Below are 72,089 nucleotides of genomic sequence, written 5' to 3'. Positions count from 1 at the left end.
TACACAAGTACCATAACAGGGCAAGTCTGGCCCGCTCTGGCAGAGGTCTGGATTTTTCTTATTGCAAAATTATACTGGGATTACACTCTGGAGCAGATTTACATCGGAAAATTTGCATCGGTGTAAAATTTATGGTGGCTTTCCACCAGTGGATTTTGTGGGGGTATTATCCATGGAATCCTTCCTCAGATTAGTTTACAGCAGCCTTTAGTTGGCTGTTCAAACAAATCATTATTGGAACTGTGTGCGCACAGAAATGATTGCAACCTTATACTTTAATCATAGTGGCTGGGATACATTTGTAACTAAATCTGAATAAGTGCTGTCTAATGTGGATGATTAATAAAATATCCTTGGTTATACATGAGCCACGCTTTGGGAAGGAGAGTTGAAGGAGCCAGGAGTGAATGTTGGAGTTGAATATAAAACTTACAGGAATACTGAAGGTACGGGTTTGGATTTTTAGAAAGCTCTCAACTTGAATCCTCAAATCCAAAATTCAAATAGACGGACATGAAAAGGAAGCATAGAGAGCCTGCTGACATTCAGATTTCTATTTCCAGAGAGGAATCAGTCAGTGACACAATAGTTTTCAAAATCCTCAGGGAATACTTCTCAGCATCAATGTTGAATCATAGAATCACTACAGTACAGAAGGAGGCCATTCGACCCATCAAGTCAGCACCGACCACAATCCCACCCAGGCCCTATTCCCATAGCCCCACATACTCACCCGACTAATCCCCCCGTGACTCTTGGGTCAATTTAGCATGGCCAATCAACCTAACCTACACATCTTTGGACTGTGGGATGAAATCAGAGCACCCACACCACGCAGAAACGGGGAGAACGTGCAAGCTCCACACAGTCAGCCAAGGTCGGAATTGAACCCTGGCGCTGTGAGGCAGCAGTGCTAACCACTGTGCCACCGTGCCTGATATGCCTGCACACAGGTCCCAGTTTATGGGGTGATAGGCCCTGATGGGTAGCGTTGCAGGGAGCACATCTGCTGTGACATCCTTATATAAGACTGATTTTGGTTTTTGGTGGTTAAGTGATTTAATGAAAGATGCACAAGATGCCAGAAAAGGCCGCAAGGAACTACAAAAGGTCGTGAATGTGGTCCAATCCATCATGCAAACCAGCCTCCCATCCACTGAATCAGTCTACACTGCCCGCTGCCTCAGCAAAGCAGCCAGCATAATTAAGGACCCCACGCATCCCGGACATTCTCTCTTCCACCTTCTTCCGTCGAGAAAAAGATACAAAAGTCTGAGGTCACATACCAACCGACTCAAGAACAGCTTCTTCCCTGCTGCCGTCAGACTTTTGAATGAACTTAACTTTCATTAAGTTGATCTTTCTCTTCACCCTAGCTATGACTGTAAAACTACATTCTGCATTCTCTCCTTTCCTTCTCTATGAACGGAATGCTTTATCTGTATAGCGCACAAGAAACAATACTTTTCACTGTATGTTAATACATGTGACAATAATAAATCAAATCAAATCAAATCAATTGAGGGAGTGCAAATATACTTGCAGGACTGTAGGGCTGGAGCAAGTTACAGGAAGAGGGCAAGGTGAAGCCATGGAGGAATTTGAACAACAGGATGAGAGTTTTAAAAGTGGAGATGCTGCCAGACCAAGATGCAATATAGGTCAGCAAGTGCAGGCATGATTGGCGAACAAATTTTGTGTTTTGTGTCGAGACCCCAATACTGGGGTCAAATGGAAGTCCCTGCACTGTGTCGGGAGCAGTCATTAGGCAGTAAATTGGCCAATTAGCTAACAGAGAACATGCTCACCATCCAATTAGAATAGAATAGAATAGAATCCCTACAGTGCAGAAGGAGGCCATTCGGCCCATCGAGTCTGCACCGACCACAATCCCACCCAGGCCCTACCCCCACATATTTACCCGCTAATCCCTCTAACCTACGCATCCCAGGACTCTAAGGGTCAATTTTTAACCTGGCCAACCAACCTAACCCGCACATTTTTGGACTGTGGGAGGAAACCGGAGCACCCGGAGGAAACCCACGCAGACACGAGGAGAATGTGCAAACTCCACACAGACAGTGACCCGAGCCGGGAATCGAACCCGGGACCCTGGAGCTGTGAAGCAGCAGTGCTAACCACTGCGCCACCGTGCCGCCCTCAAGGATGGCATGTAGGCTCCTGAAGCTGGGGGCCCTCCAACATGGAAGGAGCTGAGTCACCATTTTAGGTAAAGAGAGCCCATCTTGGGGCGATGATGGGTGGACTGCGTTGGCCTCGTTCGGCCTATGTAAAATCATGGACAGGTTATGGGTAGTCAGGTAGGTGGTCAGCCGGCATAAAATCAAGGTTGGGGTCTGATGGTGACTGGAATCGCATATCACATCCACTCCTGGGTTTGCCAATCATGCATGCCCAATGAGCTCTAGATTCAGGCCATGAATTGGCCTCTACAGCCACAACAGATGATGTTTAATCCAGAGGTAACATACACCCTCGGTGCAGTCTATTGTCTCCCGAGGCAGATGGTTGGCAAGAGAGACTTTGAAGATGGCTATAAGTTTAAAAGTAACTATATTTCATCCTGTCAAACTATTAGTTTTGCTCTTCGGCATTGTCTAGCATTCTGGGAGGGCAATTTCCCTTCTGATGGGAATTGGTTGCCCCCTACCATCAGTTTTCAGCCCTAACTGAAGGAGAAAGTTGGCCGCCTTTGAGTAACTGAGATCAGAATATCTTGCACATTCTGAAGTTAATGTTTTGTATGGTTTAGTATTGGGCCATAATTGGTCATGGTTTTCCTCCCAGCCAGAACTGTATTCATAGATTTCAACTGGTTCAACAGTTAGGATGTTACAGTTAGACTCTGCAGAGCAGAAAGAGGGCATAAAATGAGTTCCTGATTGCAGTTATTCACTGGATAGAGTGTACGTGGTTTAATCTATATGTCAATGAGTGTGTGCATGTGTGTAAGTGTAAAAATCAGATAAGATCCTGATTTGGAAATATATCGCCATTCCTTCGCAGTCGCTGGGTCAAAACCCTGGAATTCCCTCCCTAACGGCATTGTGAGTCAAACCACAGCATGTGGACTGCAGCGATTCAAGAAGGCAGCTCACCATCATCTTCTCAAGGGCAACTAGGGATGGGCAATAAATGTTAGCCAGCCAGCGACGTCTACGTCCCATGACTGAATAAAAAAAATTAAAATAATAAAAGATAAAATTTATCACTGATACCCTGGTCAACCATTGTCCCGCTCTCCCTCAACAGATAGCCTACCGAAAAAAATTGTTTAGGATCATGAGTGAAAAGTTATTTGGGTAAAATACAGGAAACTTGCCGACAGGGAGAAAATTGGACAAAAGGCACAATTAAGAAGACTCATATTTGCGTAAATAAAATGGCAGAAGACAAGTGCACTGAACTTGCTTCAGGGCTGCAACAATTTGAATGTACTGAAGTTTACTGAACTTTGGAGTCAGATCTCAGACACTGAAATGGTTATTAAAATCAATAGAACAAGTGCTTCAGGTTCCTTGTTGGTGCTCAGATTTCTTTTATTGTACAATGAATTGTTCTGCCACTTTACAAGAAAGTGAAATAAGAACAAGCAACACTTGGTCCCCGCCTGTTCAAACACATTTGGATTGGATTTGGAAACCTGCAGTTTCGACTTAAACCTAATTAAAATTTTCCTTTCTCTTTTTTTCTTTTGCTTAACAATGGTAGCCGTATTGTTATACAGGTTGCGAGACGAGGTAATCCCAATAAAATTGTCGTTTGGCGCTTACAAACTTTAAGTGAGGCACAAGCCTCAACAGGTCGACAATTAAACACCATCATAGAGTCACTGTCAAAACACTGTTATATTGCTCTAATTACGACTGCACTTACAACAGAAAAGACATTCTTGTGTTTTCAGTTTGCCTGGGGAATCCAATCAGCCTTCTGAGCTTTTTTAACACTTCATCCTTTGAATTGTAGAATTGAAAGGGTACATTTTCCAAACAGTGTGCCCATTTGAAAGGTGTACATAGGGCATACTTTCTTTGTTGTCACTGGGCCATACTCCCAGAATTCCCTCCCCAACAGCACTGTGGATGTGCCTTCACCAGTCAGTCTGCAGAAGTTCAAAAAGGCGGCTCATCACCACTATCTCAAGGGGAATTCGGGATGCGTAATAAGTGCCAGGGATGCCCACACCCCAAGAAATGAATTAAAAAGAACACAAATTTCTGCTCACCCCCATCCCACTTTCTGATCAGGTTCTATTTTAAAATTCATCATATTAAACTATGATCCCAGTGATATAATTCAGGGGCAGAATTTTACGGCCATTCACACTGGCGGGATTGTCTGATCCCGTCACATTGAGCGAAGATTTGGCTGAGCACCAAATTCTCCATCCTTGCTTGCAGTGGCGGTGGAGCGTGAACAGCTGGAAAATTCCAGCCGAGATATCCGCAAGTTTCCTGTTATTAGAATCACAGAATCATAGAATCCCTCCAGTGCAAGAGGACGCCATTCGGCCCATCGAGCCTGCACATTCCCACCCAGGCTCTATCCCTGTAACTCTGCTAGTACCCCTGACACTAAGGGGCAATTGAGCACCTCCAATCCATCTAACTCACACATCTTTGGACTGTGGGAGGAAACCGGAGCCACCCGGGGGAAACCCATGCAGACACGGGGAGAACGTGCAAACTCCACACAGACAGTGACCCAAGCCGGGAATTGAACCTGGTTCCCTGGCGCTGTGAGGCAGCAGTGCTCACCACTGTGCCACCGTGCTGCCACATAATGCTGGTTTACTGCCCAGCCATCCACCTGTCCATACGCAATGGGTGTCCAATGACAGAGTGTGCTGCCTGTGGACGTCTAACTGAACAGGACTACTGGATGACCTGTAGCATTAGTTTGAGACAACGTTTTTAAATGTTTCCTTTGCTGTTGTTTCTGTCTGTTTTCAACAGGGCTGCTTTGTGCCGAGTGTATTTATGACATTATTGGAAATTACATAGGATGCATAGCAAAAGTTGCCAACTGTGACTAAAAGCATTCCTGGAGGTTTCATCACATCGCTTGCCCGCGCTCTCCAGCCATTAGTCGGCCAACACATCTATCCTTTAGACGAACTGCCTCCCTATGCCAATTGGAAAGCAAAAAGACATTACCCAACGGGATGCTTGACTGTCAGCCAAACAAACTTTTTCTGCCGTTTATAATACTTTTTTATCTGATAAAGAGAAATATTTAAAGAAAATGACAAGAAGAAATATATTTTAACGTTCCAGTGACTTTTCCCTAGAGTTGCACACAGCAGTCTCCTGAAGATTGATGTTCAATTCCTGGAAACTCCAGGCCAATCCTGGAGGGTTGGCAACTCTATGCATAGCACACAGAAAGGTCAATTGGCCCAATGGTCTATGTTGATATTTATGCTCCTCCTTCACCTCTTCTTCTCACATGCTCCTTATAACCCTTCCCTGTAAATCAAAAGCAAAATACTGTAGCTGCTAGAGATCCGAAACAAAAGGGCAGGATTATTAACATGGTGACGGTTCTCACCCCGCTACCTGAAGAATCGACGGGGAAAACCCCTGTGCCAATGACAGCAATCCCACAGCTATTTAACATTCTAAGGAGCATTAATTGTCTGGAGAAAGGATTTCTGTCCCTCACTCAGATGAAAGCCCCACCTCATAGACCCAGTAACACCAGCAGCAGAAGTGGGCAGGACTGCGACTACAAGCCTTCCCTAGGTTCTAAGTCCTGGAGTCCAGGACCCAGGTAAGTATGGGGGCAAGGAGAGAGTGTGTGGTTGTAAAGCAGGGAAGAGAAGCGAGGCCTGGGGATTGGAAAACACTATACAGAGGCCTGGGAGGGCATTTGAGGGAGCATTTTTGGAAGTTAGAACTTTTGAGAGTAGGGGTGTCCCACGTGGAAATGAGACCCTTGACGGAGGTGGCCCCTTTCCTGTCTGAAGCCTGAGCAGCGTGTCTTCCCAAGCATCTCTCTTGCCCCTGAGCTCCTCTCATCAGCCTCAAAATTGAGGTCTGTGTGTGTGTGTGTGTGTGTAGGGGGGGAGGGAGGGGCGGGGGGGTTGTGGTCCATAAGTGGTCAACAATTGGCCAATTAAGAGCTTCAAATTGGGTGGAGATGAGTGGGCTGCCTCAGGCACATCCTGTCCATCTAATATTGCAGACAGGAGGGGTGATGGAGGAGGGGGCTGGTGGGAAGTGGACAGTCTCCGAGCAAACTGAGGGTGAGGCTGGACATTTCCAGGGAACTCCTTGTCGGCTGACACCAGCTATGCAGCTGCCTCAGGGGAACCGCAGTGTTTTATAAATGAACTGAACTCGTGATGCAAACTATCAACACTGCAAATTCAAGCACCTGACAGCAGAGCTGACAGGATCTCAGCCCTCAAACATCTTCTTTTATTTTATATCCCTAGGGACGTTTCATCCCATCCTGGGGCGTGAAAAGGCGGAGGAGGCCTGCTGGCCGATTAGTCTAGCCACCCACCGTTAAAGCGGACGGGCCATGTAAAATCGCCACCAATTTCTTCCTCAATGAGCTTAGATACCCGCTTAATTGTTGGCGAGTGGGCTTCAGACCCCTGCGCATGCCCGCTGATCATGATGTTGCACACGAACGCGAGGACATCAGTATGCAATCCCAACATTTCCTCGTGCCCACTTGACCAGTGTAAGATGGAGTGACAAATCCTCTCACAGCTGGCACAGATAAATAGCATTGACCTGAGGGTGACTGACATTTTCAAAGTAACAGCGCTATAAGAGAAAACTGAGCATCCTTTGATTGGAAACCTACAGGTTAAAATTGCTGGTGTGAAGAAACACTTTGCGATTTAAAGAAGATCACCTTCAGGCTCGATTCTTAGGCAGATTCTTTCTTAATTATTCACACATACAACAATATAGTTCGTACCAAAGCATGAAGTGCATGACAGACTCAATATTGTTGCACCAAATGGAGCAAGGCCTTTTGAAATAAAAACATGTTTCAATCATTTCTATTGGAAGATAGTTGGGAGTGGGGGTGGGGGTGTGGCGGCCGGGGGGTGGGGGGGGGACGGGGACGCTGGAGCTATTTTATTATGCAATCATAGAAACCCTATAGTGCAAAAGGAGACCATTCGGCCCATCGAGTCTGCACCGACAACAATCCCACCCAGGCCCTATTCCCATAACTTCACATATTTGCCCCGCTAATCCCTCTAACCCACGCACCCCGGGACACTAAGGGGAAATTTAGCCTGGCCAATCAACCTGACCCGCACATTTTTGGACTGTGGGAGGAAACCGGAGCACCCGGAGGAAACCCACGCACTCATGGGGGGAATTTGCAAACTCCACGCAGACAGTGACCCAAGCCGGGAATCGAACCCGGGTCCCTGGCGCTGTGAGGCAGCAGTGTTAACCACCGTGCCACTGTGCCCAATGGCACTCGTGAGAGTTTTGAATTGTTTCCACAGTGGAGTCTCTGTCGAATTAAATTGCCAGATCTCAATCACAAGGGGAGGATGAAAATCTGGTGTCCCTTCCCTGGATCCAAGCTTTAATGGGGGAGTTGATTCCCGGAGGGATCTCTGACATTGTGGTTTCCGTGGAGACAGCATCGCAGCATTGTGTTTAAGGACTGGTCATTAAGCCGCTCTACAACTAGGACCACTGGTGGAGCACGCATGGCTTGAGCAACGCTAACCAATACCTGTAAACTCTGCCAGGATCCCGTTTGAAATACTTTAATAAAGATTCTGGGTGGAATTTTCCTGCCGTTCACGCCGGTGGGATTTCCTGGTCCCGCTGCAGTGAACCGAGATTGAGCGCCAAATTCTCCGGCCTCCCTTGCTGTGGCGGCAGGGTGTAAACGGCCAAAAAATTCCAGCCCCTATCTGTAAATGGCAGGCCATCGGCTCAGCTCAAAGCCAAGTCTGATTTGATAACTTTGACTAACCAATGTAGTGGTTTAAAATATAAAGGTTTCTACCCATTTACCACATTCTTCAACATGGCAGCAAACAGACAACAACAACTTGTAGGTATATAGTATCTTTAACTTAATGGAAATCTCCAAAGGTGCTTCACAGGAGCATGCTAAAACAAAGAATTAAACTGAGCCACATAAGGAGGTATTCGGTCAGATCTTGGTCAAAGAGGGAGGCGTGTAGGAGTATCTTAGAGGAGGAAAGTGAGATACAGAGATTTAGGGAGGAAATTCCAGAAGATGGGCCCTGGGCAATTGAACAGTGGCACAGTGGTTAGCACTGCTGCCTCACAATGCCAGGGACCTGGATTCATTTCCTGGCTTGGGTCACTGTCTGTGTTGAGTCTACATGTTCTCCCCGTGTCTGCATGGGTTTCCTCCAGGTGCTCCGGTTTCCTCCCACAGTGCTGTTTAGGTGCGTTGGCCATGCTGTATTTTCCCTCATTGTACCCGAACAGGTGCTGGAGTGTGGCGACGAGGGGGTTTTAAGAATAACTTCATTGCAGTGTTAATGTAAGCCTACTTGTGAGATTGATAAATAAAATTTAAAAAGTGCAGCTATGAATGTTGGAGTGGTTAAAATCGGAGATGCATAAAAGACCAGAATTAAAAGAGCGCAGATATCTTGCGGGGGCGGGCGTTGTTGAGGGGCCGTCGGAGATTACACAGTTCGAAAAAAAGCGCACGGATCTTCTTTAACTCTTCAGCTGCACGTTAATCATATGTTTATGTAACACTTGAAGTGTTCCACACGAAGCAAGTGGTTACTTATTTGAGGACTAAGATAAAAGCAGCCAGCACCATCCCCTCACCAGGAACCGTCACCTTCATTTCACACTTCAGAAATCTCACTCTCTCGACTGTAGAAATTAATCAGGAACATTTGCAAAAAGCAAATGTCTCCAGATAAGGCTGCGGAACAGCATGGAGGCTTTAATAGAGATAAAGTCACACCCATTCTGGAGCAGCATCAAATGGAGTCAAGTGAAATGATTCCGCTCACTTCCCTTATCTAAACAAAAAACACATCTGGTATTCTGCACTCTCTGTCCATGGTACCAGCAACAATTTGTCTCATAAAGCTTTTTTTCCCCCAGGGCCACAACATTTGTTTACTCCCAAGGTAGCAATCATCGCACATGGCACCAATTTCCCTACTGGGGCAGGATGGTGAGACTGAATTTCAGCTTTATTGCAATCTGGTCCCCCTGCTGGGGGGCAAATCAGGCTGAACCATGTGGCGTTCTGGGCTACACTTGATAACCCCACACTGTGCTGTCCTGCTGTGTTGGAGGGCAAGAGGGGAAGGGCTGGCTTCGCTGCCATTATGAGCCTCCCCACTGGGCCCTGACTGCTAGTGTCCAGTAACTCTGTCTTAACAATGCATTTGGTTTCAATCAAGGCCTGTCCACTGTGAAACATCCTGTTTGTCTATGCTTATTAACCAGCAGTCACATCTGACGCTACCTGACTGCTAAAACCTCTCCGTGCCTTTTCTTGACACACTTCAGACTTGGTTCGAAACAACTGGCAGCACAATACTTAATCAGGCTCAGCATGCGGTAAGCTAATAAACTACACACTGCTTCCTTTATCGCTGTACACACAGCATTCAATGCAAGTGCAAATCCCATATGCTTCCTGGCCTTTTAGTTTTATTGCAATGGTAACATTGGCATGTGGTGCTTCTGAACCCAGTGCTTTATCTGACTTCAGTGTTTCAATTTCATTCTCTATGTAAGGACACATCAATTCTATCCCCAAACACTTCCAGGAGTAATTAACTGACCAGCCGAGGTATCCCGATTGGCATTGTTTTGGCATCAGTGGCAGCATGTTTATTTGTTTTAGATGGGGATGACTGCCGGTGTTAGCATAATGTTAATTTGAGAATCTTGGCTTCTGTTTTACATTGCGAGATGTTGGAGTGAATTTGAGCCTTTGGAACGACTGGAGCAGGAGATGATCGGAATTGACCAGTTCCAGAAGTGAGGAGGCTGAAGACCATTTCAACTCCTGAATCTTATTTAAATAGGGTCGCAAGTTTGTGGAGTCCAAGCAAGCAGAACCTCTGATTACTGTGCCACCGTGGCCAGGTTCAATTCCAGCCTGGGTCACTGTCTGTGCGGAGTTTGCACGTTTTCCCTGTGTCTGCGTGGGTTTCCTCTGAGTGCTCCGGTTTCCTCCTACAGTCCAAAGATGTGCGGGTTAGGTTGATTGGCCATGCTAAATTGACCCTAGCGTCAGGGGAACTAGCTCGGTTTCCTTCCACAGTCTGAAAGACGTGCTGGTAAAGTGCATTGGCCATGCTAAATGCTCCCTCAGTGTACGCGAACAGGCGTCGGAGTGTGGCGATTAGGGGATTTTCACAGTAACTTCATTGCAATGTTAATGTAAGCCATACTTGTGACTCTAATAAGTAAATAATAAAATGCTATTTAAATGCAAGTCTTCCTTTAGGTGCTTCAATATAGTTGCTGAAAGGGACGACCTGACTGAACAACCACATTGTGTGTTTCATTTTGCAGATGACCTTATTTTATCATGTATCTGAGCTTCCAGTTTCCTACAAAAGGTAGCGATACAAGTTTGAAGTGTGAATTGAAGATAAAATATGGAAAAGAAAATATCTAGCTGAACGGAAGGAAGCAGTGTACTTTTGTTCGAAGAACAATATCAGCGTAGTGGAAAGCCCCAAGGAGCAGTACTTACGGTTTATAATTTATATCAATGAGTTGGAATTATAAACTCAGTATCATGTGGCTAAGTTCAAAGATGATATTAAACGACAGGAAGTTGCGTCTAATTGAGGCACCTGGGGCTTTTGGAAGATGTGTAAATACTCAGGGCAGGGGCAGTTGAAATGTAACGGAGATAGGTGTAAGATACTGCACCACTAAAGAAAACATGCACTCCATCAGAGGTATGTTTTGTGATTTGACCAGCCCTTTTATATCTAAAATCTGAGTGGGAAGGTGACCAAAAACAGCAAGAGAAACAGAGAAGAAAAGAGCTTTCGTCATATGTGTCGACTTAATTCCTTCCCACCCTTTCCAATTTTCGAGCGATCCTCAATTCTGGCATAAGACCATAAGGTGGAGATGCCGGCGTTGGACTGGGGTAAACACAGTAAGAAGTTTAACAACACCAGGTTAAAGTCCAACAGGTTTATTTGGTAGCAAAAGCCACACATGTGGCTTTTGCTACCAAATATACCTGTTCGACTTTAACCTGGTGTTGTTAAATTTCTTACTGTGATAAGACCATAAGACCATAAGATATAGGAGCAGAATTAGGCCATTTGGCCCATCGAGCCCTCTCCGCCATTCAATCATGGCTGATATGATTCTCATCCCCACTCTCCTGCCTTCTCCCGGTAAACCTTGATCCCCTTATTGATCAAGAATTTATCAATCTCTGTCTTAAAGACACTCAATGACCTGGCCTCCACATCCCTCTGTGGCATTGAGTTCCATAGATTCACCACCCTCTGGCTGAAAAAATTCCTCCTCATCTCAGTTTTAAAGAAGCGTCCCTTCACTCTGAGGTTGTGCCCTTGAGTTCTAGTCCCTCACAAGTGGAAACATCCTCTCCATGTCCACTCTGCAAAGCAGGCAGAAACCTCAGCAATGTAGGATGGCACATTGACTGCCAGGCCCTGCTATGGCCCAGCAAACATGGGACGCAGCCATTTTAAATGCATTTGGAAGGAATTCTGAGAAAAAGCTGAGGGTAGATTTGTCAGTTTTATTTGCAAGTACTTGGGGATTTTGAGGCTTAAAATTATTCCCATCTTGAGCACATCAATTCAGAAATGTCGACTGTCATGCCAACTGTGTCTTTAATGGTTTCAAGGCTCTTGCCTTGAAACTTATTCCAAGCTTTGATCATTCAGAAGACAAATTTCCTGACGTCATTCAAAACTTATCTTTCATCAGTTTGAACCTATACCACCTTGTCTGATGGTTTAACTTCATGGAATCATAGAATCCCTACAGTGCAGAAGGAGGCTATTTGGCCCATCAAGCCTGCACTAACAACGATCCCACCCAGCTCCTATCCACTTAACACTGTGTATTTACCCTGCTAATACCCCTGCGCTAAGGAACATGGCCAATCAACCTAACTCACACATCTTTGGAGTGCGGGAGGAAAATGGAGCACCCAGAGGAAACCCACCCAGACATGGGGAGAACATGCAAACTCCACATGGACATGATCCAAGGCTGGAATTGAACCCGGGTCCCTGGTGCTATGAGGCAGCAGTGCTAACCACTGTGCCACCGCGCCGCCCTATATATGAAATAGATTGATCATTTGTTTTAATTGCTGACAATCTTCCTTACTTTAATGAAGTCCCCACAGAGCATCTTCCTTTTAGGACTGAAATGTTTCCTTCTTGTCTGTGTTAATAGCTCAGCCCTCTGATGCAAATGATGACCTTTGCAGCTTTTATCTGTTCCACCTCAACGGACGTGCCCATTACAACTTCCTAAATAACCAAAAGTACTTTTTTGAAAAAAATAATCCAAATCCAAATCTTTTTTATTTCACGTCACTGCACCTTCCCCGCCATTGTTGGCACCCAGGTTGATAGGGTTATTAAGAAGGCGCACGGAGTTTTAGCTTTTATTGGTAGAGGGATTGATTTTCGGAGCCAGGAGGTCATGCTGCAACTGTACAAAACTCTGGTGTGGCCGCACTTGGAGTATTGCGTACAGTTCTGGTCGCCGCATTATAGGAAGGATGTGGAAGCATTGGAAAGGGTGCAGAGGAGGTTTACCAGGATGTTGCCTGGTATGGTGGGAAGGTCTTATGAGGAAAGGCTGAGGGACTTGTTAGAGAGAAGAAGGTTAAGAGGTGACTTAATAGAGGCATACAAGATGATCAGAGGATTAGACAGGGTGGATAGTGAGAGCCTTTTTCCTCAGATGGTGATAGCTAGCATGAGGGGACATAGCTTTAAATTGAGGGGTGATAGATATAGGACAGATGTCAGAGGTAGGTTCTTCACTCCGAGTAGTAAGGGTGTGGAATGCCCTGCCTGCAGCAGTAGTGGACTAGCCAACATTAAGGGCATTTAAATGGTCATTGGATAAACATATGGATGATATTGGAATAGTGTAGGTTAGATGAGCTTTAGATTGGTTTCACTGGTTGGCGCAACATCGAGGGCCGAAGGGCCTGTACTGCGCTGTAATGTTCTATGTTCTATGTTCTATTGTTCCATGTAGGCTCTGCCTTGAGAGTTGAAGACCTGCAGATATCTGGGACCTCAAGGTTCTGGGAATAGAGGGCATTGTGGAGATTTTTCAGCATAAAAAATGCCTCTCCTTTATAGTGAATACATTTGGCCATATCCTCACTTCTGCTTAAGAGCGTTTCAGCAGCCGATACACAATTGAGACACATCTTATCATCATGTTTCTCTAGCTCTTGATGAGACAGATTCCTCTGGGTTGTTAGACAAGTCCCATGCCTTCATCTGCTGATGTCTTACCAGCATGATGGAAGCCCTGGGGTCGGGGTGTGGCGGGGTGGGGGGGGGAGGGGGGTGGGGGGAAGGGGGTTAGTGGGGGGTGGTCACAAACTAAAAAAGCTGTCCCTTGACTTGAGCCTCTTTGTTGCTGTCTCTTCCTGGAAGAGAGGATGACAAGAATCACTGGTCTGATTTATCTATTCTACTTTTCACCTAACTTGCCTCCTTATGGTGGGTAAAACTTTACCAACAAGCAAATGCATGTCTTTAGTAGGTTTCAGACAGCCATTAATAGATCCACAAGCTGCATTGAGGAAGAGATCCTTCTTGGCATGGGGAGAGCGTTCCCAGACTGGGCAGGCATTTTCAGCTGCTGAACATAACTCAGAGCAAGGGCAGTTGTTTGTAAGTGCTCCCCAGTTAGAGCTGGCCAATTTCCTTCAGATGTTGTTTCTGGCTACCACCTACACTTTTACTTTGATGGCATGATCTTTGAAGATTAGCACCTGATCTAACATTGCTGGCTTTAAAGTTGTGTGCCGATAATATTGCCTCATGCCAATGCGTTTTCAGTTTTCGCCTTGCTATTCCTTGGGTGAAAATAATAACGAGTGGATATTAATGGTGATTCCTTTGTGACTTGTCGATTTTAACATTCTTGGATGTGAAATTGGGCTCTGTTGTGCTGCTGGTGTCGGCGTTACAAAAACCCCAAAGGAATAACCTGTCACAGGTCATGCTGATGGGCAGGGGTCTTGAACAGGTGTGCAGTGGGTCTGCCCGTAGCATGGGATGAGGTCAGATAATGATGTCAATCAGCTGTTGATGCAAGTTCCTGAAAATTGGTTTGTGGATGTTCACAGAATCCCCACACCAATCACTCTGAGCTAAACATGGATTTAGCGGCACAAAGAACCCTTCAGACCCACACTGTTGAAGGGATCTGGCATCCAAGTGAAAAATCTGGGATGCATTTAACTTCCTCTTGCTGTGGCAGGATTGACGGGAGTACTGCAAATATGTCGTTGGAGGTTTTTGGGTGAGCTGGTCCATCTATTTAAGGAGGGCGGAGGATTTGGTCACCTGTGCCCACCAAGTCTGCCAGTCACGCATATTGCTGCAATGATGCCTCTGGGTCTACAACATGACAGAGAAATTAAACAAAGGCCACAGAAAGTTGGTGTGCCAGTGGGGGATTGGGGGGAGAGGTGAGAGAAGGTGAGGGGTGGGCCGGGGGGGGGTGCAGGGGGGGTGGAAAAGAAGGCTCTCCACAGGGTGTCTTACCGGCCACAGGATTTCTGACAGTGCTTCTCATACCTCCATCTGAACCAGGAGCCAGGGGCAATGCCTGAGTCAAATCTGCTTCATCGCCATAATGAAGACCTCCAGGACAGCATCTGTGAAGCATGGAACCCTCCCTCTGTCCTGATGTTCTGGTTCCCTTTACTCCAATTGCAGCAAATGTCGTATAAGGATCTGGCACAAGAGAGAGTTAATATAGGACTGAGTAGCGTACCACCCACAGAATGATGCAAGAGAATACATGATCTGCACCTAGTGTTGGACAGAGCCTTGTGTAAAAGCAAGCATGGAGGCAGCTCCGAGCTTAGACTTTTACTGTATCTGCATATATATTTTTTAATACTTAATAAATACTGTTAAGCTACCTAAGACTGCAAATATCTTAATGAGACCTACCAAACTGCATCCAACCCCCTACAACAGCAATGGCAATCAGCAGCAGCCTCCTTTCATTCAGTGCAGCTTCCCTTTCAAAGGGTTAGACAACCTCTAAAAGCTGGAAGCTAGTTGGAAGGCGTACTTGCCTCACAAGCTGTTAGGCCCCTTGTCGAATGTGCAGCAGGCCAGCATCACAGGTCACTTGATCCGTACACTGAAATCATTCAGGTGAGGAGCCAGAACAAAGTTTGCTGCATGCTCCCTGTTTCAACAGGAGTGAGCAATGGGCGGGATCCCGAATTGTGTATCCCGTACCAAAACTCAAAGAGCCGTGTGTCCCATACCCAAAAATGGGAGCGAACAAGCTTTTAGCCCTCAAACTCTCCAATACACTCAGAAGTTTTAGCTAAATTGATGATAACAGGTCTGGCTGACTGGCCTAACTAGATTTGCCTATAAGTACAGGCCCTAACACAGATTCATTCATACTCTTCCATGTACCAAAAGCTTTTGGAGAGACTAAAGGGGGGGATTATGAAGGGGAGAGAAGTTATGTGAATTTCCCTGTGACAGGATAAGAAAGTTGAACTGAAAAGGAAGCCGTTCAGGTTCAAATTCAAATTGTGAAATGTCATCAGCGCAAGAACAGGCTGAATGTTATATTAAATGTACCGCTTAGTTTAGCAACCATAGACAGGTATATCGAAACTCATTTTTGAGAAATTGCTAAATTTAATCTACTGAAAAATTGTGAAGATAGATTTCATTTGATATATGACATCATTCTTTTTTATCGTGAGTTTCATTAGACGCTAGTTTTAATATTTTTATATGAATATTTTGACCCTACAATACTATTTAATGTTAAAATCATTTCACATGCTGTCAATTTCCATTCGGTTACTCCAAAAAATATTCCTCGCTGATTAAAAAAATAGTTGTCTCATCATCTAAATCGGGTTTTTCAAACGAATATTATTTTAAGGTCTTAAACGAGCTTATTTCTTTTTTTTGGAATGGATGAGGTGAAGCTGGGTCAATTCGTAAATCCCTGGGTGAATGTGATCCCAAAGGCTGTTTTGCTTAATTAACACCAGTCCTGGTGAGTAGTCACACAGTATCTGCAGAAGCTGCCCCAACATTGTAGCTATTAGTTCCGATGCAATAAAAATGGTTGGTGGTTGCTTTTGTGAAGTTGTTTATTGGCTGAAAATAAGAGTGATGTGGAGATGCCGGCGTTGGACTGGGGTAAACACAGTAAGAAGTTTTGTTTTGTTTGTTAAAGACTGGATTAGTTGTAAGTATTCGCATTCCAACCATTATTCATGTAAATTGAGTCTGTGTCTTATAAGTTCTGTTTGTGAACAGAATTCCCACTCACCTGAAGAAGGGGCTCAGAGCCTCGAAAGCTTGTGTGGCTTTTGCTACCAAATAAACCTGTTGGACTTTAACCTGGTGTTGTTAAACTTCTTACTGTGAAAATAAGAGCTCAGGAGTGAGGTGCAGCTAGTAAAGGGTTAATACCGGAGGGATGTAATCCAGACACAGACCGCAGTCAGTAAGGATAGGCAACAATACTTCCTCGAGGGAGAGGCAAAATAAACCCCAACATAATCCCTGGGCCAATAAGGGAATAAATATTCTGTAAAATCTCTCTCCGATCTGTTAGGCAATCAACTGGGCCCTATACCCTTCCAGTTGCCCCGGCTGGGCTCTGTACCCTTGTTCCAGCTGCCTTGGCCTGGCCCTGTGCTCCTGTTCCAACTGCCTCAACTGGGCCCTCTACCCCTGTTCCAGCTGCCTCAACTGGGCTCTGTACCCCTGTTCCAGCTGCCTCGGCTGGGCCCTGTACTGCTCACTGTTCCAGCTGCATCGAATGGGCCCTGTACCCCTGTTCTCGCTGTCTCGGCTGGGCCCTGTACTTCTCACTGTTCCAGCTGCATCGAATGGGCCCTGTACCCCTGTTCCAGCTGCCTCACCAAGGCCCTGCACCCGTGCTCCAGCTGCCTCAGCTGGGCCCCGTACCCCTGTTCCAGCTGCCTCGCCTCGGCCCTCTATCCCTGCTCCATGTGCCTCATGCTCCTTTTATTGATACTTTCAAGTGAAAGGAAAGTCAAGAGATTGCTATGAAATGAAAAGCAGAAAATGCTTGAATTTATCTAACACCTCTCACAACTTCAGGATGTCCCAAAACGCTTCACCATCGGTCACTGCCGTACCGAAGGAAATCTGACGGACAATTGGAGTGCAGCAATGGGACCATAAACAGATAATCCATTTTAATGATGTCGACTGAGGAATCAGTACTGGCCAGAATGCTGGGTAGAAACCTTACTCTCCTCTGAGTTAGTGCCGAAATGTGCATAAGACCATAAGACGCAGGAGCAGATTTAAGCCACTCAGCCCATCGACTCTGCTCCGCCATTCAATCATGGCTGATATTTTTCTCATCCTCATCTTCCTGCCTTTTCCCCATAATCCCTGACCACCTTATTAATCAAGATCCTATCTATCTCTGTCTTAAAGACACTCAATGACCTGGCCTCCACAGCCTTCTGCGGCAAAGAGTTCCACAGGTTCACCACTCTCTGGCTGAAAAAATTCCTCCTCATCTCTGTTTTAAAGATCATCCCTTTAGCCTGAGGTTGTGCCCTCTGGTTCTAGTTTCTCCTACTAATGGAAACATTCTCTCCATGTCCACTCTATCCAGGCCTTGCAGTATCCTGTAAGTTCCAATAAGATTCTTCCTCATCCTTCTAAACTCCAACGAGTACAGACCCAGGGTCTTTTGCATCCACATGGAGAGATAGACCTTTCTAGCCAGTGGAGAGAAACAAAACACTTTTATGGGTGGCATGGTGGCACAGTGGTTAGCACTGCTGCCTCACAGCGCCAGAGACCTGAGTTCAATTCTGGCCTTGGGTCACTGTCTGGAATTTGCACATTCTCCCCGTGTCTGCGTGGGTTTCCTCCGGGTGCTCCGGTTTCCTCCCACACTCCAAAGATGTGCAGGTTAGGTTGATTGGCCATGCTAAATTGACCCTCAGTGTCAGGGGGTTAGCAGGGTAAATAATTAAAAAATGGAGTTATGGGAATAGGGCCTGGGTGGGATTGTGATTGGTGCAGACTCAATGGGCCGAATGGCCTCCTCCTGCACAATAGGGATTCTATGATCTCAGCAGCCTGCCTTTAATAAGTAATTTCAAAGACAAAAGCTCTGACAATACAGCACTCCCTCACTGCTGCACAGAAACGCCAGCCTTGATTTTGCACTTAGGACTCTGGAGTTGGTCATAAACCCACAACATTCCAGTTCAGGAATGAGAATGCTACCAAAGGAGCCATGATTGTCTCAATAGTGGAATGCTGGTCCACAATGGCAGTTACGGGCCTTTGCTAAGTTACAGATCTTCCCTGCTCCCTTTCAAGTGCAATATTAAATTGAGTAAATGTGAGATATCGCAAGGTATAATGTCCAGAAGAACATAGTGTTCCACCAGGATGCTGTTCAATAACTCTCATTCACACAGCAACACCAGAATGAGTTCCAGCTATCATTCAGCTCTCATTCATTGGCTGTTCCTGAGACTGTGATCTGTGCAATTTGCCTGCATTATTTGCCCATGGAATGGGGATTGGGTTTTAAAAAGTAATTGATCATATGTAAAGCACTTTGTGACATTCTGATACAAGTGCTATTTGAATGCAAGTTTGACTAGGAACAAAATGACGTTCCCACCTTTTATAGGCTAAAATGTAGATTTAGTACAGAGTGACCTTATACCTCCCAGGAGCTCGAATATGACCGCCAAAACTCATTACAAAGAGCCTTCTAGCCAGTGGAGAGAAAGGAAACACTTTTATCTCAGCAGTCTGCCGAAGCCTATTCGCCAGCGAAGAAAATGAAAGTCCTTCCCCAAAAGGATTGCCCCACTCAGTCGTTTATGCTTGGAAACAAAGACAATGGGCGCTGGTTGCACGGAGTGGGATATCTTTAAAGAGCTGTGCAACAGCACCTTCCCAATTCACTACCAACTGGAAGAACAATGGAAACAGGTCAATGAGAGGCGTCACTTCCAAGTCATGCAGAAAAGGCCCTTTGACCCATCGAGTCTGCACTGACAATAACTACCACTAAAGTCCGCTAATCCCTTTTTCCAGCACTTGTCCCATATCCTTGAATGTTTTGATATTTCAAATGCTCATCCAAATATTTTTTTAAAGGTTGTGAGGTTTCCAGCCTCCAATACCTTCCCAGGCAGATTCCCACCATCCTCTGAGTGAAGGTTTTTTTCTCAAATCCCCTCTAAATCTTTGGCCCCTTACCCTAAAACTATGCCCCTTCGCGATTGACCCCTCAACCAAGGGGAACAGCTGTTCCCTGCTCACCCCATCCATTCCCCTTATAATCTGTTACACCTCAATCATGCCCCCCCACCCCCCCACCCCTCAGCCTTCTCTGCTTTAAAGAAAACATTCTAAGTCTATCCAGTCTCTCCTTATAGCTCAAATGCTCCATCCGAGGCAACATCCTGGTGAACCTCCTCTGTACACACTCCAGTGGAATCACATCCTTTGTTTCCCTTCAAGTCGCACACCTTACTGACTAGGACATTTGGAACCAATGTTCACTTATCTTCACTAAGCAAAAATCCTAAATTCCCTCCCAATCAACATTGTGGGAGCATCATCACTAGGTTAGTCATCAACCACCTTCTCAAGAGTAGGAATGGCCAATAAATGCTGACCTTTGTAACAATGCACATATTCTGAAAATCAAATTCCTTCACTATTGTTGGGTCAAAATTCTGGAATTCCCTCCCTAACAGCATAGTGGGTGTACCTACATCACATGGACTGCAGCATTTCAAGAAGGCAGCTCACCACTACCTTTCCTAGGGCAATTGGGGCTGGGCAATAAGTGCTGGCCTAGCCAGCGACCCCCATATCCCAAAAATGTGCACCACATCTACAGGTTCCCCTTTATCCACATTGATGGGTACTTCCTCAGATAACTAATAAATTAGCCAACCATGATTTCCCTTCCATCAAACCATGCTGACTTGCCCGATTGTGTTATGATTTTCTAAATGTTCCGCTGATGAGCCATACCTTCCAACTAGCATCATTTAGGATCTCACCCATCTCTTGTGGATCCGCACATAGATGACCTTGTTGATCCTTAAGAGGCCCTATTCTCTCCCTAGTTACTCTTTTGCCCTTTATGTATTTGCAGAAGCGCTTTGGATTATCTTTTGCCTTATCTGCCAAAGCAATCTCGTGTCCCCTTTTTGCCCTCCTGATTTCTCTCTTAACTCTACTCTGACACCCTCTATAGTCTTCAAGGGATCCACTTGATCCCAGCTGCTTATGCATATCATGTGCCTCCTTCTTCTCCTTGACCAGGGCCTCAATATCCCGAGTCATCCAGGATTCCCTACTTCTTCCAGCCTTGCTCTTCACTGTAAAAGGAATGTGCTTAACCTGAACCCTGGCTAACATACTTTTGAAAGCCGCCCACTTACCAGATGTTCCCTTGCCTGCCAACAGACTCCCCAATCAACCGTTGAAATTTCCTGCCTAATACCATCAAAATTGGATCGGCCCCAAATTAGAATTTTAATTTTTGGACCAGACCTATCATCCTCCATAGCTATCTTAAAACTAATGAAATTATGATCACTGGTCCCAAAGTGATCCCTCACTGACGCTTCTGTCACCTGTCTTTCCTTATTTCCCAAGAGGAGGTCAAGTTTTGCCTCTCTCTAGTCGGACCATCTACAATGAGAAATTCCTCTTCAACCAACCCCTAACACTATGGCTATCCCAGTCAATGTTGGAAAAGTTAAAGTCCCTATTTTTCTTGGAACTATCTGTAATTTCCTTAAATATTTGCTTCTTAATTTCTCGCTGACTATTTGGGGGTCTATAGTACATCATATCAAAGTGATCTCCCCCTTCTTATTTCTCAGTTCCATCCATATAGACTTAATGGGTGAACCCTCAGAAATATCTGCTCTCAGTACTGCCATGATGTTCTCTCTAATCAAAAATGCAACTTCCCCTATTGTTGCAAAGAAAACTTAAAACATCAACCCAAAATGTGATTAACGGGGTTAATAAATCACCCCAGTCCTTGCAGTGCCCGCACACCCCTTTTTTTTTACTACCATAAAGCAGGTAGGTTAAAGGACCCAGTGCAACTGACAGGTTCGAAAGAAAGTGAGTGTCCAAGGATCGAATTTGGGTGGTAGTGAGGGTCAGAGATTGGGGCAAGGGATGGGCGATGGTCGGAGGTGGAGGGTGTTGCAGGTTAGGGTGGAAGGGTTGGAAGGTTGTGGGTGGGGCATTGGATGTCAGGGTCAGAGCTCAGGGGCAAGGAATGAGGGGGGTTGGATATTGCAGGGGTAGGAAGGTCCAGGGGTGGGACGTCATCTATTGGGGATCGGGGAGGGGTGGGTCAGGTTGGAAGGTGAGGGGGTCCACCCAGGTCAGGTCAGGAAGTGGGGTCCAGCCAGGGTGGAGGGGTCAAGTTGTATCGGGGGAGTGGGGTTAGGGTTGGGATGCCAGGTCTTCAGGGTCCAGCTGGGTCGAGGATGAGAGTCAAGACCGCACTTGTGGGAGAGAGCCTCCACACAGGTAGCGGGGTTAAGTGGGCAAGGGGAATCCCATTGGGGGTTGGTGGTTGGTGGTTTTGGAATACCATGGGGGAAGGTGGTTCATCAGGAGGTGGGAGTTCCCTGGAGATTGGGGATTGTGGGAGGAGTCCCAAACTGGGATTAGTGTAGGTGGCCTGGGTCTTTAAAATCATTCTGCAGAAGTTAAAAGAGGTTCTATTTCTTCTAACTTTTTCTGAGTAACTATTGGCATAATCCTGGCGAAACCATCCAAAATTAATGATTTTGACCTATTTTCCCAGTTCACTTTGTCCCCATGCTCTTGTAATTTCCATTGTTTCAGCTTAAGACACTAGCTTTAGATCCATACTTCTCACCCTGAAATGAAATTCTGCCATGTTATGATGACTGGTGAGAAATTGTCTAAGAAATTGTTCTGCGCACACCCCATAAATGCATCTTCCAAGTTGCCTTTGTTAATCTGATTAATCCAATCGACATGGATATTAAAATCACTCATAGAGGGATTTCCAGACTTGGCCATTATGTTGCTCCTTAATTAGAAATCTGGCAATGATTGCCCTGGATTATAGCTTGGCACAGAATGGGAGTGCACCCAACCTCCCATGAAAGGAGAAGAAAATACTGAAGGGACCAAAAATGCATCAATCTTCCATCTCGCTATAGAAGCTGATGCCAAAATATGAAGGCATTTAGAATTAATATGTAGGGGAAAGGATGCTTGTGCCCCTGACAAATATTTTAACATTCAGGTCTCAGTGTTTGATGGAAAATTCAGAATAACGACAACTTGTGTAATGGTATGTTTGAAGATAGATTGTGTTTATTATTGGACTGAATATTTGCAATAATTCCGCTTAAAGTGTTTATTGAATTGCATCAGTTTCATGTGGTCCTCATTTCTATAATCCCACACAGATGGGACATTTTATTGATTGCATAAAACAGGAAAGTGTAGTGCAGCAAAGTGAAATGGAGCTTTGTTTCAAAATGGGTCATCTTGAATGTTACTGCAAAAAGGAACGGTTGCAGTGAAAACCATTCCAGTTCTTCAGCTGGCAGGCTGAAAATGGCACAAAGAAAAATTCAATAATATCGCCATCAATTAAAGCTGATGCATTGTGCCCGTATTCCTGCTGCTTATGTTACTCCAGTGATAGAGTAATCCTTTACTTCTGAAATGCTGTTCTCCAGCCAATGGATCACTAGCTGCGATCTTTGCCAGCATAATAAAAGCCAGAAATTCTTTAAGTTAATTCCCAATGTAACAACATACTTTCTAAATTCTGATGCCTTATAGGTTCCTTATTAAAACCCAATGTTCAGAAATTCAAAATCTTGAATTGGTGCAACGAATCCTATTGGCAAACTCATGCTGCCGCCTCTTGCTTGATTTGTACAAACTGTTCCATTAGCTGGTGATCTTAGTCACAATTGGAAGCGATAACGCCTTTGATTCTCTTCTGCGGAGCAGTGATCAAGCAGGATAGAACTCCTGCCTGACCCTCTGAATTTGCCCTATACCCCCCCCCGGTTCAGGGTCATTTGATACCTTGATGGGATTCACATCGCGAGGAAGGAAGCTGTCAGAGCAAGGCCACAGAATCCCAGCTGCGCTCCGCCGGGACCACACAGGCCTACTTGAGAAGGTCATGAGAGGGCCATATTGGAGGAAGGGAAGAATGTCACTCCATCGATACCACTAAGAAATCTCCCTCGATGGAGGGAACCTCAACCATTACAAGCGTGGAGCCTATTTCCATCTTCCGTAAGGCATTGCATCAGCCTTTTGAATGGACCTACCTTATATTAAGTAGATCTTTCTCTACACCCTAGCTATGACTGTAACACTACATTCTGCACGCTCTCCTTTCCTTCTCTATGTACGGTATGCTTTGCCTGTATAGCCCGGCAAGAAACAATACTTTTCACTGTATGTTAATACATGTGACAATCATAAATCAAATCAAATCAAAATTGCTCAAAATTTATTTTGATATGAGCAGGTACTAAGACATTTAGTCAGTGCTTTGTATGTAGGGAACGGATAGTCAGTGCTGCTTCTGGTGCAGGTGAGGGCAGGGTGAACCAGGTAAGCACAGGAAGGGGACAGGAGGCCCTGCCAATATATTCTGCCTCTTCTCCGCCATCCCACTTGACTTCAAACAGGATCACAAAGCAAAATCCACATCAGTTTGTAAACCATGACTGAGGCTCTGCTCATGAACCCATCAATGGAACAGCCCTTTGAGAGCACGGAATACATTCAAAGTACATTCTGGTCATCTACTTGAACAAGAAAAATTGATGATATGACATCTTTCGTGATCACAGGATGTCCCAATGTTCTTTATAAACAATCATGTACTTTTTGAAATAGTCACTAATCGGAGATAGGAAACTGGGCAGCCAACTTACACACAATATGGTTCCACCAGTAGAAATGAGATAATGGTCAGTTAATCTGTTTTAGTGATGTGGGTTTTGGGAACAAATGAGAACTCCTCTGCTCTTCTCTGAATAGTTTTGTGGAATCTAATACATTCACCTTAGTGGGAAGACAGGACATCAGTTTCATGCTCATATAAAAGGCAGCATTTCTAACCATGCAACACTCATTTAGGGCCTGATTTTACCAAAACTTCGTGCCCGTTTTCAGGTGCAAAATTAGGGTAAAGTTGGGCGTCGAGCCTTTAACGCGACCTGCACCCAAATCCGAGCAGATCGCGCCTTTACCGACACCCGATTCAGGCGCGGGTCCGGCCCGCACCCGAATCGGGCGGCCCAACGAGTTAAATGTATTTGCATGCATTTAAATCGACTTAATGAACCGCACGCCCAACTCTACCGCCAAATCCCACTTTACCGTCTTCTGGCCCGTTCCGCGTCCGCGCTGTTACCGACCTGCAAAATAAAAGTCTGAAGTCGCCGCTGCAGCCTCCGAAGAGCGGGGTCAGAGACTGCAACGGCTCTCTGACCCCAGGTCATCCCCGGGCGGGGGGGTGGGGGGGGGGGGGGGGGGCGGTGAGGGGGTGTGACGTCTCATCCTCTGGTCGGGGGCGGGGTGTCGGCTGCCCATCTGCTGCCGATGCCTCCTGGCACCATCACTGGTACACTACCAGCCACAGATTACCCTTCCCTGCAGGGGCAAGAGAGCGGGAGAGATGGCTGTGGCTGGTAGTGTACCAGTGGTGTATCCCTTTACACTGTGGAATCGGCCACTGTGGAATCGGCCGGTTCTGCTTCATCTTCTTAGCGAGGAATCGCTTCATCCGGAAGGTTGCGTGGGATGGCATGGCCGCACGTCCACTCTGGCAGGAGGCATCGGCCGCAGACTGGCAGCCGACCCCCCCCCCCCCCCGCCCCACCCCCGACCAGGGGATGATACATCACACCCCGTCTCCTCCTCCCCCCACCCAGGGGATGATACGTCACACCCCGTCTCCCCCCCCCCCCCCCCCCCCCCAGTGGATGATCGGTCACACCCCCTCCCCCCCCCCCCCCAAACCCCCCGACCAGAGTATGACCGTCAGAGAGCCGCTCTCTCCACTTTCTTCTTTTTTTACCGAGCCCGGGCGTGCTGTCAGATTTTTTTCGAACTGCGCATGCGCAGTCCGGAGCTCCGATCGGTCCGCCAGCACTAAGCCCCGCCCACAGCGCGGATCGGGCCGGAGCCAGCAAAACACGTATGGGCGCGCTGGAAAGAGGATTCCAGGTGCGGATCTATTTGACGCCCAGATCCGGCACTTAGACTCAAAATGGTAAAATTCCCCCCTGAGTATTGGACTGAAGTGTGAGGCCAGAGAATAAAGAGAAAGACAATCACCAAAATCTTGCTACCGCTTATGACTTTATGGTGCCACCAATGGCATAACCCTGCCGTGTGTTTCCCAGTGGCCAGGGGTGCATTTACTCCAAAGATGTGCAGGTTAGGAGGACTGGCCCTGCTAAATAGCCCCTGAGAGTCCAAAGTCCAGACTCAATGGGATTCGATGGTTCAATGGGAATCCCTGCTGATAACAGCGGGACTGGAAGATCTCTCTGCCAGCGAGTGGCACGCTGCCTCCCGTCACCACGAAACACACGGCAGAGGGGAAGGAAAATCCCACTCAATGAGAAAATGATGCCCACCATGTTGGAAATTTGCAGACTTAAATATTGCTGATATTAATTATTTTTGCTTAATTTTAATATTCAGAAAATCAGACAAACAGTAATGTACTTCGAACATTGCTTTATTCATTGGCAAACTGGTAAAATGGACAGAATATTCATGCAACCACGTGTAGAATGAGCAAAACTTCAGTATAATGGTGACTTCAATGTAGAGAGAATTCTATTGTAGCCATAAGCCCTTATACCAAGGATTTTAGTATTACCGTTTCCTCTCATTCGACTAGCTAAACCTTGGGAAATGTTGTCTTCAATTCTCAGCAGAACATTACACATAAAATTCGTCTCATTATCTAAAATATGAGTGAGATCATAGATAGATTTCACAGCTCATAGGTGAGCAATCTTGTAATCATTGTGAAAGATCCAATGAGTTAACCAACTAGTTCCATGCATCAGGTTTCAGAAACGAGACCCACAGCCTGCTGCTGTAATAAGCGAAATTTTATACTTCAAACTTTGCTTCACTCCCTTTCTTCATAATACGTTCTGAGTGGTTGGGCCACTTTGAATCTATTTTTATTTGCATCTGAAAGCACAACAAGAACAAGCAAAAAAGTTTATTTATTAGTCACAAGTATTAACACTGCAGTGAAATTACTGTCAAATTCCCCGAGTCAATTAAGGATTTTTCAGGGCAGCACAGTGGCACATTGGTTAGCACTGCTGCCGCACAGCGCCAGGGACCCGGATTCGATTCCTGGCTTGGGCCACTGTCTGCAGGGAGTCTGCACATTCTCCCAGTGTTTGCGTGGGTTTCCTCCGGGTGCTCCGGTTTCCACCCACAGTCCAGAAGATGTGTTGATTAGGTGCATTGACCATGCTAAATTTTCCCTCTGTGTACCGAAACAGGCACCAGAGGCAACATGGGGACTGTCACAGTAACTTCATAGCAATGTTAGTGTAAGTTTACTTATAACACTAATAAATAACTTTTAAACTTATCTAAAGGAGGGAAATCATGAAATTAACATACCAATATTCAAGCAAGGAGGGAAGTTCAAGATTTTTTAAAAATCTATTTAAGCAGAAGCACTTTGGCAACACAAACTGTTTGAAGTTAATTGTTTCTTAAAGTAAACATTATTTATTAGTCACAAGTAAGGCTTACACTGCAATTAACACTGCAATGAAGTTACAGCAAAATTCCCCTAGTCGGCACAGTCCGACGCCTGTTCGAGTCACTGCACCTAACCATCTTTTAGAATGTGGGAGGAAACCAGAGCACCCAGAGGAAACCCATGCAGACACGGGGAGAACGTGCAAACTCCACTCAGACAGTGATCCGAGCCAGAAATCACACCTGGGTCCCTGGCGTTGTGAAGCAGTGGTGCTAACCACTGTGCTACTGTGCCTTAAGTTCAAAGCTGTAATATTGCATCCAAAAAGAACAGTCTGCTTATATAATATTTTTGGTAAGCTTGTTGTATTTAATTTCTTTGCATGTTAAATAAATATCTGTGACTTTAGGTTGGCTGAGAAAATGCCTACCTTCTAATACTTTGCCTATTAAGTTTCTAACGTGTTGGCCAGGTCTTATACAAGCTACTTTAGTGGAAAGTAAGAGTTGTTTTCAACCATACCTGGCTGTTACCCATGTTTTAAACGGAGAGAAAAAGAGGGAGGGATGGAGGAAGGGAGGGATGCATGTAAAACAGGGAACAACACAGCTGCAGAAACATGATGCTGAATATCCATGTGAAAATGGCCAGACTCGAAATGAAAAGTGTACCTCCCCCCGCCCTCCCCCTCCTCCTCCCCCTCCCCCCACCATCCCCCGCCGCCGATACTCTCACAGATATTTCAACCAGAAAACATTTATTGCGCAGAAGTAATTACTTGGGATAATAATGTGACTCAGAGCAACTTGATTAAGAATGTCTGAAATGTTTCACCAAACTGCTGTCATAATTCTGTTTTCCGCAGTGACTGAAATTGTACATTGCAGCTTACACAAGTGCTTTGTGTGTTTTCTGGTTGTAGCCATTTTGCATTAACCTTTGCCAATTATCCTAAAATTACTTCTAAAAGGAATAGCATGGTACTGTGCTGATCCTATATTCATTTTTTTCATATTAAAGGAGTAAATGAAGGATTTCTCTCTCACAGAATCAGAGAAATCATAGAAACCCTACAGTACAGAAAGAGGCCATTCGGCCCATCGAGTCTGCACCGACCACAATCCCACCCAGGCCCTACCCCCATATCCCTACATATTTACCCACTAATTCCTCTAACCTATGCATCTCAGGACACTAAGGGCAATTTTTAGCATAGCCAATCAACCTAACCTGCACATCTTTGGACTGTGGGAGGAAACCGGAGCACCCGGAGGAAACCCACGCAGACACGAGGAGAATGTGCAAACTCCACACAGACAGTGACCCAAGCCGGAAATCGAACCCAGGTCCCTGGAGCTGTGAAGCAGCAGTGCTAACCCGCTGTGCTACAGTGCCGCCCAGACAGCACAGCACTCTATTCAGCACAGCACACAATCAGACAGCACAGGACACTATTCAGCCCATCGTGTCCATGCTGGTCCTTTGTAAAAGGCAATTCAATGTCCACCATCTACAAGGCACAAGTAATGGAATACTCTCCAATTGCCTGGGTGAGTGCAGCTCCAGCAACAGTCCAGAAGCTCAACACTATCCAGGACAAAGCAGCCAGTTTGATTGTTACCCCTTCCACAAACTTTCAATGCCTCCACCATGAATTAACAGTGGCAGCCTTGTGTACCATCTATAAAATGCACTGCAGGAACTCACCAACGTTCCTTAGACAGCATCTTCCAAACAGACAACCACTACCATCTAGAAGGACAAAGGCAGCAGATACTGGGAACAGCACTTGGAAGTTCCCCTCCAAATGCGAGGTGATGCATTTTGCTAGATTGAACCAGAAATAGATTGACTTACTCAGTTAATGGGAGGACACTGGGGGGAGTTATCAAACAAAGAGATCGAGGGGTACAGGTTCATAGCTCCTTGAAAGTGGAGTCACAGGTGGACAGAGTGGTGGAGAGGAAGGCATTGGACATGCTTGGTTTCATTGGTCAGAACATTGAATACAGGAGTTGGGATGTCTTGTTGAAATTATACAAGACAGTAGTAAGGCCACACTTGGAATACTGTGTACAGTTCTGGTCACCTTATTATAGAAAGGATATTATTAAACTAAAAAGAGTGCAGAAAAGATTTATTAGGATGCTCCTGGGACTTAATGGTTTGAGGTATAAGGAGATGATGGATAGACTGGGTCCTTTTTTCCCTGGAGCATAGGGGTGATCTTATAAAGGTCTATAAAACAATGAGGGATATAGATAATGTAGATAGTCAATATCTTTTCCCAAAGGTAGGGAAGTCTAAAACAAGAGGGCATAGATTTAAGGTGAGAGGGGAGAGATACAAAAGGGCCCAGAGGGGCAATTTATTCACAGAGGGTGGTGGGTGTCTGGAATGAGCTGCCATCGGTAGTCGTAGAGGCGGATACAATTTTGTCTTTTAAAATCATTTAGATGGTTACATGGGTAAGTAAGATGAGTATAGAGGGATATGGACAAACGTGAGCAATTGGGAATTGCTTAGTGGTAAAAACTGGGCAGCATGGACAAGTTGGGCCGAAGGGCCTGTTTCCATATTGTAAACCTCTATGACTCTTAAGTCACTCACAATCCTGGCTTGGAAATATATCACCGTTCCTTCACTGTTGCTGGGAATTCCCTCCCTAACAACAGTGTGGGTGTATCTACATCTCAGGGACTGCAGTAGTTCAAGAAGTCAGCTCACCATCAGCTTCTGAAGGGCAACTAGGGATGGGTGATGAATGCTGGTCTAACCAGCAATGATGTGGAGATGCCGGCGTTGGACTGGGGTAAACAGAGTAAGAAGTTTAACAACACCAGGTTAAAGTCCAACAGGTTTATTTGGTAGCAAAAGCCACACAAGCTTTCGAAGCTCTAAGCCCCTTCTTCAGGTGAGTGGGAATTCTGTTCACAAACAGAGTTTATAAAGACACAGACTCAATTTACATGAATAATGGTTGGAATGCGAATACTTACAACTAATCAAGTCTTTAAGAAACAAAACAATGTGAGTGGAGAGAGCATCAAGACAGGCTAAAAAGATGTGTATTGTCTCCAGACAAGACAGCCAGTGAAACTCTGCAGGTCCACGCAACTGTGGGCGTTACAAATAGTGTGACATGAACCCAATATCCCGGTTGAGGCCGTCCGTGTGTGTGCGGAACTTGGCTATCAGTTTCTGTTCAGCGACTCTGCGCTGTCGTGTGTCGCGAAGGCCGCCTTGGAGAACGCTTACCCGAATATCAGAGGCCGAATGCCCGTGACCGCTGAAGTGCTCCCCAACAGGAAGAGAACAGTCTTGCCTGGTGATTGTCGAGTGGTGTTCATTCATCCGTTGTCGCGGCGTCTGCATAGTTTCCCCAATGTACCATGCCTCGGGACATCCTTTCTTGCAGCGTATCAGGTAGACAACGTTGGCCGAGTTGCAAGAGTATGTACCGTGTACCTGGTGGATGGTGTTCTCACGTGAGATGATGGCATCTGTGTCGATGATCCGGCACGTCTTGCAGAGGTTGCTGTGGCAGGGTTGTGTGGGGTCTTGGTCACTGTTCTTCTGAAGGCCGGGTAGTTTGCTGCGGACAATGGTCTGTTTGAGGTTGTGCGGTTGTTTGAAGGCAAGAAGTGGGGGTGTGGGGATGGCCTTGGCGAGATGTTCGTCTTCATCAATGACATGTTGAAGGCTCCGGAGGAGATGCCGTAGCTTCTCCGCTCCGGGGAAGTACTGGACAACGAAGGGTACTCTGTCCACTGTGTCCCGTGTTTGTCTTCTGAGGAGGTCGGTGCGGTTTTTCGCTGTGGCGCGTTGGAACTGTTGATCAATGAGTCTAGCGCCATATCCTGTTCTTATGAGGGCACCTTTCAGCGTCTGCCCAGCCTTCAGGAGAACAGTGACCAAGACACCACACAACCCTGCCACAGCAACCTCTGCAAGACGTGCCGGATCATCGACACAGATGCCATCATCTCACGTGAGAACACCATCCACCAGGTACACGGTACATACTCTTGCAACTCGGCCAACGTTGTCTACCTGATACGCTGCAAGAAAGGATGTCCCGAGGCATGGTACATTGGGGAAACTATGCAGACGCTGCGACAACGGATGAATGAACACCGCTCGACAATCACCAGGCAAGACTGTTCTCTTCCTGTTGGGGAGCACTTCAGCGGTCACGGGCATTCGGCCTCTGATATTCGGGTAAGCGTTCTCCAAGGCGGCCTTCGCGACACACGACAGCGCAGAGTCGCTGAACAGAAACTGATAGCCAAGTTCCGCACACACGCGGACGGCCTCAACCGGGATATTGGGTTCATGTCACACTATTTGTAACGCCCACAGTTGCGTGGACCTGCAGAGTTTCACTGGCTGTCTTGTCTGGAGACAATACACATCTTTTTAGCCTGTCTTGATGCTCTCTCCACTCACATTGTTTTGTTTCTTAAAGACTTGATTAGTTGTAAGTATTCGCATTCCAACCATTATTCATGTAAATTGAGTCTGTGTCTTTATAAACTCTGTTTGTGAACAGAATTCCCACTCACCTGAAGAAGGGGCTTAGAGCTTCGAAAGCTTGTGTGGCTTTTGCTACCAAATAAACCTGTTGGACTTTAACCTGGTGTTGTTAAACGTCTTACTGTGCTAACCAGCAATGCCCACATCCTGTAAATGAATGAATAAAACAACAGTGCCCTTTCTCCAAACTCCTTTGTTTTCTTTGCTTTTTGGTACTTATATAACCCTCTTTAAACAGTCACTCATAAATCTACTTCCACTACTCTTTTAGACATGTTCCAGATCACAACTCACTGTAAAAGAATTCTTCCTCATTGCCCTCTGGTTCATCTTAGATATGTCCTCTAGTTACTAACCCTCCTGTCAGTGGAAACAATTTCTCCTGATTCGCTTTATCAAAATCCCTTGATAATTTGGATAGCTTGAGCAACTCTTTGCTTAACCTCATCTGCTCGAAGGAGAATGATTACAGCTTCCCCGGTCTCTCCACACGGCTGAAATCTTTCATCGCTGGCATCATTCTGACTGCCAAGAATTTAAACAGCAGAATATTACATAATGCAAGTTCAGAGCTGATACGAGAGGAGGTTAATTTTTGAACAGGTAACAGAGAGAGTTGATGAGGACAATGTTTTCGATGTGGTGCACGTGCACTTCCAAAAGGCATTTTATACAGTGCCGTGCAAGACTTGGCAACAAAGTTATAACTTATGGAATAAAGGGAAAGTAACAACATGGATACACAATTCCGAGAGGCAGGGAATAGGGAGTAGTGGTTATTGCATGTTTTCTGGGCTGGAGGAAGGTTTGTACTTGAGTTCCCCAGGATTCAGTGTTGGGGACATTTCCTAACATGTATTTATTATCTAGTTTTTGTTTACAAGGCATAATTTCAAAATTTATGGATTATACGAAACTTAGAAGCATTGTAAATTGTGAGGGGCTAGTGTCGAGCTTCAAAAGGACATAGGCAAGTTTGTGGAATGGGCAGACAGACAGCAGATAAAGTTCAATGCGGAGAAATGTGAAGTGATTCATTTTAGAAGGAGGAACTGGGAGAGACAGTATAAAATGAAGCACATAACTTTGAAGTGGCTGCAGGAGCTGAGGGACCAAGGTGCATACATACACAAGTCTTTGAAGGTGGCAAGACAGATTGAAAGTGTGGTTAATAAAGCACATTAGCTTTATTAATAGGGGTATAGATTACAAGAGCAAGGGAGCTGTGTTGAACTTGTACAAGATGGTAGTCCAGCCTCAGCTGGAGTATTGTGTCCAGTTCTGAGCGCTGCACCTTAGGAAGTATATAAAGGCATTGGGAGGTTGTAGAAAGGATTCATAAGAATGGTTCCAGGGATGGAAGATAGATTGGAGAAATTAGGGCAGTTCTCCTTGGAGGAGAGAAGGCTGAGTGGAAATTTGATCAAGATAGTCAAAATCAGACGAGTGTGGACAAAGTAGATAGAGAGAAACAGTTCCCACTTGCTAAAGGATTGAGAATGAGAGGGCACAGATTTAAAGTAATTTGCAAAAGAAGCAAAGGCAACATGAGAATTTTTTTCATGTAGAAGTGATTGCGGTCTGGAATCCATTGCCCCAAAATGAGTTGCAGGCATTTTCAATTGAGGCTTTCAAAAGGGAATTAGACTGTTATCTGAAAAGGAAATGTGTGCAAGGTTACAGAGGAAAAGCAGATGAATGGTACGAGGTGAATTGTTCATTTGGAGAGATGGTTCAAATGTGACTGGCCGAATAGCCTCCTTCTGTGCTGTAACAATTCTGTGAGTTTGGAGACTAGTGGAAGAAACAGGACATTAAAGAGTTTGATGGACAGTAGGAAGTTAACATATTGTATATTGTAGCAAGGGAGTGGACAAAAAAAAACATAGGCTGTCGAAATGGATAAGTGCTGGACAAACATCACATGTACCTGGGACATTGATGCCAAGTTACATATCTGCACATGAAAAGGCACAGCTGAACAACTGTTCCACCAAACTGTGTTAAAATATTAACTTTGTGAATTATAAATGACTTGATATAAAGGTCTCCTGAGGGGCGGCACGGTGGCATAGTGGTTAGCACTATAGTGCCACTGTAGTGGCATCTCCATATCCTCACAGTGCCAGAGACCTAGGTTCGATTCCTGGCTTGGGTGACTGTCTGTGTGGAGTCTGCACATTCTCCCTGTGTCTGCGTGGGTTTCCTCCGGGTGCTCCGGTTTCCTCCCACAATCTGAAAGGGCGTGCTGTTTAGGTGCATTGACCCGAACAGGTGCTGGAGTGTGGCGACTCGGGGAATTTCACAGTAACTTAATTGCAGTGTCAATGTAAGCCTTACTTGTGACTAATAAATAAACTTTAACTTTTGCTCAAACTGAAAACACCCTACAACATTCAACAAGCTATCAGAATGGTATGGCGTGAATGAAATTTACTTTTCCACACAATAAATGCATTCAAATTGTGGTTTCACAAAGGATGCCTGAAGGTCAAATGCATTTACTGGGGAGATTTTCCATACAAGCATTCCTGGTGTATGGCAGCAGTGCACATAATAAACATTAGAAATAGGACAACCATGTGTCACACGAGCTTCCTCTACCACTCAATAAGATCATGAGCTTTTACTTTACTCCAGTTTCTTGCCCTACCTCCATATTTAGTGCCAAAAATCTAGAATGTGCTCATCAACTGAGCACCAATAGCTTGCTGTGGTAGAGAACTCCAAAGATGTGAGTGAAGAAGTTTCTCTGCATCTCAGTCCTGAATGGTTGTCTCCTTATCCCTAAACCTAGTTATAGACTCCCCAGCCAGAGAAAACATCCCATCAGCATCTACCCTATCAAGACCTCTAAGAATGTATTTTATATTTTAATGAGATCACATCTCATTCTTCTGAATTCAAGAGAATATAGATCCATTCTACTGAATCTCAGCGTCATTTACGAATGAGTTTACTGATCTCAGGAATCAATTTGGTCAAGCTACTTTTTATCCAATCTAAGGCAATGATATCCTCCCTTGAGCACCAAGACCAAAGCTGTATACAGTATGCCAGGTGTGGTAAACAAAAGTCATGTCCTATTGCAGCAAGACTCCTAATCTTAAACTTCCACCCCCTTACAATAAAAGCTAACACACTGTCTGCCTTCCTAATGTGACTGAGTGTGGCATCAAGGCATTCCAGCAAAATTGAAGTGAATGGGAATCAGGGGAAAAGCTCTCCACTGGTTGGAGTCATACCTGGCACAAAGGTAGATGGTTGGGATGTTGGAGATCAATCTTTTCAGTCCCAGGACATCACTGTAGGAGTACCTCAGGATAGTGTCCTAGGCTCAACCACTTTCAGATGTTTCACCAATGACCTTCCCTCCATTATAAAATCAGAAGTGTTGACTGCATAATGTTCAGCATCATTCATGACCCCTCAGATACTGAAGCAGTTCATGTCAATGGGCAGCAAGACCTGGACAATATTTAGGTTTGGGCTGATAAGTGGCAAGTAACATTCATGCCACACAAGTACCAGACAATGACCATCTCCAACATGGGAAAACCCAATCATCTACTTGACATCCAATTGCATTATCATTGATAGTGAATCCCCCACTATTAACATCCTGCGGGTTACCATTGATTAGAAACTGAACTGGGCCAGCCACAAAAAATACTGTGCCAATAAGAGCAGGCCAGAGGCTGGGATTCCTGTGGTGAGTAACTCACCTCTTGACTCCTCAAAGCCTGTTCACCATTTACAACGCACAAATCAGGTGTGTGATGGAATTTTCCTCACTTGCCTGGATGAGTGCAGCTGCAACAACACGCAAGATGCTCGACACCATCCAGGACAAAGTAGCCTACTTGATTGGCACCCTATCCACTACCTTCAACATTCACTTCTTTCACTACCGAGACACAGTGGTGTGAGTGTGAACAAGATGCACTGCAACAGCTCTTCAATAACACCTTCCAAACCCACATCCTCTGTCACCTTGAAGGACGAGGGTAGCAGACTCATAGGAACATCACCATCTACAAGTTCTTCTCCAAGCCATACACCACCCTGACTTGAAACTATATCGCCATTCCTTGACTGTCGCTGGGTCAAACCCCTGGAACATCCTTCCTAACAGCACTGTAGGTGTACCTACATCACATGAACTAAAGCCGTTCAAGAATGATGTTCCTAACCACTTTTTCAAGGGTAATTAGGGATGGGCAATAAATGCTGGCTTAGCCAGTGATGCCCAAGTTCCATGAAAAATTATAAAACAAATTTCTTGCTCTATTTGCGTGCTAACTTTCTGCATACAACATCCCCCAATCCCATTGAATAGCAATTTATTTAGTCTCTAACTTTCTAACAAATATTCTGCCTCTCAATTCTTTCTACCAAAGTAGATCATTTCTCACTTCCACATATTAAACTCCATTCCCACCTTCTTGCCCAATCGCTTAATCTGTTTATATTCATTTAATTCTCCTCATAGCTTACTTTTTCACCTATCATCAGTGAACCTGAATATATTACACTTTGGTTTCCTCATTGGTGTGGTCTATAAATAGTTGAGGCCCAAGAATTGGATGAGGCTACGGATCTCTGCCACCACCTGATGTGACAACCTGAGACTGCTCTTCTGAGAAGTAAGGGAAGCTAAGCATCTGTCTGTAAACCCTGTGCCACTGGCAGTGCTGATGGCAACCTCAGTGTCTCTCCTATGAATCCCTCTCTGTGTATGTGGCTCATCCCATCACCACTGCTGTAGCTGAAGGTGGGCTTCCTCTTCCGAAGTGCTGTCAACCATAGACATTTGCCACCATTTGACATTTGTCAACTTAACATTCTCAAAGTTGGAAAAAAGCTGCACCCACACAAACACCAAACATTTCCCAGAGAAAACAAGAGGGCAGCTTTATTAAGTCTGTCAGTTTTTATTTAGCTGGGATAGCATCAAGTTTAAATATTTACCTGAATTGCTGCTGAACTCACCTTTTCCTCAATGCCGGGAAATTCTGCTTTGATTAAATTTGGAGCCAAATTAAAAACAATTAAAGAAAACTCATTAACAGATGTTGAATTGCCCCAGTAAGTATCCAGAAGCACCCAATTAAGAAATGGTCTATTTTGGTATGTAGATTTCTCACCATCATCCAAATAAACGTCAGTTAAACCTGGAAGTGGATACATTGGAACCAGAATGCACTCACGAAGCAAGAACTTCTATTCACCAACTCCCAGTTCAACAGTTTTTGGGAGTTGATATTCTCACCTTTATAAAGCCAAGGATCTTAACACTATTTTTTTAAACAGCTATACCCTACCACCTTCAAAAATGTCTGTATGTACACTCCCTGGGTTCTCTCTTCCTGCTTTATAATTGTACCATTAAGGTTAGGTTTCATTATCACAGTTTTTGTAAAAAAGAGAAGTCTCTTTCAGGACTCATGCATCATTGCTGGTGGTAAGGGCAGGAAGGAATTTTGTCATTATTTTACAATACACTAACAACTGTCAACATTAAAATAAAACACAGTACGTTTACATTAACGATGGCACAGTGGTTAGCACTGCTACCAAACAGCGCCAGGGACCCGTGTGCAGTTCCCGGCTTGCGTCACTGTCTGTGCAGAATCTGCACATTCTCCCCGTGTCTGTATGTGGTTCCTCCGGGTGTTCCGGTTTCCTCCCACAGTCCGAAAGACATGCTGGTTAGGTGCATTGGCCGTGCTAAATTCTCCCTCAGTGTACCCAAACAGGCGTCAGAGTGTGGCGACTAGGGGATTTTCACAGTCACTTCATTGCAGTGTTAATGTAAGCCTACTTGTGATACTAATAAGTGAACTTTATAACTTTAAATTTTAAAAATATTAAAGGCATGAGTGATACAGGGGAATCTGGACATTGGATTTTCTGTACTTTTTACCTGAGTCAACCAGAGCAAAATAAAGCACTGGAGGCAATCACATCACAGAGTTATACCAGCCAACTTTTGCAGGCTGGAGAACATTAAGTACTTGCTTGCAGCTTAACAAGCGGTTCACCAGCATTATTGCAGGGGCATTACAAAAGGCCCTGGAGCTGATTAAAGCTTTACTATCCCAGTTGAAAGTCCAACAGGTTTATCTGGAATCACAAGCTTTCAGAGCACTGCTCCTTCATCAGGTGAGTGGAGGTTAGTTCACAAACACGGCATATATAGGCAAAGACATAATTGCAAGATATTTACAGATTAGAAGAATTACAGATTGTGAAGAATGGTTGGAATGTGAGTCTTTACAGGAAATCAAGTCTTTACAGATACGAACAGTGTGCGTGGAGAGCGGGATAATCACAGGTTAAACAGATGTGAATTGTCTCAAGCCAGGACAGTTAGTAGGATTTTGCAAAAACAGGCAGTATGGTGGGGGTTTGTAAAATCCTACTAACTGTCCTGGCCTGAGACAAGAAATAAATCAACTTTAGTTTCGGCTACTTTCTTATATAAACTGGGGAAGTGCATGAAAGCTTCTCCATTTCATTTAATTGTTCACCTGAGCTGTCCAGTCTGCATTCACCTTATTGTACTGCTGACAACACATTCAGTTGTGATAAGTCTGATTATATTAGCCAGTGATGACACTACTTGAAGTGACTGACGTTTATGATTCACCAGGCTGACATTCAGAAGCTGAGTGCAAAACTTGCAAAAGCTGTTTAAAATAAAGTGATTGAGTGAAACATTCATACTTTCTTCTGACCTTTATGCTCTACACAAGCCTTCTCCAACCTCTCTTTTCTAACTGTATCTGCATAGCCTTCCATTCCTTTATTCCTAATGTACATCTGACTTCCCCTTAAACGTACCTATGCTACTTACCTCAATTACCTCTTGTTGCAGAAAAGTCCATTTCTGTTTCTTCCTTGGCCTTTCTGTCTCCATTTCCGGCAATAGACTACCTACCAATATCCATTACAAGCCCACTGACTCCCTCAGCTATCTGGACCAAAACTATTTGCCCCTATATCCTGTAAGGACTCCATCACTTTCTCCCAGCTCCTTCGCCTCCATCACATTTGTTCCGATGATGCCATTTTCCAAAGTGGGGCTTCTAATATGTGATCCTTCTTCTTCAACCGTGGTTTCCCACTTACAGTTGTCGACAGGACCCTCAACAGCGTGCGGTCCATCACCTGCACCAGGACCCTCACCCCCTCCACTCCCTCCCAGAACAAGGATAGAGTCCCCCTTTTCTCACATTTCATCCCACCAGCCTCCGCATGCAAAGCATAATCCTCTGCCATTTTCACCACTTCCAGTGTGATGCCACCACCAAACACATCTTCCCTTCACTCCCTCTGTCAGCATTCCGCAGAGACCATTCCCTCCAGGATAACCTAGTCCACTCCTCCACTATATCCAACACCTCTCCCGCCACTCATGGCACCTTCCCATGCAATCGCAGAAGGTGCAACTCTAACCTCTTTATCTCTTCTATGCTTATCATCCAAGGTCCAAAACACTCATTCCAGGTAAGCAGCATTCCACTTGCACCTCTTTCAATTTGGTCTATTGCATTCACTGCTCCCAATGTGGTCTCTTCTATACCGGAGAGACCAAATATAGACTGGGTGATTGCTTTGCTGAGCACCTTCGGTCTGTGCGCAATCAGGACCCTGACCTTCCAGTTGCTTGCCATTTTGTAACACGATCCTGCTCCCGTGCCCACATGTCTGTCCTTGGCCTGCTGCAATGTTCCAGTGAAGCTCAACGCAAACTGGAGGAACAGCATCTCATCTTCCGGCAAGGCACATTACAGCCTTCCAGTCTCAACATCAAATTCAATAACTTCAGATGATTAGTTCTACCCCACCTTGATCCCTTTGTTTTCATTTCATTTAATTTTTAACTGTTCTCTACCTTTTACTTCTTTCTTGTCTTTCTTTATTTTTCTTCCCCTCCCCACTCTTCTCCCACTATTTTATCCTCCCTTTCCTTACCTTTTCTCTCCCTTTTCTCAATTTTATCTCTTTCCCACCCATTCTCCCTCCCCCCCACATCTTCACCTGTCACAGTTTACCCTCTGATTTCAGCTTCTCTGCCATTTGGCCATTCACACCTTTTATTCTCTTTATGGACTGCCATTAGCAGCCTTTCCTCTTGTTTTTGTGGCTATGACTCATCTTTCATTCGCTCACCCTGCAATATAACTATCTTCCACTTTCTATGCCTTTTAACTTTGATAAAGGATCATCTGGACTTGAAACATCAGCTCTTTTCTCTCCCGCCAGATGCTGCCAGACCTGCTGAGATTTTCCAACATTTTCTCTTTTGGTTTCAGATTCCAGCATCTGCAGTAATTTGCTTTTATCCATTTGTATTCATAATTTGGGCAAAAGAAGTCCCTCTTGAATTCCATGTTGAATTTATTGGTGACTACCCAATTCAACCATTGATTATATTTGACTTTATTATAGGATCAGATAGAGGCAGACAAATGTAAATGGCCATGCTAAATTGTCACTTAGTGTCAGGGGGTACTAGCAGGGTCAATATGTGGGGTTACGGGGATACGGGCTGGGTTAAATTATGGTTGGTGCAGACTCGATGGGCCAAATGGCCTCCTTCTGCACTGTAGGGATTCTATAATTCTATGATTCAGTCAGAATTGCTCGATTTAAGTATTATCAGTATAGCCTATTTAGGTGATTACGTGAGCACTGCTTTCATCCCAACACCTTCAAATATTTGCACAGTTACATCATTCTTCAATCATTTACATCACAACATTATGGCCGGAATTCTTCAACCTCACCCGTGGCTGGGATTTTCCAGTCATCATAGAAATCATAGAAACCCTACAGTACAGAAAGAGGCCATTCAGCCCATCAAGTCTGCACCGACCACAATCCCATCCAGGCGCTACCCCCATATCCCTACATATTTTACCCACTAATCCCGCTAACCTATGCATCCCAGGACACTAAGGGGCAATTTTAGCATGGCCAATCAACCTAACCCGCACATCTTTGGACTGTGGGAGGAAACCGGAGCACCCGGAGGAAACCCACGCAGACATGAGGAGAATGTGCAAACTCCACACAGACAGTGACCCAAACCAGGAATCGAACCCAGGTCCCTGGAGCTGTGAAGCAGCAGTGCTAACCACTGTGCTACCGTGCCATCTCGCTGCAGTGAATGGAGTTTTGCCGAGCGCCAAATTCTTTGTTCTCACTGGCAGTGGTAGCGGGACATGTGATCCCAGAAACTTCTGACATGTATGAGCCATACACAGTTCTAACAGCATGTATTATAAAGTATTGATCATCATGCACGGTACCATTATTATTATCAACCATTAGCAGTGAGCGAACAAAAATCATCTTCAATGAAGATTCAGTTGGCAACATCACTCTGTTGGTAACTATACCAGTGAATACCTGTACTCAGGGGTGCATATGTTTGGGAGAGAGGTAGGGAGGTGAAAGAAAACAAAATTGACTCTCTGGGGGGATTTTTCCCGTCCAGCCCACCACAGGAATAGTAGTGGGCAGGAGACGGACCATACAAAGGTCCATTGACCTCAGGCGGGATTTTCCGGTTTTGGGCAAGCATGGCCATAAAATCCTGACTCCTTTGTGCTGAGGTCTATGAGTTTCCTTAGTGCAAAAACCCAAACACCCAAAACACAATTGCTACCGTAGAACCAAAACCCTTGGGAAGTAAAATGTGTTGTTTATTGAGCCACGGATGATACATTGGATATGATCATACCAACTGCAAGTTCATGTAATTATTTCCAGTCTTATGCTGCCAGCAACCACCAAGATGAGTTTGTCAGATTTTTATCCTTGGTGCCTTTGTCATGACTTACACATGTCTCACAGCGCCAAGGACCCAGGTTCGATTCCCGGCTTGGGTCACTGCCTGTGTGGAGTTTACACATTCTCCCAGTGTCTATGTGGGTTTCCTCCGGGTGCTCCGGCTTCCTCCCACAATCCAAAGATGTGTGGGTTAGGTGTATTGGCAATGCTAGATTGCCCCTTGGTATCAGGGAGACTAGCTAGGATAACTACGTGGGGTTATGGGGATAGGGCCTGGATGGGATTGTGTTCGGTGCAGACTCGATGGGCTGAATGGCCTCCTTCTGCACTGTAGGGATTCTATGATCAACGTAAGGAAAAATTGACAGCTAATATTGAACATCTTAGCATAAAACTGTAGATTTTAATTTAAAAACACAAATTGTCTTTACTTTTATTCATTTCTGGGATATACCATGCTTGCAATCTCTTTTCATTCCTGGTTGCTCATGAGGAGATGGTGGTGAGCCAGTTTATTCTGAACTGCTGTAGCCCACATGGTGAAGATACTCCCACTGTGCTATTAGGTAGAGATTTCCTGGATTTTGGCCCAGAGAGAAAGAAGTATATGTTCACCTTGGGGTGGTATGTGCCATCCTGTGGAATTCTAAGTTCTTTTGTGCCCCGTACATTTGCTGCCTTTGCGTTTCTTAGTGGTGGAGGTCCCACCAAAAGTGACAAGGGTCCAAAGCGGCATTTTCCACCTGTTTGATGTTTAATAAAAGCTATTTTGACATTCACCTTTAGCGTTGCACCTTACATCCTATTCTCCATCAGAAATCCAACAACCAGAGAACAAGGGATTACATTTACATCATAGCTTACTTAAAATGGTAGGTAGAAGCAAAGGAAATAACCTTTGCATCCGTTGCACTAATAAAATAAATTTATACTGTAGGAACCTGACAAACTCTGGTTAGAAGATGTGTACAAGTGCTTTATTAACCTAACACTGAACAAAGGAATGTGCCTTTTGTAAATTTCCACAAACTATAAAGGATATTGGAATGCATACTTTACACTGTGATGACCAGGTCTATTATAACGATCCTTAAAAAGAAATGTTGGCCTGAATTTGAAATGAACACAGGGATCTTTGATCTTGGTGGTAGGGTGAATTTAAATGTCAAATATCACGCAGTCGGTTTTAATGGAGCTTTCTCTTTCATGCTTAAGTCACATAGTTCAATCTCCAGGAGGTCCAAACAAACTTGAGAAAGGTTTGCATTTTGAGTATCACTGGGGGTGTCAGCTATGTCAGTTGTCATATTTACATCAAAGACCCTTTGATTAGGTGGCGATCTAGCTGTTAGGGGAAACATATATCATTCTGAGCTTAGCTGACAACAATTATTTTACTTGCATTGCTTGCTACTCATTGAAAGGTTCTGAAGCTTATATGAATGCAGGTAGATCATTCATGCTGTTGGAGTGTTAAGCCAGTTTGTAAGTCAGCCCAACTGGCATTAAATGTGTTTTCTACTGAATGACCTTGATGACTGCAATCTCGCAAATTCTATTGCTTTTCCAACTGAGAATCGTTTCCAGTCACTTAGGAAAGCACAGCGGGCTTTGAGTCTTCGCTTCTGCTGAAAGGGTTTTTTGTTTTATGTTAAAACGATCTGTCAAGTTAAATACAGCCATCCGCATTGACAAAAAACACCAGTCAGCTGAAGTGGTGCAAGATGAAATGGATGCAAGATAAACATGCACAAACAATGGCCAGAACTTTCCCATCCCGCTGCAGTGAATGGAGATTTGGCTGGCTGCCAAATCCTCCGTCCTCGCTGCAGCGGGAGCGCGGCATGAACAGCAGGTAGGACCGCGCCCAATGGTTATGGGGATAGGACGGGGGAGAGGGCCCAGGTAAGATACTCTAAACACCAGGTTAGAGTCCAACAGGTTTATTTGGTAGCACGAGCTTTCGGAGCGCTGCTCCTTCATCAGGTGAGCGCCTGATGAAGGGGCAGCGCTCCGAAAACTCGTGCTACCCAATAAACCTGTTGGACTCTAACCTGGTGTTGTGAGACTCCTTACTGTGCCCACCCCAGTCCCACGTAGCAACTCTACATTGTAAGATACACTGTCAGAGAGTCAGTGCAAACTAAATGGACTGAATGGCCTCCTTTTACACTGTAGGGTTTCTATGATTCTATTCTGATTCCAAGTTATTGCAATGAAACCAACTATAGGGTTGATGCACTGGCAGACATATCTGTTCTAAAAGCACTGTGAGAAGGACCCGGAGTGCAAGAAGGGAGGGAAGGGAATTCCAGAGCCTGCAAGTGCTGATTGGGACTTCCTGGTATTTGGGAGTACAGCCAGTTGCTCCTGCCAAGAACATTGGAGAGGTGCTGGGAATCTTGAAACACGGGAGAGCAGAGTTGCAAAATCCAGGAGCATTAGTCCACGAATTGCATATTGCCTTCATATGTCTCTGAGCGGGTGGGAAGCATCCTAAAAAAGGCGGGTAACCAGACAGACGTCATTGTCCACATTGGTGCAAATGACGTCGGCAGAAAGAGCAGGGAGGTCCTGCGAGAGCAATTCAGGGAGTTGGGTAATAGGCTAAAAAGCAGGGCCTCTAGGGTAGCGATCTCTGGACAACTCCCAGTGCCACAAGCTAGTGAGGCTAGGAACAGGGAGACTGCACAGCTGAACGCGTGACTAAAGGACTGGTGCAGGAGGGAGGGTTTTGAATTTGCGGATCACTGGGAAGTCTTCAAGAGAGGATGGTACCTGCACAAGAAGGATGGGTTGCACGTAAACTGGAGGGGCATGAATATCCTAGCTGGGAGTTTTCTAGTGTGGTTCGGGTGGGTTTAAACTAATGTGGCAGGGGGGGTGGGATCAGAACAATAGGTCAATAAGCATAGAGGCTGCGGACGAGGTTGGGGCCAAGACAAGGCTATCTAAGAGGAAGAGAATTCTGGGGGAGGATGACCTCAGTGGGCCTGGAGGTCTGGAGTGCATCTGCTTCAATGCAAGGAGCGTCATGGGCAAGACAGACGAGCTTAGAGCCTTAATGCTTGCGCGGAACTTGGATGTGGTTGCAGTGACGGAGACTTGGTTAAAAGAAGGACAAGGCTGGCAGCTGAATATTCCGGGATATAAGTGTTTTAGGCGAGACAGAGGAGGGGTGAGGAGAGGTGGGGGAGTAGCAATGCTGGTTAGGGAGCATATTACAGGGTACAGAGGGTGGACAATATGGAAGGGTCAGGTAACGAGTCACTGTGGGTGGAGCTCAGAAACAGGAAGGGCGCAGTCACTATGCTGGGGGTATACTACAGGCCTCCCAACAGCCCATGGGAAGTTGAGGAATGTATATGTAAGGAGATTCTGGACAGGTGCAGAAAGAATAGGGTTGTTGTAGTGGGAGACTTTAATTTCCCTCACATAGACTGGAAATCGCTTAGGGCTGGGGGCCTGGACGGGGAAGAATTTATAAAATGCATACAGGAAGGTTCTTTGGAACAATATATTGACAGTCCAACTAGAGAGGAGGCTATACTGGACCTAGTACTGGGGAATGAGCCCGGTCAGGTCATCAAAGTTTCAGTCGGGGAACATGTGGCAAATAGTGACCACAATTCTGTAAACTTTAGGATAGTAATGGAAAAAGATGAGTGTTGTCCTATGGGTAAGGTACTGAATTGGGGGAAGGCTAACGACAGCCGGATTAGGCAGGATTTGGTGGCTGTTGATTGGGAGAGGCTGTTCGAGGGTAAATCCACATCTGGCATGTGGGAGTCTTTTAAGGAGCAGTTGATAGGACTGCAGGACAGGCATGTGCCTGTAAAGAGGAAAGATAGGAAAGGTAGGATTCAAGAGCCGTGGATAACCAGTGAAATTGTGGGTCTCATCAAAAAGAAAAAAGAGGCATACATGAGGTCCAGGCAGCTAAAAACAGATGGAGCACTGGAGGAATACAGAGAAAGTAGGAAAGAACTCAAACAGGGAGTTAGAAGGGCAAAAAGGGGTCACAAAATGTCCTTGGCAGACAGGATTAAGGAGAATCCTAAGGCATTCTATACATACGTTAGGAACAAGAGGGTTGTTAGGGAAAGAATCAGACCTCTCAGGGAAAAAAGAGGGGAATTATGCTTAGAACAAAAGGAAGTAGGTGAGATCCTAAATGAATACTTGCATCAGTATTCACAAAGGCGAGGGACATGTTGACTGGTAGTGTCTCAGAGAGATGTGTTGACCTGTGAGAAAAAATCTCAATTATAAGGGAGGAAGTGTTAGGTTTTTTAGGAAACATTAAGACAGACAAATCCCCTGGGCCGGATGGCATCTATCCTAGACTCCTCAGGGAGGCGAGAGATGCAATTGCTGGGCCTCTAACAGAAATCTTTGTCTCTTCACTGGACACAGGTGAGGTCCCAGAAGATTGGAGGAAAGCAAATGTGGTCCCGTTATTTAAGAAGGATAGCAAGGATAACCCAGGTAATTATAGGCCGGTGAGCTTGACGTCCGTAGTAGGGAAATTGTTGGAGAAGATTCTTAGAGATAGGATATATGCGCATTTAGAACTGAATAATCTCATTAGCGATAGACAGCATGGTTTTGTACGAGGGAGGTCATGCCTCACAAATTTAGTTGAGTTTTTTGAGGAGGTGACAAAAACGATTGACGAGGGAAGGGCCATGGATGTCGTCTGTATGGATTTTAGTAAAGCGTTTGACAAGGTCCCTCATGGCAGGCTGGTGCAAAAGGTTAAATCTCACGGGATAAAAGGTGAGCTAGCTAGATGGGTGGAGAACTGGCTTAGCCATAGAAGACAGAGGATAGCAGTGGAGGGGTCTTTCTCCGGTTGGAGGTCTGTGACTAGTGGTGTTCCGCAGGGCTCTGTACTGGGACCTCTGCTGTTTGTGATATATATAAATGATTTGGAGGAAGATGTAGCCGGTGTGATCAGTAAGTCTGCGGACGACACGAAGATTGCTGGAGTTGCGGATAGTGATGAACATTGTCAGAGAATACAGCAGGATATAGATAGACTGGAACATTGGGCGGAGAAATGGCAGATGGAATTTAATCCAGATAAATGCGAAGTGATGCATTTCGGTAGATCTAATGTAAGGGGGAGCTATACAATAAATGGCAGAACCATCAGGAGTATAGACACACAGAGGGACCTGGGTGTACAAGTCCACAGATCCTTAAAGGTGGCAGCACAGGTGGAGAGGGTGGTGAAGAAGGCATATGGCATGCTTGCCTTTATTGGATGGAGCATAGAATATAGAAGTTGGCATATGATGTTGCGGCTGTATAGAACGTTGGTTAGGCCACATTTGGAATAATGCGTCCAGTTCTGGTCGCCACACTACCAGAAGGACGTGGAGGCTTTGGAGAGAGTACAGAGAAGGTTTACCAGGATGTTGCCTGGTATGGAGGGTCTTAGCTATGAGGAGAGATTGGGTAAACTGGGGTTGTTCTCCCTGGAAAGACGGAGGATGAGGGGTGACCTAATAGAGGTGTATAAAATTATGAAGGGCGTAGATAGGGTGAACAGTGGGAAGCTTTTTCCCAGGTCAGAGGTGACGAACACAAGGGGTCACGGGTTCAAGGTAAGGGGGGCAAGGTTCAACGCAGATGTCAGGGGGATGTATTTTACACAGAGGGTGGTGGGGGCCTGGAATGCACTGCCAAGCAAGGTGATTGAGGCGGACACGCTGGGATCGTTTAAGACTTATCTAGATAGCCACATGAACAGACTGGGAATAGAGGGATACAAAAGAATGGTCTAGTGGGCACATGAGCGGCGCAGGCTTGGAGGGCCGAAGGGCCTGCTCCTGTGCTGTATTGTTCTTTGTTCTTTGTTCTTTGTTCAGGAGCATGCAGAATCTGGGAACACTGTGAGGTGGGAGTCCAGAATTTGAAGCGATACACAGAATAATGCTGATCGTAGGGTGGAGGAGCAGTGGGGATAGTATCTGGCAGTGGTAGATTAATGTGAAACTTAAGGGACGGCACGGTGGCACACTAGTTAGCACTGCTGCCTCACAGTGCCAGGGAGCAGGGTTCAATTCCCGACTTGGGTTACTGTCTATGCAAAATCTGCACATTCTCCTCGTGTCTGCGTGGGTTTCCTCCGGGTGCTCCAGTTTCCTCCCACAGTCCGAAAGATGTGCTGGTTGGTGTATCGGTCATGCTAAATTCTCCCTCAGTGTACCCGAACAGGTGCCAGAGTGTGGAAACTGGGGAATTTTCACAGTAACTTCATTGTAGTGTCAATGTAAGCCTACTTGTAACAGTAATAAATTGTAAAGAAAATTCAGTGGTATTTAATGCCTCCAGCTGTGTACCTTTCTTCTGCCAGTTTATTCTAAGATTTTCTATTTTTGCACGGGATTTGGATTTTCCCAACTTGTCAAGAAAGCAAACTCCACCCCATTGTTTGTTTAGAGTACCGATCGGATAAATATACTGATTCATCATAGCTGGGTAAACAACTTCTCCCTGCAGACTGCAAAGATAGGAGGTACTAGGGGACTGGTGAACACTGGTGAAGTTCCAACATCTTTTAGGTCCTAAATCTCCTACCAACAGCAGTGTGATAATGACCAGATAATTTCTTATATTCATTCTGATTGAGGGATCAATATTGGCCAGCACCATGGAGATAACTCCCTTGTTCTTATTCAAAATAGTACCATGGCATCTTTTACATATGGGCGGCACGGTGGTCCCTCACAGTGCCAGGGACCCAGGTTCGATTCCCAGCTTGGGTCATTGTCTGTATTGAGTTTGCACGTTCTCCCCGTGTCTGCGTGGGTTTCCTCCGGGTGCCCCAGTTTCCTCCCACCGTCTGAAAGAAGTGCTGGTTAGGTGCATTGACCCGAACAGGTGCCATAGTATGACAACTAGGGGAATTTCACAGTAACTTCATTGCAGTGTTAATGTAAGCCTTATTTGTGACTAATAATTTAACTTTACTTGACATCCACCCGACAGAGCAGATGGGATCCCTGGTGATCTGATCAATGTTTATCAATATTATTAAAACAGATTATCTGGCCATTGTAACATTACTATTTGTGGGAGTTTGCTGTGCACAAATGAGCTACATCACACATGTGGTCACGCTTCAAAAATATTTTATTGGTTGAAAGCAATACTGGGATATCCTGAAGTCAAGCAATGTGCTATATAAATGCAAGCCTTTCTTTTTCCCCAAGAAGCTTTCATTGCATTTTTACCCATTTGTCTTCTTGTTCATTCTGCCACCTATTTAGACCCTTCTGGCGGCTTAATTCACTGAGTCTGGGCTATCTTCACACTTTGAAAAGCACTATGTGCTCTCCTATCTTTGCAGTCTGCAGGGAGAAGTTGTTTACCCAGCTATGATGAATTAGTATATTTATCCTATCGGTACTCTAAACAAACAATTGGGTGGAGTTTGCTTTCTTGACAAGTTGGGAAAATCCAAATCCTGTGCAAAAATAGAAAATCTTAGAATAAACTGGCAGAAGAAAGGACACACAGCTGGAGGCACCTACCCATCTCCAACACTGACGAATGCCCAAAACTCAGCCCATTGAATGACTTTCGAGGTGGCCTGAACACTGAAGATATTCAACTACACAAATTACGTGAATAAATTCATTCATGTTATATTGAAATGTTTAATTCTTTGACAGTGGTGATAGCATTAGGCAGCACAGACAGTCTATTCGTCTATCGTACCTGCACTAGGGGTGGGATTTGATGACCTTGCTCATCCTGAAACTGTAAAATCCCGCCCGAGGTTAATGGGCCTTTCCATTGTCCGCCCCTGGCCCGTACCTTTTCCCCATGGTGGGCGGGGCGGTAAAAATCCAACCTAGATCATTGGTGGATTGTGTTCATACCGCACTTTAGGAAGGATGTCAAGACCTTAGGTTACAGAAGATGTTTATGAGAATTCTATCAGGGATAAGAGGTTTCAGTTGTGTGGAGAAGGTAGGGTTGTTATCCTCACTGAGGGAAAACTGAGTTAACCCCACTCACCTTGCCCTTTCCCTGTAACTCTAGAATTTTTTACCTTCTAGCATTTATCTAATATACTTTTGAAAAATGCTATTGAATCTGCCTCCATCATCCTTACAGGTAGTTCCAGATCTCAAGAATTCACTAGATCTGAAGTAATTTTCCTCATGGTTCTTTTGCCAATAATCTTAAATCTGTGCCCCCAGCCTCTCTACTTACTCTAGCACAATCCTTCAAGGTTTTGGACACATCTATCAAATCTCCTCTTCAGTGAAGATAACAACCCTACCTTCTCCACACAACTGAAACCCTCGTCTCTGATACAATTCTCGTAAATATCTTCTGTAACCTATGGTCTTGGCATCCTTCCTAAAGTGTGATACGAACACATTACTCCAGCTGAGGCTTAACCAGTGTTTTCTAAAGGTTTAATATAACTTCCTCCCTCAATAAAGCCAGAGATTTCATATCCTTTTTAACAAGCCTCACATACTGTTGTGTATCGGAGATGTGATACGCAGGACAGACTTAGCTTTAAAATCGAATGGAGATTTATTAATGATGTGCGATCTTTTCCATGGCTGCTTCTTTTCTTCTTGTTTCCCACACTATGTTGATTAGATCATTTACAGTGCACACATCCAAACAGCTTGCTCTGCATGAGCCAATTAGAATAATTACAGATATATAACATTTCCTCCCCGCTTTAGATGAACGTCTGAAAACAAGTACAAAACAAGTTCAACAATAGTCATTGTCTGGGGGTTTCGAGCCATTCTCTCCCCAAAACTGGAAAATCGTGCCTGAGGTCAACAGATTTTTGCACGATCCACCTCCCGCCCGCTACAATTCCCATGACAGGTGGGCGGGATGGGAAATTTGCCCCTCCATTGAGTCAGTCACTATTACTAAGTCAGACGGTCTGGACGTTGCCACTTTTGGAACGGTTGATGGTGGCAGAAAAATCACTCTGAACCCCCATAGAAGACATCCTGACTGTACTGATAGTACCAATCTCCTGGAGTAGTAGGGTTCCAGGTTAAGTGGTAGTTACAAAGTCTTTCCTCGTAAGATTATATCCATTACTTCAAAGAGCTCAGGATTTTTCTGAGTGTGTTTTGGGCACCTGACTAGAAGTGACAGATGTGTTGTCTACTTCTGTAAAGTAGAAGATATTCCCCTTCGAGCAGTCTGATAAAATGCCTGATAATGGCAATCTTAAAGTCCATCCGTGTTACAATGTAGACTTGACTGTCAGTGCTTAATCCTGTATGAATGTATAGAAAAAAGCAATACCCGTCTTTGCATTCTACCTGCTGCAAGTGATGGAATTCCCCGTGTGTGATCCAAAAATGGTAGTGAGTGCATGGTGGTCCGAGAGCAATGGAACTCTCTCCCACACAGAAATTGGTGGAATTTCTTGACACCAAAAATGATCCCCAGTTCAATCTGGGCATAATTACTTTCAGCTTTGCTCAAGGTTCAAGAAGCAAAAGCAATGAGTCTTTCTTCACCCGATGGCATGATGTGGGAGGCCACTGCTCCTACGCCATAAGGGGAAGCATCACAAGCTAACTGTATGGGTAAAGTAGGATTAAAGTGCATGAGAGCTTTTCAAAGTTGAATAATGTTTCATTGGCTAATGTGAAAGCTAGGGTAGCACGCTAGCACAGTGGTTAGCACTGCTGCCTCACAGCGCCAGGAACCCAGGTTCAATTCATGCCTCGGGTCACTGTCTGTGTGGAATTTACATGATCTTCCCTTGTCTGCGTGGGTTTCCTCTGGGTGCTCCAGTTTCCTCCCACAGTCCAAAAATGTACGGGTAAGATTGATTGGCCATGTTAAATTGCCCCTTCATGCCCAAAAATGTGTAGGTTAGATGGGATTAGTGGGGTAAATGCTTGGGTTTACAGGGATAGGGTCTGGGTAAGATGCATTGTCAGAGAGTCAGTTCGGGTTCAATGGGCTGAATGGCCTCCTTCTGCGCTGTAGAGATTCTATGATTCTATGAAAGCATTACTCTAACCACTTCCATGTCTGGTTCTAGCACAAGAGGTTATGTAATGGTTTCAGAATTATTGCCAAGTTTGGAACAAATCTTTCATAATAATTCAATAATCCCAGAAAGGAATGTAATTGGTTAATATTCTGAGGTGCATGCACCTCTATAATTAATCTTTGGAGGAGATTTGTGAAGGTCAGTGGCGCCAATCACGTGTCCCAAATACTCAACGGAGGATTGGAAAAACTCACACTTGTTTTTACAGAATCTCATCATATAATCTTCCAATCGCTAGAGAATGACATCCAATTCTCGAAGGTGTTCCTCTTTATCTCCTCCAGTGACTAGGAAGTCATCCAGATAACACTGGATTCCACTCAGTCCACTCCAAATCTGATCCATTGCCCTTTGAAACAAGCAGGAGCATATTTGAGGCAATTTTTGGAACTGGAACAAGCCTTTGTGTGTCATGATAGTTAGAAGTTCCTGTGACTTCTTGTCCACATTCATTTGCAAGTAGGCCTGGCTGTGGACAATTTTGCTAAAAATGTTGGCCTTCTGCCAATCCCGCTAACAGGTCTTCGACGCGAGGTAATGGGTACTGTTCAGTACATAATGCTGGATTTGTGGTGACTTTGAAGTCTCCGCAAATCCTTCCAGAGCCATCTTTCTTGATGACTGGAACAATAGGCGTGGCCCATTCACTGATGTTGACAGGTTCCAGAACATTTCACTCGACTTCCATCAATTTGGCTGTAATGTCCTTCATGCTTCCTAATTGTCCATTGAAAACAATAGTCTGCTTCTTTAACATTTTTGTGAGGCTTGATTATACATTGGTCATCAAGTTGACTTCAGCCCAATTCAGCTGAATATTTTCTAGCCAGTAATGCTGGATAGCTAGTTTCCCTTCACTACGTGTAGAGGTAACTCTGCTGCTTGTCCGTGAGTTGTACAACCACTTCAATGCGGCCCTTCAGAGGAACCATTACACCTGTGTACATCTTCAGCACTATTTTTGGTGACCTTAAGGGAGTATGTTGAGGTTTCTCATTGGAGACCGTCTTTGACATCAGCAAGACTGCTGCCCCAGTGTCAACTTCCATCCTTACTGGCTGTCCATCCTGCAGTGAAATGACCCAGTATCTGTGTGAGGCATCAGCAGTGCTAACACGTTCAGAGATAACCCCTCCTCTGACAGGAAGTCTCTTTGCTCTTTCAACCCTGTTGTACAACGTGGACATTTCTCCTTTTATTTTGTTTAAGTGCTGTATGGTTTATTCTTGCTTCTTATTTTCATACATAGCTCACTTTTTCTTGCTGTAGTCAAGCTCTATGTGTCCTTGTCCCCCCAACTTCGATATTCCATGTCTTTACACCAGCATTCAGCAGCAGGACCCCTTGGCTATGCACACCATTACAGTGTATACGTCTTGACAGTTTTGATTCAGCAGATATGTTGTGTTTTTGAGTACACTTACTCAATTACGGAGCTTCCTTTGCAGCCAATTCCATAGAAACTGCAATTTCAATGGCCTTCTGCAGCGTAAGATTACTCTCAGTTTTTGTGTTGCTTCATTGCATAGACCACAAACAAATCTGTTCCAAATAGTGTCATTCAACATATCTCCAAACTCACAATATTCTACAAATCTTTAAAGCGCTGCCATGAATTGCGCAATTGACTCCCCCTCCTCTGGGCTTCTTTTATGAAATTTAAAGTACTCTGCAATCATAGGGGTTGCGGTGAAAAATGTGCTTGCAGAATGTCCACAATCTGTTTGTACGTTTAGTGGCGGGTCTGTCAGGTTGCACTAAACTACGGGGGAGATTAAAATTATTCCCCCATCATGCTCAGGAAAGTGGGCACCATAATATCTTCAGCTATTTTGTTTGCCTGCACAAAATAGTCAAAACACTCAGTATAGGCTATGAACTGGTGAGAGATGCCTGTGTATTCAGCTCTCTTTTTGCAATATCTTAGAAATCTTAGAAACCCTACAGCACAGAGAAAGGCCATTCGGCCCATCGAGTCTGCACCAACCACAATCCCACCCAGACCCTACCCCCATATCCCTACATATTTACCCACTAATCCCTCTAACCTACGCATCCCAGGACACTAAGGGCAATTTTAGCATGGCCAATCAACCTAGCCCGCACATCTTTGGACTGTGGGAGGAAACCGGAGCACCCGGAGGAAACCCATGCAGACACGAAGAGAATGTGCAAACTCCACACAGACAGTGACCCAAGCCGGGAATCGAACCCAGGTCCCTGGAGCTGTGAGGCAGCAGTGCTAACCACTGTGCTACCGTGCCGCCAATAGTTATGCTGCTATCCAGCAGTGAGAGTTGGAAGCAAGAAGAGACAAACGGACTGACCAGGGCACGTCACCCACTATGCTAACCACCTGGTGAATCACATCAGCTAGAGACACTCCACACCATTTATATGCGCAACATAGGACTCACATAGGATATATGGGACCAAATCGGAGAAACGTTCCCCTCTAATTGCCTTCATGGAGCCTCATATATGTTGACATTGAGTTTCTTTCCAAAGTTTAATTCGCATTTGTTTGTGAGAGAAGGGAAAAGTGATGATCATCAGGATGCATTTGTTATTTCTCATCCGTCAATTGAGAAGTTGATTTGATGCATACAACAACACCAATACGCATACATAAAAAAATCCAGTAAGAATCTTATGAAAATAAGTATGTAATTTTCTTTATGTAATATGCTTTGGGTTGGCATTCAAGATGGCCATTGCCGCTGATTAATGTCGTATAGTGATACTGGTATAATTTATTGTTACTAAACCTCACAAAAAACAGCACAAGGGAGCAAATTGGATATTAAGGAATAAAGAACACAATAGCTCCTTGAAAGGGAAAATAAATTTGTGCTGTTCTCTTTCTTTGTTTCTCTAGCCTCCTATAAGGTATTCGCAACAAATCTGTATTTGTACTGAATGTGCAGCTCTTTCACTTTGAACTTGTCACTGTATAAAGAGATATTATAGAATCCCGACAGTGCAGAAGGAGTCCATTTGACTCATCGAGTCTGCACTGACCACAATCCCACCCAGGCCCTATTCCCATAACACCACGCATTTACCCTACTAATCCCCCTGACACTAGAATCAATTTAGCATGGTCAATCAACGTACTCCGACCATCTTTGGACTGTGGGAGGAAACTGGAGCACCCAAAGGAAACACATGCAGACACAGAGAGAAAGTGCAAACTCCACACAGACAGTGACCCAAGGCCAGAATTGAACTTGGGACCCTGGCGCTGTGAGGCAGCAGTGCTAACCACTGTGCCATCGTGAGTTCAGGTACATGGAGTTAGTTGTGCTGATCTAAGTGTGAGTAAAAATGCTTCTACCTTCTTTATGCCAACATAAAACTGGCTGTGACTCAATGATACAATGGACACAGAGGGCTGGATTTTCATGGAGTCAGGGAGATTATGTGGAGGGGTGTCCGGGACCTGATTCTGGAATTCCCGACCCCATTCCTGAGGTTGATGACTTGAGCAGAGCCTTCTAAGGGTGCAGGCTGTTTGGGTTGCAAGCCCACACTCTGTGTTCCCCACCTGCACTGCTTCATTGTGAGGACAGGCATGTCCTAATTTTCCACAATTATCATGGAGTCAGGCCAGCTTTTCAAAGAGTCATTGTTCACAGCACCTCAGAGCTGTCAGGGAACATAGTTTGTATGAGGGAACCTTTGAAAAGTAAGGCACAAAAGTCCTCCTTCTGCATCACCCCCTCCCATCCCCTACCCACTTCATGCCCTCCATGCCAGGCTTTAGCACTTCCATGCCCATTTGCCCGCTGTACACCATATAGAACCCTATAATGACAGCAGGATGTGTAAAACAAGCTTTTTTAAAAAATAATTCCTTGATACCTTTCCACTTTCTTAAAAAGACTTGTTTTTACTGCAGTTCAATAGAAATGTCAATAATTCAGACCCTTTAAAGTATCAACATCAGAAACTTCAAGCACCTGAAACCTCTCTGTTTTGTGTAAATAATCGTTGTGCATTGGACAGCCACAATCGGAGAATCAGAGATGTCAGGTGGGATTCTCCAGCCTCCCAGCTGCATGTTACCAAGCAATGGGAGATGGCGTGCGTTCACAGGTGACAAGATTCTCCGGTCATGCCACTGTCGGTGGGATTTCTCATTGATGCCGCCGGGAAACCTGCAGGCCCTTGTGTGCTGCTGGCGGGACCAGAAAATCCCAATGGCACGAATGACTGGAGAATCCTGCCCATTATCAAGCAGTATTTCCTCTGGGCCTCAGATGTTTCAGTACTCTGATGAATTTCTGGATTCTCAGCGAAGAATACATATGATGTGGAGTTGCCGGCGTTGGACTGGGATGGGCACAGCAAGTAGTCTCACAACACCAGATTAAAGCCCAACAGGTTTATTTGGTAGCGTGAGCTTTCAGAGCGCTGCTCCTTCATCAGGTGAGTGAATACATAATGAGACTTGGCCGAGAACCCAGAATATCCATTAGAGAGTGGAAAGAGCAGAAAGTGGAAATTTCTCAATGAACGACTTTTTTCTTACACACCCTATTGATACTCTAGGATTCATTGGTTTGATACAGTTCATAGGGAGTGCCGTAGCTTGGCAATGGAGGAACATGATGGGCCATTGGGGATTGTTGGAGGGGTATGAGGTGGCATGGATAGGGTATGGGAAGTCTATGAGGGTGAGAAGGTGTGAAGGTTGCGGGCTTGAGGAGCTGTTGGGGTGGAAGTTTGAGAGAGTGTGAGGGCTAGACGGTCTTACCTTTTTTCAATCTAACGAGGATTAAATCTCACAGCATTAAGGTGAGCCTTTTAAACAGCTCTCCTTAACATCCAGCAGCACTCATGGCTACCTGCCACATCTCGATGGGCATCCCTGCTGCCACAATCCCCACTCACCCCCTGCCAACCTTGCCTCCAGAAAAATGGCCTGAGGTCAGAAAGGAGACAGGGACTGGCGCGTAAGCTGGCAGTGTTATTGTTAGCACCAGCCAGCCACTACTACCATCCCAGGCAGAACCTAAAAATCAGGCTGAGGAGATCAAATCAATGGAGTCTTGTGTCTGAAGACTTCTTTCTTTTGTAAAACTTTTCAACGGTGAAAATTCTATTTCAATGAAAACAGGGAAGTGATATATCTTTTTTTAAAATATTCAGATTACAGATTGGGTCATGTCCCAAAGTTATTTATTTATCTAGTTATTTATTTATAGCCACTGCTAATGTGTTAATGACAAGGTCATATTTCCCTTGTGGCTAGAATGAGCAAATACAATTTAAATGTATACTTATGATAAATAGCTTTAGCAGATGGTTTGTGGCAATTGTGTAAATTAGATTTATGCCTCTCACAATGGTATTGAAACAGATATGATGCAGCCTAAATCTTCTTCATCTTCTTGAAACACAAGACTTTTACCATGTCAACAATCTCCCACTAAGCTTGGTGTGTGGCTTACCCTTCTTTGAATTTGGGAGAGAAGCAATGAGGAAATATGTATCTCATAACATGTAAGAACGTTTCTAGGTCAATTAACATGGTGAAAAGTCACAGTCCTCGAATAAATAGTGTTACGATCCAAGCTGATTTTAATACTGGACAAGTCAGATCCCAAGGCGCAACCTGACTTGATAGATCAAAGTTTTAATTTTCTTTTAAACCATGGACGTAAGTTACTGAACACAATCACAGCAGTCTACTAATGAATGTTATCTTTACAGACACATACGGATTAGGAAAGATAAAATTTACTATAACTATCTTATACTCTAACATTCAGGATAAGCATGCAGTACATGTGAACCAACTGGTGAACTGTGGTCAGATACACCACATCCTCAGATAAATGACATATGCGACCAAAGCAGATTCTATGGATTTCTCAAGAACTCACTCGGATTCTTGTCACACCGTGAGCTAACCAATCTCACTGAAACTCTTGGCACGATCTTCTGGCTCTTCACACTGATGAGATCTTCTTGTCCCGCTGATGGCGCACCCCCGCCATGTGTTTCCTGGCAGCATGGACTGGGGTTGATGAGAAATCCTAAAGACAGCAGCGGGACCAGAAAATCCTGCCTACCAACTGTGTGTTAAAGCTAAGGTAAGTTTTATTTTATTTTCTAACCAATGTGGAGTACAAATTAATTATTACTTCTCACTCTTGTATTCCATACCCCAATTTATAAAACCAAAAGTATTGTTGATATTGCGTCTGACTTTATCTACCTACACTCACACATCTAGAGAGTTGATCAGTCAAATCTTTGGGACCAGATTTCTGTGCAGTTGGGAAAAATTCTGCCAACCTTTAAAAATGGCAGGCAGGACCCCAGATGTGGGAATCTCACTCCCAGTTCCAGCAAATACAATTGTTTCCAGTAAGGGGAAAACAGGCAGAGCGTGGTTCACATATGAGGAAGCCCAAACTCATCAGAGCCGTTTGAATTTAATACTGAGTTCAAATGCTTCTAATGTGATGTACCTTGCAAGCAAAGGTACATTTTTAAATATCATCTATGAGTCCATATAAACACCATCCATAGACACTCCCCTGCCCACCACTTTAGTCAGATTTGTCAGACATGGCCGACCCTTTAGAATTCCATGCAGACTCTCACAGATCAGTTGACATTTCTCTAGATATTCAGCTGCTAGCATCTTCTTGGCAACAGATTTCTTTTTATTCATTCATGGGACATGGGCATCACTGGTTGGCCAGCATTTATTGCCCACCCCCAGTTACCCAAGGGCAGTTAAGAGTCAACCACATTGCTGTGGCTCTGGAGTCACATGTAGGCCAGACCAGGTAAGGATGGCAGATTTCCTTCCCTAAAGGACATTCATGAACCTGATGGGTTTTTCCGACAATCAACAGTGGTTTCATGGTCATCAGTAAATTCTTAATCTCAGACATTTTTATTGAATTAAATTCCACCATCTGCCGAGGCAGGATTCGAACCCGTGTCCCCAGAATATTAGCTGAGTTCGTGGATTAATAGTCTAATGATAATATCACTCGGCCATCGTCTCCCTCCATTTAGTACAATCACAGCTGATCTTCAGCTCCACTTTCCTGCCCACTCCCCATTATTGCTGATTCTCTGAGACACCAAATATCTCAGCCTATATGGACCCAACAATAGCATTCCTCTGTTTTGTTACAACTGTATGGTTCTATGGGTGGAACTTTCTCTTTTTTGGTCTATGTGTCAACTGAGGAGGGAAAAGCAGTGTGTGGCCCATTAACGGCATTGCCGGCATTTCCTGCCAAATTTTTGGACACTCTGAAAAGAAAATCCTGGAGGCAGCTCCCACAATGTCATGCTTGGAGAGTTCGCCCTGCCTACAACCTCAGCTTCTGACAGATTGGTGGTTAACACCCTGAATATATAAAGTGTAATGTGGAGGAGGAAAGAGTGCTTTTCTTGTGTGAATGGGGGATTATTTTTGTCCACGTATAGCATCCTTGGTTTAAGTCCATTGGAAAAGGAAGTTAGGTAAAGAGTAAAGTCCCTGTTTAGTTCCATTGCCCAAGACAAATTTCATGCCCAGCACCTTTGACAAAGAAAACACTTCCTCATTATTAAACGGACTAGTGTGTCGAAAGTGCACACTCCTGGAGTGAGGCTTATTTAAGAAAGGATATTCTTGCCATAGAGGGAGTGCAGTGAAGATTCACCAGGCTGATTCCTGGGATAGCAGGATTGTAGCCTGGGGAGAGATTGAGTTGACTAGGCTTGCCTTCACTGGATTTGAATGAGAATGAGAGGGGGTCTAATTGAAAGGTACAAAATTCTGGCAGGGCTGGCAGACGCAGGGATGACATTTCCTCTGGCTGGGAGGACCTAAAGCCACGGGTCACAGTCTCAGGATGCAATTGTAGGTCATTTAGGACTCCAATGAGGAGAAACGTCTTCACTCAGAGGGTGGTGGTGAATCTGTGGAATTCTCTACTGCACAAGACTGTGGAGGCCAGATCACTGAATATATTTAAGAAGGAAATAGATAGATTTCTAGACATTAACACTGTCGAAGGGTACAGGGAGAGAGCAGGAGTATGGTGTTGAGAGAGAAGATCAGTCATGATCATATTGAATGGCCAAGCAGGAACGATGGATTGAATGGCCTACTCATATGCATCTCTGCATTTCCTCCAATTCCATTTTAAGAGTGAGACCAACTCAGTCAACAGAAGAATTAAAAGAGTGGCTGCAGGACATAAAAGCCAATTTTAATTGGCCGATTGTAAGGGACTGATGTGAGAGATGTGGGGTGGGTAAGGGGAAGGCATAGTCACTGTATTATCTTGGAAAGACTGGCAACCAACAGGTAGAGTTACAAAAGGACTATTTATCAACAGGAATAACCATATACACAGAGTGAGAGAGATGCCAGCGATTCCTTCGACTCCAGTCTCCAATCTGCCTGGCAGAGCCCGCCTCAGCCCCAGGACTCGCGCGCTTCGACCCGATTGGCCGAACAGATCACCTGACCCTCAGCAACCCCACCCTTTAAAGGGGCTCGCTAGGACAGCAACAAAAAGCATCTGATACTCTTCCCAGGACACCCGGGACAGCCTTCTGGGAATCAGCAGCGTTGATGAGAATTAACAGTGGCACTATTCCCATTGGAACCATCTGTCCACCTGTCAGAAAGTCTGACACTTAAGACAATGGGGGGAGTTTTCCCGTCCCGCCTGCCACAGAAATCATAGTGTGGGGGGGAGGTGGGGGAGTGTGGAGGGGTGGGGTGGGGGGGGGAGGATGGCGAACCATGCAAAGGTCTGTTGACATCGGATGGGATTTTCCGGTTTTGGGGCAAGCATGACCGGAAAATCCCGCCCAATTGCTACAAAGCATGACTTCTGAATGGCATACAACTCAGCTTTAATTAACCTCAGGGGAAGTTGCATTGCAAGTGCATAGTGGGAGCTTTGATAACTCCCATCTATTGATGCATGCCTTGTTGTAGTTCAATACTGCTAACAGTTTGATCCAATGTACAAACCAAATAAAACAACAATCCTTCACGTTAGGTGCCCGGTGTTTCAAAGCCTGCAGACAGTCTAATGGAGCACACTGTCCCCTCATTTAAACGGTTGAACACCCTTGCTTGGTCTCTAATCCAATAAAATTACACGCAATTAAAATGTGCCTGCAAAGGTCATGGTTCATTACTCCAGGTTGCTAAGCAACCAGAGCTTTAACGTTATTGCACTTTTTAGTTTCAGGAGTTCATTTTTGCGACTGGTAAAATTTCTAGGTCAATAGCAAAAATTTACTCGGGTCAGTTGAAGCATATCAGACTGCAGAACCCTGACGCCAAACCAGACTGGAGCCTTGCCAGCAGTTAAAACGAAATGGATGATTGGCCCGAATTATGTTATAAAGATACTAAAATCAATCTTATTGGCTGCGAGTGTAAACTGAGCCCTTTGTAGTTGTCGCCCTGTTTAAAATTGCTGCCAGTGAATAGAGACCTTGAAGTGTGTATGCAATTGTAATTGTGGTGTAAATTTCTCCAGGCCGGCCACCCATGTTTGACCTGGGCACACTGTTCTCATGCCGCAAACCAGAATCAAATGACAAATTGTTATCTCTTTGCAAAACATGAAGGTGGTTTCCTCTTTACCCATCCTCCACCAATGCGGACTTCGCAGCGTGTCTTTAATATTGTGCGTTTTTCCGTACATTTTTTTTTGCTTAAAAACATGGATACTGCTTCTAATTGCAGTTTACAGTGGTTGATTAGTGCTGTAGGCATTGTACTTTGTTCCTGAAACCCTTCATTACTCACAATTATCTCAATGGTTCGCTCAGAACCTCAATCCGAGGGCTCATTTCTCTTCTCACATAGGTTAGTGTCATGCAGCATATTTCATGCGCTGTTACTCTGTTCAGTTTTATTACTGTTATTTCCAGTGATCTAAATCTTAGGAAATAGAACAGAAGACAGTGCAGATCCGATGAAGGCATCCTTTTTGTGTTGCACTTTTTAAATGTAATCGCAATTATAAATTAAGTGCAGCCCTCCATTCATATTCTTGCTAAGGTTTTTTTGTCTTTATTAATTCACAGGTTTTTGAATATATTTCAGAGGGTTGTGCTATATTCTTCAGAGTAAGATATTTTGATGAGATATAGATAAAGCAGGGCATTAGTTAACAGGGTTCTAGGGTCAGTACTTGAATGTTTATTATGGTTGAACTCGTAACCATTTCAAAGATTATTTATGTGCTGTGTAATAAATGTTTTTCTGATCAGGCCACATCACAGAGGGGTTTCTTTTTAAACTGCTCTTCTTGTTTATTATTAAGGAGAAAATATTAGTTATCACCAAGAAACTTGTTTCCATGAGATTGGTAACTTTTGATAAACTTGTAGCATGGATCTGCAAAAAGAGCTACACATGATGGGAGTAATTTCCATCATCAACCAGAGGGCGCAGTATTTTTTTCCCTTTATTCCTTCATGGGGCAAGAGCATCGCTGGCAAGGCCTTCTTTTGTTCCCATCCCTAGTTGCCCTTTGATTTGAGTGGCTTGTTAGGCCATTTTAGAGGGCAGTTAAGAGTCAATCACACATTGCTGTGGATCTGGAGTCACATGTAGGTCAAACCAGGTAAGGACAATAAATTTCCTTCCCTAAAGAACATCAGTGCACCAGATGGGTTTTTCTGACAATCAACAATGGTTTCATGGTCATCATGGATTCTTAATTCCAGATATTTTTTAAAATTGAATTCAAATTTCACCATCTGCCGTGGTGAGATTCGAACCCGAGTCCTCAGAACATTAGCTGAGTTTCTGGATTAATAGTCTAGCAATAATACCACTAGGCCATCACCTCCCCTAAATTGGAGAATTTGGCGGCCAGCCAAAGCTCCATTCACTGTGGCGGGATGGGAAAATCCCACCAACGTGAATAGTGGTAAGATTCTGGCCTAGTTTTTAATTCCAGGTTTATAAACTGAGTTCAAACTCCACCAGCTGCAATGTTGGAATAGGAACCCATATCCTCAGAGCCTAGGCCTATGGATTGCTAGTCCAGTGACACTGCCACTACGCCACCACTGCCCGAGAAGTAAACTCGTGGAGCTAGACACTCCCCCCAAATTTCACATGCCACCACCCCGATCCCATCTCATCCCCACTGCAGCACCCACCCGCTCACAATAGCCCACAAGGTTTTCATGCTGTTTAAGTTAACAGGTTGAACATAAAATGGGTTCCTTTACAAACAGAGGGTCTAATCTGCCAGTGTCTTATTCAATTGGAAGAGATGAAAATTAATTGCCAGTAAATGTGTGGGATTTGTTGTAGAGAATGGGAGGCAATGGCCGAATGGTATTATCGCTAGACTATTACAGCTCCAGGGTCCCGGGTTCGATTCCCGGCTCGGGTCACTGTCTGTGTGGAGTTTGCACATTCTCCTCGTGTCTGCGTGGGTTTCCTCCGGGTGCTCCGGTTTCCTCCCACAGTCCAAAGATGTGCGGGTTAGGTTGATTGGCCAGGTTAAAAATTGCCCCTGAGAGTCCTGGGATGCGTAGGTTAGAGGGATTAGTGGGTAAATATGTGGGGGTAGGGCCTGGGTGGGTTTGTGGTCGGTGCAGACTCGATGGGCCGAATGGCCTCCTTCTGCACTGTAGGGTTTCTATGATTTCTATGATTTCTATGACTATTAATCCAGAAACTCAACTGATGTTCTGGGGACCCAGGTTCGAATCCCGCCATGGCAAATGGTGAAATTTGAATTCAATGAAAAATATCTGGAATTAAGAATCTACTGATGACAATGAAACTATTGTCAATTGTCGGGAAAAACCCATCTGTTTCACCAATTTCCTTTAGGGAAGGAAATCTGCCATCCTTACCTGGTCTGGCCCACATGTGACTCCAGAGCCACAGCAATGTGGTTGACTCTCAACTGCCCACAGGCAACTAGGGATGGGCAATAAATGCTGGCCAGCCACCAATACCCATGTCCCACAAATGAATTTTAAAAACTGTAAAGACTTGATTACCTGTTAAGACTCGCATTCCAACCATTATCTTGGAATTGAGTTTCTCTCTATATATGCCCTGTTTGTGAACCAAATCCTGCACTCACCTGATGAAGGGGCAGCGCTCTGAAAGCTTGTGCTACCATTAGACATTAACCTGATATTGTGAGACTTCTTACTGTGCCTACCTCAGTCCAACACCAGCATCTCCACAGCATGAATAAAAAAAACACAATGCCCTGAGTGACTTAGTCACCTTCTTACTAGTTGGAGGGAACAGAAATCCAGAATTAAACTCCAGGAACTACGTAAATGCAAGTTGTTGTTGTTGCTTTTGGTTTTGAACACGGGCATGAGAAAAGAACATTACTTTTCAACTGGGACTCATAAGGGATTGGTTTAGCACAGGCAAGTGTATTTTTCCCCTCCCATAAAAACCAGCATACCATATCTTGTCAGTAATGAAAAGCATACGGAAACTTCAAAACAAGCCCTGGACTAATTTGTTAAACAAGCAATAACTCCATGAAACCCTCAGGTGGGATTTTTATACGCACTTGTAATTTTAAAGACTACTGGTTAGGCTACTCACCATCTTGCACAATTGGGCACAGCGCATTTGGCCTGCGCCCCACCCATCTGAACCTCAGAATTACAATTGGCCTTCAAGTACATTATCGGAACCTGATTTTCTTGTCACAAGTGGCCTCCTGTCTGAAACAGGCTGGCAGAGCTCAAACTGCCCATCTGTGGCAATTATCCAAATTGAAAACTGCCGCACCGTGAACTGAACAAGGATGCAAATGATCTGACACAATTTTCCGATGGTTACTGCCTAGTTTAGGGTGGCACAGTGGCACAATGGTTAGCACTGCTGCCTCACAGTGCCAGGGACCTGGGTTCAATTCCGGCCTTGGGTGACTGTCAGTGTGGAGTTTGCACTTTCTCCCCCATGCCTGCGTGCGTTTCTTCTGGATGCTCTGGTTTCCTCCCACAGTCCAAAGATGTGAAGGTTTGGTAGATTGTCAATGTAAATGTGTGGAGTGATGGGGAGAGAGAGTCTAGGTAAGATACTCTGTCAGAAAGTTGGTGCAGCCTCGATGGGCCGAATGGCCTCCTCCTGCACTGTAGAGATTCTATGATTTACATCAGGGGAAGGCTCTTAACATCAGCCCTACTTTTTAAGAAAGTGTATACTGAATATAGAGAATATGAAACGAATATAGAGCCAGGAACCCAGGTTCAATTAAGCCTTGGGTCACTGTCTGTGTGCAGTTTGCACGTTCCCCCCGTGTCTGCGTGGGTTTCCTTCGGGTGCTCCGGTTTCCTCCCACAGTCCAAAGGTGTGCTGGTTAGGTTGATTGGCCATGCTAAATTGCCCCTTAGTGTCGGGGGACTAGCTAGGGTAAATACATGGGGATAGGGCCTGGGCGGGGTTGTGGCCGGTGCAGACTCGATGGGCTGAATGGCCTCCTTCTGCACTGTAGGATTCTATGATTCTATGATGTTGTTTTACCACAGACTTGCAAACTGTTATCAAGTGATGAGCTGGGAAAATTTTTATCAGTATTGTTTGTTGCTTCTTCTGTTACTGCTTAATAAATTGATGACTAAAACCCAAATCAAGGCCTGATATAACACTATTCAGTTACTTTCAAAGATAAAACCAGTAGCTGAACTAATCTGAAAAGGATTCTCTGTTTGTTATCATGACCATGCTTTGATACTTGCAGTTAATATCACCGGCTAGGGAAAACATTGTCGATGACACTGGGAGCAAGGGTCCACATCTAAGATTAGTCAGAAACACCAAAGTCAAACAACAAGTCAAGGTAAAATTAGAAAAGAATCAGGAAAAATAAAATGCATTCTCGTTAACGGGTACTTAATTGCGAAAAACGTGTCCTATTTTTCTCTTAAAAGATGCATTCCGGTCGCATTATTTCTGTGAAGAGGTCTTAACGAATGTAGCAGAGAGGAAATGGAAGAAAAATATCAGCGAGACTGGAGGGAAGCTGGACAAAATTATGCATTTTGAACAAGAAAGGTGTCTGGTGGCATGAGAAAATGAGCAAATTGTCCCAAGTTAGAATGTACCAGGTTTCCGATGGGGATCAGATGTTTTCATCATTCATTTTTGGAAAGGTACTTTTTAAAAAAATTTGGACCCTGCCACCATCAAGGTTCTCAGCAACAGCTGGTGCCAGAGATGTGTGGGCACAAATAGTGGGGATTCAAATGTACGGTTTCATCAATTAATGACCACTTAAGGGCCGTTTCTCCCCCAGACTCAAGATTCAGGCTGAAGGGAGGAATTCGGGAGGGAGAGGTGAGCCGGAAAACTAACCACACTCAGGCCTCGGGGAGGAAGTGCAGGTGGGCGCCCTCATCAAAGGCCTCCTTCCAGCACCAGGGAACTCGCCCCATAGAATCATAGAACCCTACAGTGCAGAAGGAGGCCATTTGGCCCATCTAGTCCGCACCGACCATAATCCCACCCAGGCCCTACCCCCATTACCCCATGCATTTACCCCAGCTAGTTCCCCTGACACTAAGCGGCAATTTATTATGGCCAATCCACCTAACCCGCACATCTTTGGACTGTGGGAGGAAACCAGAGCACCCGGGGGAAACCCACGCAGACACGGGGAGAACGTGCAAACTCCACACAGACAGCCACCCAAGCTGGGAATCGAACCCGGGTCCCCGGCGCTGCGAGGCAGTAGTGCTAACCACTGTGCCACCGTGCCTCCCATCTCCCTCCCCCAAAAGATATGGCCACTGAGGGTGCTTCCTTTTCCCTGACCTTTCCACCAACACTCCTACCTCACTCGGTCACCTTCCTTCCATACCCTGAGAACCACCACCCCCCCCCCCCTCCCACCCCGCGGCTTCCAGCAGTTAGACATTGGGGACTGCTTGTAATCCCTGTCCTGTCCACTGCAGCTCCCGGCACTGCTGAGTCTCGAGAGTTACTGGCAAATCAGATTGACTGACAGCTCTCTGAAGCGGGGCTTCCTCCCATCTGAGGGGCTGAAGGCCCACCCTCAGTCAATTAGTGCTTATCAGAGCATTAAATAATTAAATGGCTGTGGGGCAGTGAGTATTGATGGCAGTGGGTTCATCACTAACTCCTCAGATAGTGGGAAAGAAAGTTCCAGCATCTTGTCGGGACCTTGAGTTAAAAGGCAAATCCTCTTTGAGCCTTGTATAAACAAGATTTGTTTTACATTAAAGTAAGTGATCATTTAGCATTAGTAATTCGAGTTATTATTGAGCTGATACTTGATAAAGGTGGCCTACTGGCTTTAACCTATTACACTCACTCCTGAATGACAGCAGTAAACAACTCATTGCTGAGCATTTGATTGTGTAACAGATCAATTCTATCTGAATCGGGATTTTCCAGCCCCGCCGTGGTGGGAGACTCGACGGCCCAGCCAAAAGTCAGTTGACTCTTGGCGGGACTGGATGATCCCAGTGGTGGACAGGGCCGGAAAATCCCACACAATTCCTTATTGCATATTGTCAATGCAGCATTTAAATATGATAGAAATAGATCTTGCATTCATTCGACACATGACAGAGAGCAGGGCGCAGCGAGAGTTTTAGATTGCTCCAGCAAAAGACTGGCAGAGATATGGGCCAGAATTTTCCGGCTCTTCTTAGGATCTTCCAGTCGTGCCGACGGTGAACCCCCATCGCGGGTTTCCTGGCAGTGAGTGGCCATAAAATTCTTTGCCTCATCTTCCCCAACCTCTCCTCCATTTTGCAGTGGGAAGGATGAGGCCTAGGCTGCCCCTATGCCCTGATCCCAATTGAAGCCACCTGCACTGTGGAAAGTTTCAGCCCATGTTTTTCCTGCCTTTAAAATCTCTCTCAAATCCGAGCTAGAGCTGTGGGTTACCTCCCCCACCCACCTTTATTAATTGTATCTTTACTTCCTTCCAATGTTTCTCTTCTGGTGGGAATGGACTATCATGAAAACTATTGCATGTGTGTGTGTGTACGTGTGTGTGTGTGTGTACGTGTGTGCGTGTGTGGTCTTCTATTTATGTCTCTCAAACACAGCCGCAGTATTCCTCACTGCCCAAGATTGGTAACCTTATTATACTGTCCTAACGCTGCCAGATTGATAAGAGAAAAAGACTTCTCATCTCTTTCCAAACTTTTCTACAGACAGCTGACTTTCAGATTTTATTTACCCATATTTCTGGAATGCATTAAGTGTGGAGTTGTAACCAGATGGTTATGATCTATGAAAAAGGACATGTTTATTGAAGAATTTTAAAACGCATCAATAACTTTAATGGCAAAATGACTGATTATTTTTCTTCTAATTATTTTTGAAATGACTTAAACTGACTTCACTTAGAACTCTTGCCAGCTGTCGGGGAAGATACTTTCACTCCCTCTGTCCGAGGTGTAAGGATATTAATTGACCGCACTATGCGGTCCAGTTTTATGTTTTTTTCTTTAACTGCTCCACGCATGATTGCATTGTCAAAACAAAATTCCTCAGTGCTGTCCTGAAAGTGCTGACTTGTGTCAAGTTCCAGTTTCAGAGGTCCTCCCTTAACTTCCTTCATAGCTGAGCTTAATCAGTGAATATCAATGGTCAATTTGCTCGTGGAAGGCATCACAGTTCAGCCCATGAAGTTGTCATTAGACATCTATGCTTGCACACTTTCTAGCTGTGATCAAGAGTCGGGAGTCCTGGCAGAGTTTCCCACTTCTTCGGCCCAATGATTAATTGTAGTGGCCCATTTATTGTTACAATCTCCAACACCACCTCCCGGCTTAGGGTCACTGTCTGTGTGGAGTTTGCGCATTCTCCCCGCGTATGAGTGGGTTTCCTCCGGGTGCTTCGGTTTCTTCCCACAGTCCGAAAGACGTGTTGGTTAGGTGCATTGACCTGAACAGGCACCGGAGTGTGGCGACTTGGAGAGTTTCAAAGTAACTCCATTGCAGTGTTAATGTAAGCTTTTCTTGTGACTAATAAATAAACTTTACTTTACAATTTCACAAAATGGTGAATACTTGAAAGAATCCCAAAATAATTAATTAGCTCTTATTTGCACTTAATGGAGAACTTTCCACTTCAATGTGGAGGTGCGTACAAATTTGTCTCCATAGTACAAAAAGTACTGATACATGTGCAGTTTAATTTTATTTATTAGCATCACAAGTCGGGTTACATTAACACTGTAATGAAGTTACTGTTATCAGAGAACAATAATAACCAGAGAACAAAATATTCCTTAATTCTTCACTTGTTTCTATGAAGCTTCACATGCTGACCTACCATATGCAATTTTATTGGGCCATTTATTTATCTGAATTATTACATTGTGGATATGAACAAGAACTATTAATTTGAGGCTCATGTGTAAACTTAAATGATGTCCTCCCATCTCCTTAAGAGGCATTTACATTGTGCTAACCATACATAACCTTTGGGATTTAAACTCCGGAACCTCCAGGCTATTAATATCAGTATCACAATCACAGCGCTGCCACACCCAAAATGTAGCTACATATTTCAATTGTGAGCGTTGAGTGAACTGTGGATGGTGCTCTGTATTTTCTTAAAGATAACGGTCACCAAGAGTATGTACTGGGTCAGTGTTTACTGAATATAAATTTGCATTCTGAGCAGCTAATCTGTTCACTGGTCTCAAGTGAAAAAGGCTAACTTCTCAGTAACTATCTGTCATTTGCACAGTGCAATCTCCGGTAAACCAGACAAGTAGATCACACACAGCGTCTCTGTGATCTGATTTGATTTGATTTAATATTTTCACAGATATTGATATACAGTGAAAAGTATTGTTTCTTGTGCACTACAAAGCATACCGTTCATTGAGTACATAAGGGAGAAGGAAAGGAGAGGGTGCAGAATATATTGTTACAGTCATAGCTAGAATGTAGAGAAAGATCAACTTAATATAAGGTTGATCCATTCAAAAGTCTGATGGACCCACACTCGTGTCACATCATTACGATGATAATATTATGACATCATCCTCTAAACTAGTCAGCACCTCCAAATTTGATTATTTCACTGAGATATGACCAAACCTTCAGAATGATTTCATTTGCAGTTCAAAACATGGCCTTAATGGATGATTTGCTAAGGGCAGTGTGTACTTGAGTCACACATAACAACATTTCTTGGGTTCAATTTTTGTTCTGTCCTGTGGTAGTTGGTTTTATGATGTGGAGATGCCGGCGTTGGACTGGGGTAAACACAGTAAGAAGTCTCACAACACCAGGTTAAAGTCCAACAGGTTTATTTGGTAGCAAATACCATAAGCTTTCGGAGCACTGCTCCTTCGTCAGATGGAGTGGAAATGTGCTCTCAAACAGTGCACAGACACAGAAATCAAGTTACAGAATACTAATTAGAATGCGAATCTCTACAGCCAGCCAGGTCTTAAAGGTACAGACAATGTGGGTGGAGGGAGCATTCAACACAGGTTAAAGAGATGTGTATTGTCTCCAGACAGAACAGCTAGTGAGATTCTGCAAGATCAGGGGGCAAGCTGTGGGGGTTACTGATAATGTGACATAAATCCAACATCCCGGTTTAGGCCGTCCTCATGTGTGCGGAACTTGGCTATCAGTTTCTGCACAGCGACTCTGCGCTGTCGTGTGTTTTAGTCAGGGTAGCACTAGATTCAATTGAACAGCATGTCTTGCTCTCAACCAGCAATAAGTGTGCGTGTGTTTTTTGTTGTGTGTGCTTTATAAGGACTTGAGCAGTTTAACTCCAATGTTACTTCCTTGCTCTGGGTTCAATGGCATCTCACTCATTATTTGTCGAGGGTCACCCATTCAGTTTGAAGTACCGCAGAATGCCATATGCCCATTCTTTAATTGACATCAATATGTTCAATTTCTAATGAAAGGTCATTGACCTGAAATAGTGGCCGGAGTTTTGTGCAGTGCCAGTGAACCATAGAATCCTTACTAAAGTTTATTTATTAGTCACAAGTAGGCTTGCATTAACACTGCAATGAAGTTACTGTGAAAATCCCCTAGTTGTCACACTCCGGTGTCTGTTTGGGTACACTGAAGGAGAATTTAGCATGGCCAATGCACCTAACCAACACGTCTTTCAGACTTTGGGAGGAAACTGGAGCACCCGGAGGAAACCCACGTAGGCACGGGGAGAACGTGCACACAGATAGTGACCCAAGCCGGAATCGAACCCAGGATCCTGGCGCTATGAAGCAACAGTACTAACCATTGTGTCTCCATGCCGCCCTATGCAGAAGGAGGCGGTTTGGCCTACTGAGTCTGTACCAACTCTCCAAAAGAGCATCTTACCCAGTCCCGAAGTCAGGAGTGGGAATGTTTGCTGATGATTGCATGATTCAGCAGCATTCATGACTCTCAGATATTGAATCAATCCACATGCTGTGCAACATGAGCTGGACAACATTCAGACTTAGACTGATAAGTGGAAAGTAACATTCAGGCCACACAAGTGTCAGGCAATGACCATCTCCAACAGGAGAGAATCTAATCATCACCCTTTTCTATTCAATGGCATTACCATTGCTGAATCCCCCGCTATCCTGGGAGTCACCAATGACCAGAAATTGAACTGGACCAGCCAGATAAATATTCTGGCTACAAAAGGGAGAGGCGGTGACTTAGCAGTATTGTCACTGGACCATTAACCCAGAAACCCAGAGTGCCCACATCATGTGAAAAAATACATTTCAAAAACAGTATAAGGGTAGATGGCTAACCCTTAGGCCAATTGAGGCCCACAAGTAGTCAATGGCCACTTAAGGACCTCTTCCCACCACCACTGATATCAGTGGCAGGAGAGCTGTTTCTTCGTCTGGAGAGAAGTCCCAGTAAAATCTGCTGCTCCTTGAGGGCTCGGCAATGTGGTCCCTCCTGACCAAACAGCTTGTGGCTTGGTGACAAAGGCTGCTCCCATTGGAGGACCCATCCTATCCTTGCAATCAACATCCATTGCTGCAGCTCCTCTGATTGCTATCGGTGATCCTTGTCTCCAGCGACCTGCATTCCAGTCCTGTTCCGGGTTTGCTGGTCTACAGATTGCTGCAGTCCCAGCAATGTCCACTGCTCCTGGTGGCACTGTGGGAGCTGAGGTGCTGCCATCCCTCTGATTGGTCATCAGTTCTTATAGGTGGGATTTCCTGCCTCAGAGGTGCAGAAGCCAAAACAATGTAAAATCAGGCCACAGCCTCCAGGGTCAGTGGAGGCAGGGCCATCCCATACTTTCCAGCCAGTGACAAGGTCACTGCCTCTGCATGGAATACAGTAAGAAGTTTAACAACACCAGGTTAAAGTCCAACAGGTTTATTTGGTAGCAAAAGCCATGGAATCCCAGACATTAACACCGCTTCTCTCTGCACAGATTCTGCCTGGCCTGCTGGGTATTTACAAACTTGTCTGTTTTTTATCTTGAATAAGGTATTGAGACTTAATTAACACCCAATTAGACATCATCTCAGAGAAATAATGAAACATTGATTAACTCTAAGCCCTGTCCACTGTGATGATGATAAATTCTTTCTTCGCACTTGAGTTGGGAGACATTGGGACCAAAATGAACAAAGTAACAACAATTTGGAGGGTGTTTTAAC

The sequence above is a fragment of the Mustelus asterias genome, chromosome 4 (assembly GCF_964213995.1).
Source record: "Mustelus asterias chromosome 4, sMusAst1.hap1.1, whole genome shotgun sequence".
Classification (NCBI taxonomy): domain Eukaryota; kingdom Metazoa; phylum Chordata; class Chondrichthyes; order Carcharhiniformes; family Triakidae; genus Mustelus; species Mustelus asterias.
Note: the sequence above shows the minus strand (reverse complement) of the source record.